At 55.3% G+C, this 61,165-nt stretch overlaps 9 protein-coding genes across 9 annotated transcripts; all 9 read left to right on the top strand.

The window, feature by feature from the left end:
- The first annotated feature begins 14,455 nt into the window (after positions 1-14,455).
- Positions 14,456-14,764, top strand: LOC141954933 (feather beta keratin-like). Its single transcript, XM_074895024.1, has one exon. It carries the CDS (start codon positions 14,456-14,458, stop codon positions 14,762-14,764), a length of 309 nt encoding a protein of 102 aa, XP_074751125.1.
- A 4,935-nt stretch (positions 14,765-19,699) lies between these two features.
- Positions 19,700-20,008, top strand: LOC141954928 (feather beta keratin-like). The gene has a single exon (XM_074895020.1). The coding sequence runs from the start codon at positions 19,700-19,702 to the stop codon at positions 20,006-20,008; it is 309 nt and encodes a 102-aa protein (XP_074751121.1).
- A 4,937-nt stretch (positions 20,009-24,945) lies between these two features.
- Positions 24,946-25,254, top strand: LOC141954926 (feather beta keratin-like). The gene has a single exon (XM_074895004.1). The coding sequence runs from the start codon at positions 24,946-24,948 to the stop codon at positions 25,252-25,254; it is 309 nt and encodes a 102-aa protein (XP_074751105.1).
- Positions 25,255-30,208: 4,954 nt separating this feature from the next.
- LOC141954923 (feather beta keratin-like) lies at positions 30,209-30,517 on the top strand. The gene has a single exon (XM_074894989.1). It carries the CDS (start codon positions 30,209-30,211, stop codon positions 30,515-30,517), a length of 309 nt encoding a protein of 102 aa, XP_074751090.1.
- A 4,936-nt stretch (positions 30,518-35,453) lies between these two features.
- LOC141954919 (feather beta keratin-like) lies at positions 35,454-35,762 on the top strand. Its single transcript, XM_074894973.1, has one exon. It carries the CDS (start codon positions 35,454-35,456, stop codon positions 35,760-35,762), a length of 309 nt encoding a protein of 102 aa, XP_074751074.1.
- Positions 35,763-40,698: 4,936 nt separating this feature from the next.
- Positions 40,699-41,007, top strand: LOC141954912 (feather beta keratin-like). The gene has a single exon (XM_074894962.1). The coding sequence runs from the start codon at positions 40,699-40,701 to the stop codon at positions 41,005-41,007; it is 309 nt and encodes a 102-aa protein (XP_074751063.1).
- A 4,936-nt stretch (positions 41,008-45,943) lies between these two features.
- Positions 45,944-46,252, top strand: LOC141954904 (feather beta keratin-like). The gene has a single exon (XM_074894950.1). It carries the CDS (start codon positions 45,944-45,946, stop codon positions 46,250-46,252), a length of 309 nt encoding a protein of 102 aa, XP_074751051.1.
- A 4,934-nt stretch (positions 46,253-51,186) lies between these two features.
- LOC141954897 (feather beta keratin-like) lies at positions 51,187-51,495 on the top strand. The gene has a single exon (XM_074894939.1). The coding sequence runs from the start codon at positions 51,187-51,189 to the stop codon at positions 51,493-51,495; it is 309 nt and encodes a 102-aa protein (XP_074751040.1).
- Positions 51,496-56,430: 4,935 nt separating this feature from the next.
- Positions 56,431-56,739, top strand: LOC141954888 (feather beta keratin-like). The gene has a single exon (XM_074894926.1). The coding sequence runs from the start codon at positions 56,431-56,433 to the stop codon at positions 56,737-56,739; it is 309 nt and encodes a 102-aa protein (XP_074751027.1).
- The last annotated feature ends 4,426 nt before the right edge of the window (positions 56,740-61,165 follow it).

The raw sequence follows: 61,165 nt of genomic DNA, 5'->3' as shown, positions 1-61,165 counted from the left end.
CTTCTCTGCATCACCCCTTCTCAGCTGATCCCGCTCCAGGGAAGGAAGGTCTCAGAACCCTGGCAAAACCTCCTGCACACAAAGGGAGGTCTGCTGATGGTCACCATACTTCCAACACAGACCGGCTCCCTTCCCATTGGTTCTCCTGCCTTTTTGCTGCTTTTTTTTCTTCAATAAAGTTCTCCTGCATCCCAGACTGAGACGCCTCCTCTTCGTTTCTTCTCCCAACACTCTTCCAACCTCACCTGCCACAAATCCAGGGCTCAACAGGTCATTGGGGTGGGTGGAAGAGGGACTACAATACCTCTCTTAGGCTGCATGTCCCCAGGAACAACAACAACACGGACCACCACAGGGGGACTGCAAGCCCGTGACACAAGGCCTTCACTTGTGGGAGGCATCGGCCTGTGAGCCCTGCACAGCCCCTGAGAAACAGCTGGGCTTTGATGAAAAACAGTCCTTGCAAGAAAGATAAGAAACTGCTGAGCTGTGCTAAGGTGGCAAAGGAAAACAGCGGACAGCTGCAACGCTAAACTGTGGAAAAGTACTGAACTGTGAGAAGTTACCGCTGCATGAACAGCGCGTGAACGAGAGGGTGATTGGTCTGCACAGCGTGTGTTAGAGTGGTCTTCTGCTGATAGGAGAAAAGGTTGATAACTCTCTAATTGCTGATTTGCTAATTACGAAGTAAGAGCTTTGGCAAGAGCATAAGTATGTACTATTGGAAAAATAAACGGCTTTGCTTGATATAACTCTCATAGAATTGTGCAGGTCCAATATCCTCCCATGACAAATGGTGACCCCAATGTCCCAGGACAGAGCGTGGAAGATGCCGTGGGAGGATTCCCGATTGGAGGTACTGTCTACAGCGGGGCTGTGACAGGTAGGTAGGAGAACAGTCGATTGATGGAAACTCACCCGGGAGAGGTGATCAATCGGGGGCAGCATGGGGCAGAACAAGTCCGCGGAGGAGACGGCCACTGTCAGACTCCTGCTGCATATACTCTCTATGAGAGGGATAATTTATAATGAAACATCTGTACGAAGGTTACTTATATGGTGCAGAAACCATGGCTATCCTGCCGATACCCTCACAGCCTTTGAACCAGCAAAATGGGCTGAAATATGGGAACAGTTGTGGGATGCTATTTCCAAAGGGGATCAGCATGCCAGTGAGCTAGTGACCACTTGGAAGTTGGTTTCGGACACTCTTAAAGCACGGAGTTGGCGGCGGTGGCCCCGGGCCTCCCCAAGCCCCCCCATCACAGAGTGATTGCCTGTGGCCATCTGGCACCACGCGATCATCCGTCCCGCCTCCCCCGAACACCAGAAGTGGCAGTTTTTACAGAAGGTGCTGACACTGCGATGCAGAGTCCCTTGTCCATTCTAAAAGGACTAACTTTAAACCTTTCTGATGGTCAGTACACCAAAAGCCTTGATTTTAAAACAAAGGAGGGGGAATTTTCTGGACGCACCACATAATCAACTAGCCCTGGCTTTATATATTCTCAATGGTGTTTTGATGTTTGTAGTATTTGTCAGTTTATGTTGTGTGAGTAATAAGTGTAAGGGGCCTCTTTGTGTGGTTGTGTAATTGTTTTGTGTGTGTGAGGCGCAGCCCAGCTGCAGCTGCGGAGTTCTCTGACCCGCAGTTCCATTATCCCATGAGGGAAGCGGCTGCAGAGGAACGAAGCGCAGGGCAGACTCTGTACCAGTGCGGGGGGTAGCGCAGGACGAGTGACCATTCCTTAGTACAGAGCGCCCTAGTGCCCGCCCGCTGGGTCACTGGTGCTGCCTTTTTTTGTGCTCAGTGTTTTAAGTATGATAGGTGAAATATCTCCTCCAGCGGGAGGCAGTAATTCTGTGTTAATTGTTGTCTTGAATTTAGGTGCATATTCTGTAGGGAGAGTGCACCCTTGTACCATCTGCCTGAGAGGGATATTGTCAGCTTACTTGGGTAGCATTTTAAGGTAAAGTAGACGAGACGGGAAGCAGCCAGTGTGGTGGAATAGTCAAAAAGAATGCCCTAGGCTGTATTTTAAAACTCTGGAAGAAGATAGGGGGACCTCCAGGCGCAAGTGTGAACAAAACAACACTAATCAAATATTGCAATCAGTGGTGGTTTATAATAATTTAGTCAATACCGATCAGGCGTGGACCTAGCAGCCTCCGAGTCAGTAACATCATTAGATACCACGGTATCCTTGATACCAACAGGAGTATATAGACTGTTAGGAAAATAAAAAAGAAAAAAACCAAAAACAAACAAAAAAAAGAGTGCATTATTACTGGGAAGATCATCTACAACCTTACAGGGGTTGTTCATTTTACTAGGGGTCATAGATGCCGATTATGAAGGGGAAATAGAATTATGGCCTGGACCCCTGTGTTCAGTAACAACAGGGTCAAAAACTGCTCAGCTTGTTTATCTTACTGTGGCTCCCCCTAATAGTGTGCGGAGAAGCCAGGGTGACTCAGGATTTGGATCAGCAGGTACTCCTCAAATATTTTGGGTTCAGACAGCGACACAAGGTCGACCTCTGATAAAATGTACCCTCACTAAAGCAGAAGAATCTGTTGAACTGACAGACATTTTAGATACTGGTGCGGATGTGACTAATATCTGTGAGCTTGGGTAACTCAAGTGCTTTTCAGGGTTGGTGGCCATGCTGTAACATTTCAAAGCAAAGATCTCATTCATGTAAGGGGCCCAGAAAACTGGGTAGCAAATATTCATCCATTTATATTGGAAACCCCTATTACATCATGGGGTCATGACTATATGGCTCAATGGGGACCTCAAATTGGATCAAATTTGTCTTAATCACCACTGCAGCACAACCCACCCTGAAACTAACCTGGAAAACACAATCACCTGTGTGGGTGGATTAGTGGCCCTTGCCCATGGAAAAGTTGTGCTATCTTAATGATTTAGCACAGGAACCTGTGTGTATCATTGTTCCAGTTACTATGCACATGTTACAGTGGCTAATACAAATGTCTTTGAGCAAGCTCGGCTTTCACATGCATTTTTTCCACCAAAATGCCAGAGCAATACAAAAACAGTTTTCTTTATCAAGGCATCAGACTAAAGACATCATTGCGACTTGGCCTGAATACCAGAGGACTCCTTCTCTTCAACAGCTAGCGGTGTCAACCCTCAGGGGCTCACCTCACTGGCAATCTGATGTCATTCACTTTGCTGCATTTGGAATGTTAGAATATGTACATGTGTCTGTTGATACCTTTTCTGGAGCAGTGTTTGCGTCCTCCCATACAGTGGGGAGTCAAGCGTCTGACCAGCATTCCCCACTCACCGACCGGACAGGCCATTGTGGAGCGTACGCATGGCACACTAAAGCATCTATTGCAACAACAAAAAGGGGGGAGATGGAGGATATCTATCTACACCTCACGAAAGGCTAAATAAGCCATTATATGTCATGAACTTTTTAAACATTTCCCCTGCCTCACAGGTGCCACCAATATTGCATCACTTCTTGTCGCAGATACCAGATCAACAACAAGTCCAGGGCAAGGCTCAAGTGTTAGCAAAAAACCTGGAAAGTGGTAACTGGGAAGGACCATATCCTTTAATAATGCGGGGAAGAGGTTATGCTTGTGTCTCCACAGGTCACAGTCCCCGGTGGTCACCAGCAAGGTGTGTGGGACCATACCTGAGGCGTGAGAGGCAGCTTTTAGTGGACACTCAGGAGCCAGCTGTGGGTGCTGTGGATGCCCCTGTGCCAACAGTTTGCGGTCTCTTCGACTGATCATTTAAGCAGAATGTATGGGTAATGCTTGCTACTGCAATAGGACAAAATACACCATCTCTGTCCTTAATCACACTACAGTTGCCAACTCTTTTAAGAGAAAATGCTAACAGTAATTGCAACTCCTTGATGAAATATATAGGCTTACTAGTCACTAGTGAAAGATGTAGCTTAGACAAGATGTGGTTATTAATAAGGATGAAATGCTATAAGAATGTGTGTATTGAACTTCCTTTGTTTAGCAATATTAAGAATCAAGAACTCAAGTGCTTAACCTTATTAGAAACTCCCTTGGTTTTCCCCCCTGAGTGGTGGCCTGGCTCTGGGTGGAACTCAACAGGAGGAGGAAGTCCGATGTTTCCGCTCAAAGAAAATTGCCAGTTATTTTGGCCTGTTGATTTAGAGGCTGGACCTGCTTGCAGCGATTTTGGATTCCTCACCTACAGATGGACGCATCACATAGGATTTCCGGTTGGTGAGGAAGGGTACTCTAAATTCTCGCTGCATCCAGGGTTCCCCAGCAATTGCAGATCTGAATGTTAGTACCCCATTAAGTGTGCTATTCCATATTTTCCTTACTGTTTATTTTTGTAGTATTTAGTCATATCCCCTAATTATGGGTAGTGAAATTAGCCTACTCCTTTTAACTAGTAACTGTAACTGCTGTTTTATTTTTAGCATTTTGTAGAATTGTTTTAGGTATACTGTGGTTTTTGAAGTTTGTCTAAACCTTAATTGATAAAGCTCTGAAAAAAGTCTTGCAGGTGCAGCTGTAAAACAAAGAAGGGGGAGATGTGGGAGGCATCGGCCTGTCAGCCCTGCACAGCCCCTGAGAAACAGCCGGGCTTTGATGAAAAACAGGCCTTGGGAGAAAGATAAGAAACTGCTGAGCTGTGCTAAGGTGGCAGAGGAAAACAACAGACAGCTGCAAAACTAAACTGTGGAAAAGTACTGAACTGTGAGAAGTTACCACCACGTGAACGAGAGGGTGATTGGTCTGCACAGCACGTGTTAGAGTGGTCTTCTGCTGATAGGAGAAAAGGTTGATAACTCTCTAATTGCTGATTTGCTAATTATGAAGTAAGAGCTTTGGCGAAAGCATAAGTATGTACTATTGGAAAAATAAACGGCTTTGCTTGTTATAACTCTCATATAGTTGTGTAGGTCCAATATCCCCCCGCAACATTCACTTGCCCAAAAAAAGGACTGGACACATTCATACACTTCTACCCATGCCTCTGACTCAAGCTCCCCGTGGCAGCACGCACTTAGAATCACAGAAAAATTGAGGCTGGAAAAAGCCCTGAAAATCATTGATTCCCACCGTTCACCTAATGCTACCAAGGCCACCACTAAACCATGTCCCTAAGCACCACACCTACAGATCCTTTAAGTGTCTCCCAGGATGATGACTCACCAACTTCCCTGGGCAGCCTGTTGCAGGGCTTGACAACACTTTCGGTGAAGAATTTTTTCCTAATATCCAATGTAAACCTGCCCTGAGGCAACTTGAGGCCATTTCATTATCTTCCTATCACTTCTTGGGAAAAAAGGCAAACACCCACCTTGCTACAACCTCCTTTCAGGTCGTTGTAGAGGGCGATAATGTTGCCCTTAGTCTCCTTTTCTCCACGCTCAACCACTCCAGTTCCCTCAGCAGCTCTTCACAGGACTTGTGCTCTAGACCATTCACCAGCTTTGTTGCCCTTCTCTGGACACCTGCCAGCACCTCAATATTTTTTCATAGTGCAGTGCCCAAAACTGAACACAGTATTCGAGGAGTGGCCTCACAGTGCAACATAGAGCCAGACAATGCCTGCCCTACACCTGCTGGCCACACTGTTCCTGCTACAAGCCAGGATGCCACTGGCTGCCTTGGCCACCTGGGCACACTGCCAACTCATATTCAGACGGTCGTCATCCAACACCCCCACGTCCTTTTCCCACAGGCAGCTTTCCAGCCACTCTGCCCCAAGCCCAGAGCATTGCAGGGGGTCGGTGTGACTCAAGTGCAGGACCTGGCACTCAGCCTTGTCGAACCTCATACAATCAGCCTCGGCCCATCGATCCAGCCTGGCCAGATCCATCTGCAGAGCCTCCCTACCTTCCAACAGAACAACACTCCCACCCAACTTGGTGTCATCTGCAAACTTACTGGGGGTGCACTCGATCCCCTCACCCAGGTCATTGATAAAGATACTGTACAGAACTGGCCCCAATACACAGCCCTGGAGAACACCACTTGTTAACAGCTACCAACTGGATTTAACTCCATTCAACACAAGTGTCTTGGCCTGGCCATCCAAACAGTCTTATACTTAGAGTATATTATGCCAGTGTAAGCAACAAGCAGACAGTTTTTCCAGGATAATGATGGTGGAAAAGTATCAAAGGCTTTACTTAAGTCCAGGTCACAACCATCAACAGCCTCTCCTGTCACAGACAAAGATCCAGATAGTCAAGCATGACCTGCCCTTCACAAACCCATGCTGACTGGGCCTGATCACCTGCTTGTCCTGCACATGCTGAGGGATGGCACTCCAGATGATCTGCTCCCTATCCTTACCCACCATCAAGGTCAGACTGACACATCTCTAGTTCCCCAAATCCTTCTTCCAGCCTTCCTTGCAGATGACCATCACATTGGCTAGCCTCCAGTCAATGGGACTTCCATGTTTACCCGGGAGTGCTGAGAAATTCTTGAAGGTGCCTTGGTGAGCTCTTCTGCAGCTCCCTCAACAGCCTTGGGTGGATCCCATTTGGCCCCATTAGGCACTTCTGTGTGTCTTGGTGGTGTATGGGTCACAAATCATCTCTGTTGGTGTCTGAGGGCTTCAGTCTAGTCCCTGTTGACCAACTTCCTTCCTCAGCAAAACTCTCTGCCCATCACAGCAAACACAATCATTGAGTGCACAAGGAACCTCTGCAGATCCTCTAGTTCAACCCAAACTGTTAAAGCACGGACAACTCAAGCAGGCTGTCGACAACCATGTCCAGCCAGGGTTTCAGTATCTGCAAGGATGCAGACTCCAACACATCTCTGCACAACCACTTCCACACTTTGACCACCCTCACACTGAAAAAGGGCTTGCCTTCTCTTCCAAGGAAATGGCATGTCTTTTCAGCATTCTCCATTCTCCCTTCCCTAGCCATGGACACCCATATGAAGAGTCTCACTCCCCTGAGTCCTCACGCCCTCCCATCCTGGACTTAGACACCCTGATGACTTGTCCACTGCGTGGCCTTGCCTCCTGGCTGAAAAACCTCCCAGCTCTCTCAACTTCTCCTCACTGCAAGGATGCTCCAGTCCATTCAGCATCTTCATTGTCCTGCACTCAACTCGCTCCAATAATTCCACATCCATCTTCCATGGGGGAGCCCTCAACTGGACACAGGACTCCATACCAGCACTGAGGGAAGAGCAGGATCATCTCCCCCGACCTGCTGGCAACACTCTTCCCAACGTCGCCCTAGAGACTCTTGGCTTCTTCTGCCACAAGAGTGCACTGGGGCCTTATAGTCAGCTTGTTCTCCACCAGCGCTGCAAATTCATGTTCAGCAAAGCTGCTTTCCAGCCTCTTGTCGCTAGTATGACCTGGTGCCCTGAGGTATTCAGCCCCAGATGCTGGACTACGCATTTACCCCTGTTGAATTCCAGGAGATGCCTCTCTGCCCCATTCTCCAGACTCTCCAGATCCCTCAGAATGGTGGCACAAACATCCCGTGCATCAGCCACTCCTCCAGATTTTGCATCGTCTCTAAACTTGCTGAGGGGGCACGCCATCCCACTGCCCACATCGCTGATGAAGATGTTGGACAGTGAAGGACTCATGAATCCCAGTCCTGGGTTATACCACTTGAGACTCTCCTCCAAATGGACTTTGTGCCACTTATCACAAGACTCTGGGCCCAGACCTTCAGCCACTTTCCAGTCCACCTCACTGGCCACTTACACAACAGGTACTTTGTCAGCTTCTCTACGACCATGAAATGAGAGAAGCCATCAAATTGGAGGTAAACACCAGCCACAGCTCTCTCCTCATCCACAAAGCTAGTCACTTCAATGTGGAAGACACGGAGGTTGGTCAAGCATGATTTCCCCTTTGTAAATCCACACTGAGAACTCCCCGTCAGCTTCCTCTCCTTCCTGGGCTTGGCAGTGCTTTCCAGGAGCATTTCCTAAATGACCTCCCACACAAACAAGACCAGGCTCACCAGCCTCTATTTCCCCAGATCTTCCTTCCTGGACTTATTAAGGATAGATCAGAGGCCTATGAGCTCTCTTCCAGCCATCAGGAACTGCACACTGGCACCATGAACTTTCCAAAACAATGGATAATGGTCTCCCAAGGACATCAGCCAGCTTCCTCAGCATTCATGGCTATGACCCATCAGGCCCCAAGGACTTGTCTATATCCACTCACACTGCACTAGTCTACCCTCAATTCCTCTGCCTCAGCAACAAGGACTGCTCGCCTGACACACAGCCTGCAAACACTCAGCTCCATTGGGACAGGCCTGGCCATTCCTCACCCTTCGGCATGCATCCACCACCACCAGGGCCTCGCCTCTGCAGCCATGTGCTGCATGTTTGTTCCAACTCACCTTGGAAATCAACAAACCCTCTCATTCCATTAGTAAATGAGCAGAGAAAAGGCCTCACCCCTCAAAACTCAGCCCAAATTAAGATCCCAAAGGCCCCGGCTCACCACCTACCCTATCTGTTGCTCCCATTCCAACTCTGCCTCTCGCTACACTCACAGGCTCATTGAAAACTCACCTCCCTTTGCAAGATGCCCCACATCAACCACTGTGTCACACCAGAACCCAGGCTGCAAACCTGTGGCCCCAGCCAAGGGCAGCACTACGGAGGGACCAACACAAGCCTCTGGGCAGCAGGACAGGCCTCCCGACAGCACAGGGCTTGCGAGCTCTCAACCAGGGCTGCCAGGACAACGGCCTGCTCTTGCAAACAGCCCTCCTCGGCCTCATGGCACTGCCACTCCCAGGGACAGAACGAGGGGGACACAAACCCAAACATGCAGCCTCCTATCTACCAGCTACAACCTTACAAGCATGCGTGGTTCCAAAGCCCCTCAGGGCACACCCAAGGGGACAGGCCAGACCTAAATACAGGCTTAACATGTTGGCACCAAGGCGAGTACAGTACAATTGTGATGGAATGGGGAGCAAAACATGTCTGGCACACGTGCAAAGCCCAGACAAGCCTGCTCAAGGACATGGGGCCCCCTCTTCACAATGCACCCACAAACCACACCACACAAGGGCCACGGGATGACCTCACTGATGACAACCCACATCTGCTGAATCTGCTTTGGCCATGACTGCTGAAAGCTCTGACATACACCATAAACTCAAACCCTTTGACCTTTATTACTCGCACTCAAAACCTGCTGCCAGAGCCAGAGGAACACATCTTCAAGAGTAGGACATGCAAAGGGAACGTTGCAGGAAAGAAAACACACCCCACCTCATTACTCACCAGGCCGTGGCATGCATCAGCTGCTGGCTCCAAAACGCCGTCATATGCAAATGCTACCTGGATGCCTCCAGCACTCAAGGACCAGCATAAAAGCTGGCCCAGCACCTCTCTCCCTCACACACTTCTCCTGACGCCTTCTCCTCCGCGCTCAACAAGGTCAGCCTGAACCCCCTTCCCCTCCTCCTCACCCACCTGACCCGTCTCTAAGGACCCCCTGCTAAGGGCCCTCCCCACCACCCCAACAACAACTGCTAACACCCTGGAAGCCATGACATGGATTGAGGATGTGCCTCCATGTTGGTGCTGACACACAGGCTCGCTGTCCATGGCTCCTTCTCTCAAGGCACCAGACAAGGAAGCAGGGAAGGGGACAGCCCGGGCTGCCGGGAAACACGGCCCATGTACCTCCTCCTCTTCTCCCGCTTCCTTCTCTGCCTCCACCCTTCCCCTATGGACCCTACTCTCCACTGCAAACACCTTCTCACAAGCAGAAGGCCACTGGGCACTTGTGCACGGTGGATCCTACTGCAGGGCAGGAAGATCTCAGAGCTCTGGCCAAATCTACTGCATGGAAGGGACATCAGCTGATGGCCGCTGTACTTCCAAATCAGACCAGCTCCCTTCACATTGGTTCTCCTGACTTTTTGCTGCTTTTTTTTTTCCTCAATAAAGTTCTCCTGCATCCCAGACTGAGACGCCTCCTCTTCATTTCTTCTCCCAACACTCTTCTAACCTCACCTGCCACAAATCCAGGGCTCAACAAGTCATTGGGGTGGGTGGAAGAGGGACTACAATACCTCTCTTAGGCTGGATGTCCCCAGGAACAACAACAACAACAACATGGACCAGCATAGGGGGGCTGCAAGCCCATGACACAAGCCCTTCACTTGCCCAAACAAAGGATTGGACACACTAATGCACTTCTACCCACACCTCAGACACAAGCTCGCCGTGGCACCACACACTTAGAATCGTGCAAAAATTTAGGTTGGAAAAGGCCCTGAAGATCGTGGAGTCCAATGCTCTTCCCAAAGTCTCCCTGCAGATACTTGGCCTCTTTGACTGCACTGGTGCATTGATGCCTCCTGGTCAGCTTGTTCTACACCAGCACAGGAAACTCATGTTCAGCAAAGCTGCTTTCCAGCCTCTCAGCCCCCAGCATGACCTGCTGCCCAGCGGTATTCCTCTCCAGATGCATTGCCCCCTGCTGAACTGCAGGAGAGTCCTCTCTGACCCATTCTCCAGCCTCTCCAGCTCCCTCAGAATGGTGCCACAACTGCCACGTGCCTCAGCCTCTCTTCCACATTTTGCTTCACCTGCCAGCTTGCTGAGGGGCCACACCACCCCACTGCCCACATCGCTGATGAGGATTTTGAATGGTGAAGGCCCCACAGATCCCAGTCCCGGCCTACACCACTTGAGATTTGCCTCCAAAAGGACTTTGGGCCACTTATCACAAGCATCTGGGCCCAGCCCTTCAGCTATGTTGCACTCCACCTCACTGGCCCCTTTGCAACCCATCCGTTCTCGCATGATCTACGAGGACCTCACGGGAGACACTGACAAAGGCTTCATTCAAGTACAGCTCAACCACGGACACTGCTCTCCCCTTGTGCAATACCCAGTAGCTTTAACATGGAAGACACGGATGACGGTCAAGCACGATTTCCCCCTCGAAAACCCATGCCGACCACTCCTCATCAACTTCCTGTCCTTCCTGGGCTTGGCAGCACATTCAGGGAAAAATTTATCCATTGTGCCCCCTAGAAACAAGGGCAGTCTCACCACACTCTCGTTTCCCACATCCTCCCCCTTCATCTTCTAAAAGACACGAGGGCTAGGAGCTCCCTTCCAGCCTTCAGGAACCGCTCCCAGGGACAACGACCTTTCAAAGAACATCAAGAGTCGCCTCCAAAGGACATCAGCCAGTTCATCCGCATTCCTAGGTGCGACCCCTCATGCCCCGTAGACATCTGCACACACAGTCGCAAAGCAATTCTTCCTACCTCAATTCCCCTTCCTCAGCAACAAGCTCTGCTCGCCTGACACACAGCCTGCAAACACTCACCTCGGCTCCAGCGGGACAGGCCTGGCCATTCCTCAACCCTTCGGCACTCATCCACCACCACCAGAGCCAAGGATCTGCAGCCACGGGCCGCTTGCTTGCCTCCAACTCCCCTCGGAAATCTCCAAATTCTCTTCTGTCCCATCAGACACTGTGCAGAAAAATGGCTTCGCCCCTCGGCGCTGCCCCAAAGTAAAGACCACAAAAACCCTGGCTCAACACCTCCCCTGCCTACCACTCCCACTCCCCCTCTGTCTCTCACCACACTCACGACCTCTCCAGAAACTCACCTGCCCTTGCAAGGTGCCCCTCATCAACCACTGTGTCACACCAGAACCCAGGCTGCAAACCTGTGGCCCCAAACAGGGAAGGGCTATGGAGGGACCAACACAAGCCTCTGGGCAGCCGGACAGGCCTCCCGACAGCACAGGGCTTGCGAGCTCTCAACCAGGGCTGCCAGGACAACGGCCTGCTCTCGCAAACAGCCCTCCTCGGCCTGCTGGTACTGCCACCCCCAGGGACGGACCCAGGGGGACACAAGACCAAACACGCAGCCTCCTTTCTCCAACTACAACCCAGCAGCACGAGGAACTCCAAAACAACTGCAGAGCACACCCAAAAGGAAAGGCCAGGCCTAAAGACAGGCTGAGCAGTCTGGCAGCAGGGCAAGGACAGAGTGAACACAGTGGAAAGAGAAGCCCCTCACATAATACACACCTGCAAAGCCCACACCAGACTGCCACAACTGGGAGGAAGTGGGGCCCACTCTTCGCAACGCGCCCACAAACCACAACACACGAGTGACATGGGATGACCTCACTGATGACAGCTCACAGTTCCTACGCTTTGCCCGCGTCTGACAAATGCCCTCACACGCACCATCAACACCAAACATTTGACCTCTAGTCCTTGCAGTTAAAGCTGCCGCCAGGGTCAGATGGACACGTCCTCAAGAGGAGGACATGAAAAGGGAGCCTTGTGGGGAAGGACAACACACCCCACCTCATTACTTGCTGCTTGTTGCAAGACGCCATCATGCACAATGGCCTTGCCTCCTGGATGAAAAACCTCCCAGCTCGCTCAGCTTCTCTTCACAGCTAGGATGCTCCAGTCCCTTCACCATCTTCATTGCCCTGCACTCGACTCGCTCCACTAAGTCCAAGCCCTTCTTCCACTGGGGAGCCCTCAGCTGGACACAGGTCCTCAGCCGACCCAAGTCTGGATCCCTGTTGCACTCTCCACCCGGCTGCATGGTCCCCATCGCACCTAGGGGGAGTCCCCATGCCACGGTCTCACCTTCCCATGGGGTCACCAACCGATCACTTGGGGGACGTCCCCAGGCCACCAGCTCCTCTTCCTGCAGGGCCCACGGCGACCCATGCAGAGGGTCTCGGCACCACCATCCTCCCTGCTGCGGGGTCCCTGCACCACCTGGGCACGGGACCCCAAGCCACCATCCCTCTGCTCTGAGGGCACACAGCAAGCCCCTACTCTGAGGTCACCACCCCCCTCACTGTTGGCTCCCTGTGGCACAGCATGGGGCACTGAGGACCAGGAGCACCACCCTGCCGGGACCCTGCTCTGATCAGAAGATGGGGCTCTGTGCTGGCTTCACCTTGCCTGGACACCAAGTGCCCACCAAGACGCTCTCGCACTCTCTCTCACCTCAACTGCGCAGGGGCAGAAAAAGAGCATGAAAGGCTCCTGGGTCGACACAAGCACAGCGAGATCACTCACCAATTGCCATCACGGGAAACTGACTTGACTCTGGGAAATAAATTGAAGCCATCACCAAAAGTAAGGGCAGGAGAAGGAGAGATAATGAGAAATAATAAACAAGCATCAGAAACAACAGTCGATGAACTGAATGCAACCCCCATCCCCTGACCCCCTGTACCACCGGGAGGGAGCGGGAGCAAAGCAGATTCCAGGAAGAATGGATGCATGGATGGGGAAAGTGTTTTTAATCTGCGGGTGTATTTCCCACTGCCTGACTATAGTTTGATTGCTAAATAAGTGGTGGTGCTCAAATTAATTTGATGTTCTTTTCTCCTTCCCCAACAGAGTCTGTCATTTGCCCGTGACCAAAATGGGTGAGACATCCCTCCCTGTACTTGTCTCACTGTCCGAGCCCTTTATTTTATTTTCTCCTCTCCTTACCTGAGGGCAAAGGAATGAGCAGGTGCTTGTAAGATGCTCAGTTACCCTCTGGCTTATACCATGATGCATCCTCTCACACACGCCACCCCTGCTACCCTGTCCATACCAAAAACTTGCCAAGAAAATCCAATATACACAGGTACCACCTTACAAGACAGAGAGATACCAGGACACCCACAAAGCACACTCAACAGCAAAGACAGGCCTACACACAGGATTAGTGAGCTCGCATCAAGGCAGGGAGGGACCAAAGGTGATGGAAGTGGAAGCCCCTCACACCCACAACACATCCGAAGTCCAGACCAGCCTGTGAGGCCTGAGAAGTAATGGGGTCCCATCCTCACAATGTACCCGCAAACCACACCATGCGGGTGCCACGGGATGATCTCACTGATGACAAACACCTCTCCTATGCTTTGGACACATCTGCTAAATGCCCTGACGCACACATTCCATGCAAATGCTCCCAAACACTTACTCTCCCTTGAAGGCTGCCGCCAGGGTCAGAGGGATACGTCCTCAAGAGAAGGACATGAAAAAGGAGCGTTGCAGCCAGAAAAACACACCCCACCCCATTCCTCGCCAGGCTGTGGCATGAAAAAACTGCTTACTGAAAAAAGCCGTCACGCACAAGGGCTGTCCCGCCCCTTGGGGACCAGCATAAAAGCCAGCCCAGCGCCTCTCTCCCTCACACACCTCTCCTGACGCCTTCTCCTCCGCGCTCAACAAGGTCAGCCTGAACCCCCTTCCCCTCCTTCTCACCCACCTGACCCGTCTCTCCCAGCACGCTCTGACCCCACCCTCAGCACCCCTGACGCCTCCCCACCGCCACCCTCCCCAACACCCACAACAGGCCTCCCCACTCCCTTGCCCTCCTGCACCAACACCCCTTGCACCCCACACCCCTCCGCTTGCTCAACACCCTCTCTTCCAGGGACCCTCCACACCACACACATGGCCTGCTACGATCTCTGCCGCCCCTGCGGACCCACCCCGCTGGCTAACAGCTGCAACGAGCCCTGTGTCACCCAGTGCCAGGACTCCCGTGTCGTCATCCAGCCTCCCGCCGTGCTGGTCACCCTGCCAGGACCCATCCTCACCTCCTTCCCCCAGAGCACCGCCGTCGGATCCTCCTCCTCGGCTGCCGTGGGCAGCGCCCTCAGCGCCCAGGGAGTGCCCGTCTCCTCCGGCGGCTTTGGCTTCGGCTACGGCTTGGGAGGCCTGGGCTGCTTCGGTGGCAGAAGAGGCTGCTACCCCTGCTAAGGGCCCTCCCCACCACCCCGACAACAACTGCTAACACCCTGGAAGCCATGACATGGATTGAGGATGTGCCTCCATGTCAGTGCTGACACACAGGCTCGCTGTCCATGGCTCCTTCTCTCAAGGCACCAGACAAGGAAGCAGGGAAGGGGACAGCCCGGGCTGCCGGGAAACACGGCCCATGTACCTCCTCCTCTTCTCCCACTTCCTTCTCTGCCTCCACCCTTCCCCTATGGACCCTACTCTCCACTGCAAACCCCTTCTCACAAGCCAAAGGCCACTGGGCACTTGTGCACGGTGGATCCTACTGCAGGGTAGGAAGATCTCAGAGCTCTGGCCAAATCTACTGCACGGAAGGGACATCAGCTGATGGCCGCTGTACTTCCAAATCAGACCAGCTCCCTTCCCATTGATTCTCCTGACTTTTTGCTTTTTTTTCTTCAATAAAGTTCTCCTGCATCCCAGACTGAGACGCCTCCTCTTCATTTCTTCTCCCAACACTCTTCTAACCTCACCTGCCACAAAGCCAGGGCTCAATAGGTCATTGGGGTGCGTGGAAGAGGGACTGTAAGACCTCTCTTAGGCTGGATGTCCCCAGGAACAACAACAACATGGACCAGCATAGGGGGGCTGCAAGCCCGTGACACTTGCCCAAAGGATTGGACACACTAATGCACTTCTACCCACACCTCAGACACAAGCTCGCCGTGGCACCACACACTTAGAATCATGCAAAAATTTAGGTTGGAAAAGGCCCTGAAGATCATGGAGTCCAATGCTCTTCCCAAAGTCTCCCTGCAGATACTTGGCCTCTTTGACTGCACTGGTGCATTGATGCCTCCTGGTCAGCTTGTTCTACACCAGCACAGGAAACTCATGTCCAGCAAAGCTGCTTTCCAGCCTCTCAGCCCCCAGCATGACCTGCTGCCCAGCGGTATTCCTCTCCAGATGCATTGCCCCCTGCTGAACTGCAGGAGAGTCCTCTCTGACCCATTCTCCAGCCTCTCCAGCTCCCTCAGAATGGTGCCACAACTGCCACGTGCCTCAGCCTCTCTTCCACATTTTGCTTCACCTGCCAGCTTGCTGAGGGGCCACACCACCCCACTGCCCACATCGCTGATGAGGATTTTGAATGGTGAAGGCCCCACAGATCCCAGTCCCGGCCTACACCACTTGAGATTTGCCTCCAAAAGGACTTTGGGCCACTTATCACAAGCATCTGGGCCCAGCCCTTCAGCTATGTTGCACTCCACCTCACTGGCCCCTTTGCAACCCATCCGTTCTCGCATGATCTACGAGGACCTCACGGGAGACACTGACAAAGGCTTCATTCAAGTACAGCTCAACCACGGACACCGCTCTCCCCTTGTGCAATACCCAGTAGCTTTAACATGGAAGACACAGATGACGGTCAAGCACGATTTCCCCCTCGAAAACCCATGCCGACCACTCCTCATCAACTTCCTGTCCTTCCTGGGCTTGGCAGCACATTCAGGGAAAAATTTATCCATTGTGCCCCCTAGAAACAAGGGCAGTCTCACCACACTCTCGTTTCCCACATCCTCTCCCTTCATCTTCTAAAAGACACGAGGGCTAGGAGCTCCCTTCCAGCCTTCAGGAACCGCTCCCAGGGACAACGACCTTTCAAAGAACATCAAGAGTCGCCTCCAAAGGACATCAGCCAGTTCATCCGCATTCCTAGGTGCGACCCCTCATGCCCCGTAGACATCTGCACACACAGTCGCAAAGCAATTCTTCCTACCTCAATTCCCCTTCCTCAGCAACAAGCTCTGCTCGCCTGACACACAGCCTGCAAACACTCACCTCGGCTCCAGCGGGACAGGCCTGGCCATTCCTCAACCCTTCGGCACTCATCCACCACCACCAGAGCCAAGGATCTGCAGCCACGGGCCGCTTGCTTGCCTCCAACTCCCCTCGGAAATCTCCAAATTCTCTTCTGTCCCATCAGACACTGTGCAGAAAAATGGCTTCGCCCCTCGGCGCTGCCCCAAAGTAAAGACCACAAAAACCCTGGCTCAACACCTCCCCTGCCTACCACTCCCACTCCCCCTCTGTCTCTCACCACACTCACGACCTCTCCAGAAACTCACCTGCCCTTGCAAGGTGCCCCTCATCAACCACTGTGTCACACCAGAACCCAGGCTGCAAACCTGTGGCCCCAAACAGGGAAGGGCTATGGAGGGACCAACACAAGCCTCTGGGCAGCCGGACAGGCCTCCCGACAGCACAGGGCTTGCGAGCTCTCAACCAGGGCTGCCAGGACAACGGCCTGCTCTCGCAAACAGCCCTCCTCGGCCTGCTGGTACTGCCACCCCCAGGGACGGACCCAGGGGGACACAAGACCAAACACGCAGCCTCCTTTCTCCAACTACAACCCAGCAGCACGAGGAACTCCAAAACAACTGCAGAGCACACCCAAAAGGAAAGGCCAGGCCTAAAGACAGGCTGAGCAGTCTGGCAGCAGGGCAAGGACAGAGTGAACACAGTGGAACGAGAAGCCCCTCACATAATACACACCTGCAAAGCCCACACCAGACTGCCACAACTGGGAGGAAGTGGGGCCCACTCTTCGCAACGCGCCCACAAACCACAACACACGAGTGACATGGGATGACCTCACTGATGACAGCTCACAGTTCCTACGCTTTGCCCGCGTCTGACAAATGCCCTCACACGCACCATCAACACCAAACATTTGACCTCTAGTCCTTGCAGTTAAAGCTGCCGCCAGGGTCAGATGGACACGTCCTCAAGAGGAGGACATGAAAAGGGAGCCTTGTGGGGAAGGACAACACACCCCACCTCATTACTTGCTGCTTGTTGCAAGACGCCATCATGCACAATGGCCTTGCCTCCTGGATGAAAAACCTCCCAGCTCGCTCAGCTTCTCTTCACAGCTAGGATGCTCCAGTCCCTTCACCATCTTCATTGCCCTGCACTCGACTCGCTCCACTAAGTCCAAGCCCTTCTTCCACTGGGGAGCCCTCAGCTGGACACAGGTCCTCAGCCGACCCAAGTCTGGATCCCTGTTGCACTCTCCACCCGGCTGCATGGTCCCCATCGCACCTAGGGGGAGTCCCCATGCCACGGTCTCACCTTCCCATGGGGTCACCAACCGATCACTTGGGGGACGTCCCCAGGCCACCAGCTCCTCTTCCTGCAGGGCCCACGGCGACCCATGCAGAGGGTCTCGGCACCACCATCCTCCCTGCTGCGGGGTCCCTGCACCACCTGGGCACGGGACCCCAAGCCACCATCCCTCTGCTCTGAGGGCACACAGCAAGCCCCTACTCTGAGGTCACAACCCCCCTCACTGTTGGGTCCCTGAGGCACAGCATGGGGCACTGAGGACCAGGAGCACCACCCTGCCGGGACCCTGCTCTGATCAGAAGATGGGGCTCTGTGCTGGCTTCACCTTGCCTGGACACCAAGTGCCCACCAAGACGCTCTCGCACTCTCTCTCACCTCAACTGCGCAGGGGCAGAAAAAGAGCATGAAAGGCTCCTGGGTCGACACAAGCACAGCGAGATCACTCACCAATTGCCATCACGGGAAACTGACTTGACTCTGGGAAATAAATTGAAGCCATCACCAAAAGTAAGGGCAGGAGAAGGAGAGATAACGAGAAATAATAAACAAGCATCAGAAACAACAGCCGATGAACTGAACGCAACCCCCATCCCCTGATCCCCTGTACCACCGGGAGGGAGCGGGAGCAAAGCAGATTCCAGGAAGAGGGATGCATGGATGGGGAAAGTGTTTTTAATCTGCGGGTGTATTTCCCGCTGCCTGACTATAGTTTGATTGCTAAATAAGTGGTGGTGCTCAAATTAATTTGATGTTCTTTTCTCCTTCCCCAACAGAGTCTGTCATTTGCCCGTGACCAAAATGGGTGAGACATCCCTCCCTGTACTTGTCTCACTGTCCGAGCCCTTTATTTTATTTTCTCCTCTCCTTACCTGAGGGCAAAGGAATGAGCAGGTGCTTGTAAGATGCTCAGTTACCCTCTGGCTTATACCATGATGCATCCTCTCACACACGCCACCCCTGCTACCCTGTCCATACCAAAAACTTGCCAAGAAAATCCAATATACACAGGTACCACCTTACAAGACAGAGAGATACCAGGACACCCACAAAGCACACTCAACAGCAAAGACAGGCCTACACACAGGATTAGTGAGCTCGCATCAAGGCAGGGAGGGACCAAAGGTGATGGAAGTGGAAGCCCCTCACACCCACAACACATCCGAAGTCCAGACCAGCCTGTGAGGCCTGAGAAGTAATGGGGTCCCATCCTCACAATGTACCCGCAAACCACACCATGCGGGTGCCACGGGATGATCTCACTGATGACAAACACCTCTCCTATGCTTTGGACACATCTGCTAAATGCCCTGACGCACACATTCCATGCAAATGCTCCCAAACACTTACTCTCCCTTAAAGGCTGCCGCCAGGGTCAGAGGGATACGTCCTCAAGAGAAGGACATGAAAAAGGAGCGTTGCAGCCAGAAAAAACACACCCCACCCCATTCCTCGCCAGGCTGTGGCATGAAAAAACTGCTTACTGAAAAAAGCCGTCACGCACAAGGGCTGTCCCGCCCCTTGGGGACCAGCATAAAAGCCAGCCCAGCGCCTCTCTCCCTCACACACCTCTCCTGACGCCTTCTCCTCCGCGCTCAACAAGGTCAGCCTGAACCCCCTTCCCCTCCTTCTTCTCACCCACCTGACCCGTCTCTCCCAGCACGCTCTGACCCCACCCTCAGCACCCCTGACGCCTCCCCACCGCCACCCTCCCCAACACCCACAACAGGCCTCCCCACTCCCTTGCCCTCCTGCACCAACACCCCTTGCGCCCCACACCCCTCCGCTTGCTCAACACCCTCTCTTCCAGGGACCCTCCACACCACACACATGGCCTGCTACGATCTCTGCCGCCCCTGCGGACCCACCCCGCTGGCTAACAGCTGCAACGAGCCCTGTGTCACCCAGTGCCAGGACTCCCGTGTCGTCATCCAGCCTCCCGCCGTGCTGGTCACCCTGCCAGGACCCATCCTCAGCTCCTTCCCCCAGAGCACCGCCGTCGGATCCTCCTCCTCGGCTGCCGTGGGCAGCGCCCTCAGCGCCCAGGGAGTGCCCGTCTCCTCCGGCGGCTTTGGCTTCGGCTACGGCTTGGGAGGCCTGGGCTGCTTCGGTGGCAGAAGAGGCTGCTACCCCTGCTAAGGGCCCTCCCCACCACCCCGACAACAACTGCTAACACCCTGGAAGCCATGACATGGATTGAGGATGTGCCTCCATGTCAGTGCTGACACACAGGCTCGCTGTCCATGGCTCCTTCTCTCAAGGCACCAGACAAGGAAGCAGGGAAGGGGACAGCCCGGGCTGCCGGGAAACACGGCCCATGTACCTCCTCCTCTTCTCCCACTTCCTTCTCTGCCTCCACCCTTCCCCTATGGACCCTACTCTCCACTGCAAACCCCTTCTCACAAGCCAAAGGCCACTGGGCACTTGTGCACGGTGGATCCTACTGCAGGGTAGGAAGATCTCAGAGCTCTGGCCAAATCTACTGCACGGAAGGGACATCAGCTGATGGCCGCTGTACTTCCAAATCAGACCAGCTCCCTTCCCATTGATTCTCCTGACTTTTTGCTTTTTTTTTCTTCAATAAAGTTCTCCTGCATCCCAGACTGAGACGCCTCCTCTTCATTTCTTCTCCCAACACTCTTCTAACCTCACCTGCCACAAAGCCAGGGCTCAATAGGTCATTGGGGTGCGTGGAAGAGGGACTGTAAGACCTCTCTTAGGCTGGATGTCCCCAGGAACAACAACAACATGGACCAGCATAGGGGGGCTGCAAGCCCGTGACACTTGCCCAAAGGATTGGACACACTAATGCACTTCTACCCACACCTCAGACACAAGCTCGCCGTGGCACCACACACTTAGAATCGTGCAAAAATTTAGGTTGGAAAAGGCCCTGAAGATCGTGGAGTCCAATGCTCTTCCCAAAGTCTCCCTGCAGATACTTGGCCTCTTTGACTGCACTGGTGCATTGATGCCTCCTGGTCAGCTTGTTCTACACCAGCACAGGAAACTCATGTCCAGCAAAGCTGCTTTCCAGCCTCTCAGCCCCCAGCATGACCTGCTGCCCAGCGGTATTCCTCTCCAGATGCATTGCCCCCTGCTGAACTGCAGGAGAGTCCTCTCTGACCCATTCTCCAGCCTCTCCAGCTCCCTCAGAATGGTGCCACAACTGCCACGTGCCTCAGCCTCTCTTCCACATTTTGCTTCACCTGCCAGCTTGCTGAGGGGCCACACCACCCCACTGCCCACATCGCTGATGAGGATTTTGAATGGTGAAGGCCCCACAGATCCCAGTCCCGGCCTACACCACTTGAGATTTGCCTCCAAAAGGACTTTGGGCCACTTATCACAAGCATCTGGGCCCAGCCCTTCAGCTATGTTGCACTCCACCTCACTGGCCCCTTTGCAACCCATCCGTTCTCGCATGATCTACGAGGACCTCACGGGAGACACTGACAAAGGCTTCATTCAAGTACAGCTCAACCACGGACACTGCTCTCCCCTTGTGCAATACCCAGTAGCTTTAACATGGAAGACACAGATGACGGTCAAGCACGATTTCCCCCTCGAAAACCCATGCCGACCACTCCTCATCAACTTCCTGTCCTTCCTGGGCTTGGCAGCACATTCAGGGAAAAATTTATCCATTGTGCCCCCTAGAAACAAGGGCAGTCTCACCACACTCTCGTTTCCCACATCCTCTCCCTTCATCTTCTAAAAGACACGAGGGCTAGGAGCTCCCTTCCAGCCTTCAGGAACCGCTCCCAGGGACAACGACCTTTCAAAGAACATCAAGAGTCGCCTCCAAAGGACATCAGCCAGTTCATCCGCATTCCTAGGTGCGACCCCTCATGCCCCGTAGACATCTGCACACACAGTCGCAAAGCAATTCTTCCTACCTCAATTCCCCTTCCTCAGCAACAAGCTCTGCTCGCCTGACACACAGCCTGCAAACACTCACCTCGGCTCCAGCGGGACAGGCCTGGCCATTCCTCAACCCTTCGGCACTCATCCACCACCACCAGAGCCAAGGATCTGCAGCCACGGGCCGCTTGCTTGCCTCCAACTCCCCTCGGAAATCTCCAAATTCTCTTCTGTCCCATCAGACACTGTGCAGAAAAATGGCTTCGCCCCTCGGCGCTGCCCCAAAGTAAAGACCACAAAAACCCTGGCTCAACACCTCCCCTGCCTACCACTCCCACTCCCCCTCTGTCTCTCACCACACTCACGACCTCTCCAGAAACTCACCTGCCCTTGCAAGGTGCCCCTCATCAACCACTGTGTCACACCAGAACCCAGGCTGCAAACCTGTGGCCCCAAACAGGGAAGGGCTATGGAGGGACCAACACAAGCCTCTGGGCAGCCGGACAGGCCTCCCGACAGCACAGGGCTTGCGAGCTCTCAACCAGGGCTGCCAGGACAACGGCCTGCTCTCGCAAACAGCCCTCCTCGGCCTGCTGGTACTGCCACCCCCAGGGACGGACCCAGGGGGACACAAGACCAAACACACAGCCTCCTTTCTCCAACTACAACCCAGCAGCACGAGGAACTCCAAAACAACTGCAGAGCACACCCAAAAGGAAAGGCCAGGCCTAAAGACAGGCTGAGCAGTCTGGCAGCAGGGCAAGGACAGAGTGAACACAGTGGAAAGAGAAGCCCCTCACATAATACACACCTGCAAAGCCCACACCAGACTGCCACAACTGGGAGGAAGTGGGGCCCACTCTTCACAACGCGCCCACAAACCACAACACACGAGTGACATGGGATGACCTCACTGATGACAGCTCACAGTTCCTACGCTTTGCCCGCGTCTGACAAATGCCCTCACACGCACCATCAACACCAAACATTTGACCTCTAGTCCTTGCAGTTAAAGCTGCCGCCAGGGTCAGATGGACACGTCCTCAAGAGGAGGACATGAAAAGGGAGCCTTGTGGGGAAGGACAACACACCCCACCTCATTACTTGCTGCTTGTTGCAAGACGCCATCATGCACAATGGCCTTGCCTCCTGGATGAAAAACCTCCCAGCTCGCTCAGCTTCTCTTCACAGCTAGGATGCTCCAGTCCCTTCACCATCTTCATTGCCCTGCACTCGACTCGCTCCACTAAGTCCAAGCCCTTCTTCCACTGGGGAGCCCTCAGCTGGACACAGGTCCTCAGCCGACCCAAGTCTGGATCCCTGTTGCACTCTCCACCCGGCTGCATGGTCCCCATCGCACCTAGGGGGAGTCCCCATGCCACGGTCTCACCTTCCCATGGGGTCACCAACCGATCACTTGGGGGACGTCCCCAGGCCACCAGCTCCTCTTCCTGCAGGGCCCACGGCGACCCATGCAGAGGGTCTCGGCACCACCATCCTCCCTGCTGCGGGGTCCCTGCACCACCTGGGCACGGGACCCCAAGCCACCATCCCTCTGCTCTGAGGGCACACAGCAAGCCCCTACTCTGAGGTCACCACCCCCCTCACTGTTGGCTCCCTGTGGCACAGCATGGGGCACTGAGGACCAGGAGCACCACCCTGCCGGGACCCTGCTCTGATCAGAAGATGGGGCTCTGTGCTGGCTTCACCTTGCCTGGACACCAAGTGCCCACCAAGACGCTCTCGCACTCTCTCTCACCTCAACTGCGCAGGGGCAGAAAAAGAGCATGAAAGGCTCCTGGGTCGACACAAGCACAGCGAGATCACTCACCAATTGCCATCACGGGAAACTGACTTGACTCTGGGAAATAAATTGAAGCCATCACCAAAAGTAAGGGCAGGAGAAGGAGAGATAATGAGAAATAATAAACAAGCATCAGAAACAACAGCCGATGAACTGAATGCAACCCCCATCCCCTGACCCCCTGTACCACCGGGAGGGAGCGGGAGCAAAGCAGATTCCAGGAAGAATGGATGCATGGATGGGGAAAGTGTTTTTAATCTGCGGGTGTATTTCCCACTGCCTGACTATAGTTTGATTGCTAAATAAGTGGTGGTGCTCAAATTAATTTGATGTTCTTTTCTCCTTCCCCAACAGAGTCTGTCATTTGCCCGTGACCAAAATGGGTGAGACATCCCTCCCTGTACTTGTCTCACTGTCCGAGCCCTTTATTTTATTTTCTCCTCTCCTTACCTGAGGGCAAAGGAATGAGCAGGTGCTTGTAAGATGCTCAGTTACCCTCTGGCTTATACCATGATGCATCCTCTCACACACGCCACCCCTGCTACCCTGTCCATACCAAAAACTTGCCAAGAAAATCCAATATACACAGGTACCACCTTACAAGACAGAGAGATACCAGGACACCCACAAAGCACACTCAACAGCAAAGACAGGCCTACACACAGGATTAGTGAGCTCGCATCAAGGCAGGGAGGGACCAAAGGTGATGGAAGTGGAAGCCCCTCACACCCACAACACATCCGAAGTCCAGACCAGCCTGTGAGGCCTGAGAAGTAATGGGGTCCCATCCTCACAATGTACCCGCAAACCACACCATGCGGGTGCCACGGGATGATCTCACTGATGACAAACACCTCTCCTATGCTTTGGACACATCTGCTAAATGCCCTGACGCACACATTCCATGCAAATGCTCCCAAACACTTACTCTCCCTTAAAGGCTGCCGCCAGGGTCAGAGGGATACGTCCTCAAGAGAAGGACATGAAAAAGGAGCGTTGCAGCCAGAAAAAACACACCCCACCCCATTCCTCGCCAGGCTGTGGCATGAAAAAACTGCTTACTGAAAAAAGCCGTCACGCACAAGGGCTGTCCCGCCCCTTGGGGACCAGCATAAAAGCCAGCCCAGCGCCTCTCTCCCTCACACACCTCTCCTGACGCCTTCTCCTCCGCGCTCAACAAGGTCAGCCTGAACCCCCTTCCCCTCCTTCTTCTCACCCACCTGACCCGTCTCTCCCAGCACGCTCTGACCCCACCCTCAGCACCCCTGACGCCTCCCCACCGCCACCCTCCCCAACACCCACAACAGGCCTCCCCACTCCCTTGCCCTCCTGCACCAACACCCCTTGCACCCCACACCCCTCCGCTTGCTCAACACCCTCTCTTCCAGGGACCCTCCACACCACACACATGGCCTGCTACGATCTCTGCCGCCCCTGCGGACCCACCCCGCTGGCTAACAGCTGCAACGAGCCCTGTGTCACCCAGTGCCAGGACTCCCGTGTCGTCATCCAGCCTCCCGCCGTGCTGGTCACCCTGCCAGGACCCATCCTCACCTCCTTCCCCCAGAGCACCGCCGTCGGATCCTCCTCCTCGGCTGCCGTGGGCAGCGCCCTCAGCGCCCAGGGAGTGCCCGTCTCCTCCGGCGGCTTTGGCTTCGGCTACGGCTTGGGAGGCCTGGGCTGCTTCGGTGGCAGAAGAGGCTGCTACCCCTGCTAAGGGCCCTCCCCACCACCCCGACAACAACTGCTAACACCCTGGAAGCCATGACATGGATTGAGGATGTGCCTCCATGTCAGTGCTGACACACAGGCTCGCTGTCCATGGCTCCTTCTCTCAAGGCACCAGACAAGGAAGCAGGGAAGGGGACAGCCCGGGCTGCCGGGAAACACGGCCCATGTACCTCCTCCTCTTCTCCCACTTCCTTCTCTGCCTCCACCCTTCCCCTATGGACCCTACTTTCCACTGCAAACCCCTTCTCACAAGCCAAAGGCCACTGGGCACTTGTGCACGGTGGATCCTACTGCAGGGTAGGAAGATCTCAGAGCTCTGGCCAAATCTACTGCACGGAAGGGACATCAGCTGATGGCCGCTGTACTTCCAAATCAGACCAGCTCCCTTCCCATTGATTCTCCTGACTTTTTGCTTTTTTTTTCTTCAATAAAGTTCTCCTGCATCCCAGACTGAGACGCCTCCTCTTCATTTCTTCTCCCAACACTCTAACCTCACCTGCCACAAAGCCAGGGCTCAATAGGTCATTGGGGTGCGTGGAAGAGGGACTACAATACCTCTCTTAGGCTGGATGTCCCCAGGAACAACAACAACAACAACATGGACCAGCATAGGGGGGCTGCAAGCCCATGACACAAGCCCTTCACTTGCCCAAACAAAGGATTGGACACACTAATGCACTTCTACCCACACCTCAGACACAAGCTCGCCGTGGCACCACACACTTAGAATCGTGCAAAAATTTAGGTTGGAAAAGGCCCTGAAGATCGTGGAGTCCAATGCTCTTCCCAAAGTCTCCCTGCAGATACTTGGCCTCTTTGACTGCACTGGTGCATTGATGCCTCCTGGTCAGCTTGTTCTACACCAGCACAGGAAACTCATGTCCAGCAAAGCTGCTTTCCAGCCTCTCAGCCCCCAGCATGACCTGCTGCCCAGCGGTATTCCTCTCCAGATGCATTGCCCCCTGCTGAACTGCAGGAGAGTCCTCTCTGACCCATTCTCCAGCCTCTCCAGCTCCCTCAGAATGGTGCCACAACTGCCACGTGCCTCAGCCTCTCTTCCACATTTTGCTTCACCTGCCAGCTTGCTGAGGGGCCACACCACCCCACTGCCCACATCGCTGATGAGGATTTTGAATGGTGAAGGCCCCACAGATCCCAGTCCCGGCCTACACCACTTGAGATTTGCCTCCAAAAGGACTTTGGGCCACTTATCACAAGCATCTGGGCCCAGCCCTTCAGCTATGTTGCACTCCACCTCACTGGCCCCTTTGCAACCCATCCGTTCTCGCATGATCTACGAGGACCTCACGGGAGACACTGACAAAGGCTTCATTCAAGTACAGCTCAACCACGGACACCGCTCTCCCCTTGTGCAATACCCAGTAGCTTTAACATGGAAGACACAGATGACGGTCAAGCACGATTTCCCCCTCGAAAACCCATGCCGACCACTCCTCATCAACTTCCTGTCCTTCCTGGGCTTGGCAGCACATTCAGGGAAAAATTTATCCATTGTGCCCCCTAGAAACAAGGGCAGTCTCACCACACTCTCGTTTCCCACATCCTCTCCCTTCATCTTCTAAAAGACACGAGGGCTAGGAGCTCTCTTCCAGCCTTCAGGAACCGCTCCCAGGGACAACGACCTTTCAAAAAACATCAAGAGTCGCCTCCAAAGGACATCAGCCAGTTCATCCGCATTCCTAGGTGCGGCCCCTCATGCCCCGTAGACATCTGCACACACAGTCGCAAAGCAATTCTTCCTACCTCAATTCCCCTTCCTCAGCAACAAGCTCTGCTCGCCTGACACACAGCCTGCAAACACTCACCTCGGCTCCAGCGGGACAGGCCTGGCCATTCCTCAACCCTTCGGCACTCATCTACCACCACCAGAGCCAAGGATCTGCAGCCACGGGCCACTTGCTTGCCTCCAACTCCCCTCGGAAATCTCCAAATTCTCTTCTGTCCCATCAGACACTGTGCAGAAAAATGGCTTCGCCCCTCGGCGCTGCCCCAAAGTAAAGACCACAAAAACCCTGGCTCAACACCTCCCCTGCCTACCACTCCCACTCCCCCTCTGTCTCTCACCACACTCACGACCTCTCCAGAAACTCACCTGCCCTTGCAAGGTGCCCCTCATCAACCACTGTGTCACACCAGAACCCAGGCTGCAAACCTGTGGCCCCAAACAGGGAAGGGCTATGGAGGGACCAACACAAGCCTCTGGGCAGCCGGACAGGCCTCCCGACAGCACAGGGCTTGCGAGCTCTCAACCAGGGCTGCCAGGACAACGGCCTGCTCTCGCAAACAGCCCTCCTCGGCCTGCTGGTACTGCCACCCCCAGGGACGGACCCAGGGGGACACAAGACCAAACACGCAGCCTCCTTTCTCCAACTACAACCCAGCAGCACGAGGAACTCCAAAACAACTGCAGAGCACACCCAAAAGGAAAGGCCAGGCCTAAAGACAGGCTGAGCAGTCTGGCAGCAGGGCAAGGACAGAGTGAACACAGTGGAACGAGAAGCCCCTCACATAATACACACCTGCAAAGCCCACACCAGACTGCCACAACTGGGAGGAAGTGGGGCCCACTCTTCGCAACGCGCCCACAAACCACAACACACGAGTGACATGGGATGACCTCACTGATGACAGCTCACAGTTCCTACGCTTTGCCCGCGTCTGACAAATGCCCTCACACGCACCATCAACACCAAACATTTGACCTCTAGTCCTTGCAGTTAAAGCTGCCGCCAGGGTCAGATGGACACGTCCTCAAGAGGAGGACATGAAAAGGGAGCCTTGTGGGGAAGGACAACACACCCCACCTCATTACTTGCTGCTTGTTGCAAGACGCCATCATGCACAATGGCCTTGCCTCCTGGATGAAAAACCTCACAGCTCGCTCAGCTTCTCCTCACAGCTAGGATGCTCCAGTCCCTTCACCATCTTCATTGCCCTGCACTCAACTCGCTCCACTAAGTCCAAGCCCTTCTTCCACTGGGGAGCCCTCAGCTGGACACAGGTCCTCAGCCGACCCAAGTCTGGATCCCTGTTGCACTCTCCACCCGGCTGCATGGTCCCCATCGCACCTAGGGGGAGGCCCCATGCCACGGTCTCACCTTCCCATGGGGTCACCAACCGATCACTTGGGGGACGTCCCCAGGCCACCAGCTCCTCTTCCTGCAGGGCCCACGGCAACCCATGCAGAGGGTCTCGGCACCACCATCCTCCCTGCTGCGGGGTCCCTGCACCACCTGGGCACGGGACCCCAAGCCACCATCCCTCTGCTCTGAGGGCACACAGCAAGCCCCTACTCTGAGGTCACAACCCCCCTCACTGTCGGGTCCCTGAGGCACAGCATGGGGCACTGAGGACCAGGAGCACCAACCTGCCGGGACCCTGCTCTGATCAGAAGATGGGGCTCTGTGCTGGCTTCACCTTGCCTGGACACCAAGTGCCCACCAAGACGCTCTCGCACTCTCTCTCACCTCAACTGCGCAGGGGCAGAAAAAGAGCATGAAAGGCTCCTGGGTCGACACAAGCACAGCGAGATCACTCACCAATTGCCATCACGGGAAACTGACTTGACTCTGGGAAATAAATTGAAGCCATCACCAAAAGTAAGGGCAGGAGAAGGAGAGATAACGAGAAATAATAAACAAGCATCAGAAACAACAGCCGATGAACTGAACGCAACCCCCATCCCCTGACCCCCTGTACCACCGGGAGGGAGCGGGAGCAAAGCAGATTCCAGGAAGAGGGATGCATGGATGGGGAAAGTGTTTTTAATCTGCGGGTGTATTTCCCGCTGCCTGACTATAGTTTGATTGCTAAATAAGTGGTGGTGCTCAAATTAATTTGATGTTCTTTTCTCCTTCCCCAACAGAATCTGTCATTTGCCCGTGACCAAAATGGGTGAGACATCCCTGCCTGTACTTGTCTCACTGTCCGAGCCCTTTATTTTATTTTCTCCTCTCCTTACCTGAGGGCAAAGGAATGAGCAGGTGCTTGTAAGATGCTCAGTTACCCTCTGGCTTATACCATGATGCATCCTCTCACACACGCCACCCCTGCTACCCTGTCCATACCAAAAACTTGCCAAGAAAATCCAATATACACAGGTACCACCTTACAAGACAGAGAGATACCAGGACACCCACGAAGCACACTCAACAGCAAAGACAGGCCTACACACAGGATTAGTGAGCTCGCATCAAGGCAGGGAGGGACCAAAGGTGATGGAAGTGGAAGCCCCTCACACCCACAACACATCCGAAGTCCAGACCAGCCTGTGAGGCCTGAGAAGTAATGGGGTCCCATCCTCACAATGTACCCGCAAACCACACCATGCGGGTGCCACGGGATGATCTCACTGATGACAAACACCTCTCCTATGCTTTGGACACATCTGCTAAATGCCCTGACGCACACATTCCATGCAAATGCTCCCAAACACTTACTCTCCCTTAAAGGCTGCCGCCAGGGTCAGAGGGATACATCCTCAAGAGAAGGACATGAAAAAGGAGCGTTGCAGCCAGAAAAAACACACCCCACCCCATTCCTCGCCAGGCTGTGGCATGAAAAAACTGCTTACTGAAAAAAGCCGTCACGCACAAGGGCTGTCCCGCCCCTTGGGGACCAGCATAAAAGCCAGCCCAGCGCCTCTCTCCCTCACACACCTCTCCTGACGCCTTCTCCTCCGCGCTCAACAAGGTCAGCCTGAACCCCCTACCCCTCCTTCTTCTCACCCACCTGACCCGTCTCTCCCAGCACGCTCTGACCCCACCCTCAGCACCCCTGACGCCTCCCCACCGCCACCCTCCCCAACACCCACAACAGGCCTCCACACTCCCTCGCCCTCCTGCACCAACACCCCTTGCACCCAACACCCCTCCGCTTGCTCAACACCCTCTCTTCCAGGGACCCTCCACACCACACACATGGCCTGCTACGATCTCTGCCGCCCCTGCGGACCCACCCCGCTGGCTAACAGCTGCAACGAGCCCTGTGTCACCCAGTGCCAGGACTCCCGTGTCGTCATCCAGCCTCCCGCCGTGCTGGTCACCCTGCCAGGACCCATCCTCAGCTCCTTCCCCCAGAGCACCGCCGTCGGATCCTCCTCCTCGGCTGCCGTGGGCAGCGCCCTCAGCGCCCAGGGAGTGCCCGTCTCCTCCGGCGGCTTTGGCTTCGGCTACGGCTTGGGAGGCCTGGGCTGCTTCGGTGGCAGAAGAGGCTGCTACCCCTGCTAAGGGCCCTCCCCACCACCCCGACAACAACTGCTAACACCCTGGAAGCCATGACATGGATTGAGGATGTGCCTCCATGTCGGTGCTGACACACAGGCTCGCTGTCCATGGCTCCTTCTCTCAAGGCACCAGACAAGGAAGCAGGGAAGGGGACAGCCCGGGCTGCCGGGAAACACGGCCCATGTACCTCCTCCTCTTCTCCCGCTTCCTTCTCTGCCTCCACCCTTCCCCTATGGACCCTACTCTCCACTGCAAACCCCTTCTCACAAGCCAAAGGCCACTGGGCACTTGTGCACGGTGGATCCTACTGCAGGGTAGGAAGATCTCAGAGCTCTGGCCAAATCTACTGCACGGAAGGGACATCAGCTGATGGCCGCTGTACTTCCAAATCAGACCAGCTCCCTTCCCATTGATTCTCCTGACTTTTTGCTTTTTTTTTCTTCAATAAAGTTCTCCTGCATCCCAGACTGAGACGCCTCCTCTTCATTTCTTCTCCCAACACTCTTCTAACCTCACCTGCCACAAAGCCAGGGCTCAATAGGTCATTGGGGTGCGTGGAAGAGGGACTGTAAGACCTCTCTTAGGCTGGATGTCCCCAGGAACAACAACAACATGGACCAGCATAGGGGGGCTGCAAGCCCGTGACACTTGCCCAAAGGATTGGACACACTAATGCACTTCTACCCACACCTCAGACACAAGCTCGCCGTGGCACCACACACTTAGAATCGTGCAAAAATTTAGGTTGGAAAAGGCCCTGAAGATCGTGGAGTCCAATGCTCTTCCCAAAGTCTCCCTGCAGATACTTGGCCTCTTTGACTGCACTGGTGCATTGATGCCTCCTGGTCAGCTTGTTCTACACCAGCACAGGAAACTCATGTTCAGCAAAGCTGCTTTCCAGCCTATCAGCCCCCAGCATGACCTGCTGCCCAGCGGTATTCCTCTCCAGATGCATTGCCCCCTGCTGAACTGCAGGAGAGTCCTCTCTGACCCATTCTCCAGCCTCTCCAGCTCCCTCAGAATGGTGCCACAACTGCCACGTGCCTCAGCCTCTCTTCCACATTTTGCTTCACCTGCCAGCTTGCTGAGGGGCCACACCATCCCACTGCCCACATCGCTGATGAGGATTTTGAATGGTGAAGGCCCCACAGATCCCAGTCCCGGCCTACACCACTTGAGATTTGCCTCCAAAAGGACTTTGGGCCACTTATCACAAGCATCTGGGCCCAGCCCTTCAGCTATGTTGCACTCCACCTCACTGGCCCCTTTGCAACCCATCCGTTCTCGCATGATCTACGAGGACCTCACGGGAGACACTGACAAAGGCTTCATTCAAGTACAGCTCAACCACGGACACCGCTCTCCCCTTGTGCAATACCCAGTAGCTTTAACATGGAAGACACAGATGACGGTCAAGCACGATTTCCCCCTCGAAAACCCATGCCGACCACTCCTCATCAACTTCCTGTCCTTCCTGGGCTTGGCAGCACATTCAGGGAAAAATTTATCCATTGTGCCCCCTAGAAACAAGGGCAGTCTCACCACACTCTCGTTTCCCACATCCTCTCCCTTCATCTTCTAAAAGACACGAGGGCTAGGAGCTCTCTTCCAGCCTTCAGGAACCGCTCCCAGGGACAACGACCTTTCAAAGAACATCAAGAGTCGCCTCCAAAGGACATCAGCCAGTTCATCCGCATTCCTAGGTGCGGCCCCTCATGCCCCGTAGACATCTGCACACACAGTCGCAAAGCAATTCTTCCTACCTCAATTCCCCTTCCTCAGCAACAAGCTCTGCTCGCCTGACACACAGCCTGCAAACACTCACCTCGGCTCCAGCGGGACAGGCCTGGCCATTCCTCAACCCTTCGGCACTCATCCACCACCACCAGAGCCAAGGATCTGCAGCCACGGGCCGCTTGCTTGCCTCCAACTCCCCTCGGAAATCTCCAAATTCTCTTCTGTCCCATCAGACACTGTGCAGAAAAATGGCTTCGCCCCTCGGCGCTGCCCCAAAGTAAAGACCACAAAAACCCTGGCTCAACACCTCCCCTGCCTACCACTCCCACTCCCCCTCTGTCTCTCACCACACTCACGACCTCTCCAGAAACTCACCTGCCCTTGCAAGGTGCCCCTCATCAACCACTGTGTCACACCAGAACCCAGGCTGCAAACCTGTGGCCCCAAACAGGGAAGGGCTATGGAGGGACCAACACAAGCCTCTGGGCAGCCGGACAGGCCTCCCGACAGCACAGGGCTTGCGAGCTCTCAACCAGGGCTGCCAGGACAACGGCCTGCTCTCGCAAACAGCCCTCCTCGGCCTGCTGGTACTGCCACCCCCAGGGACGGACCCAGGGGGACACAAGACCAAACACGCAGCCTCCTTTCTCCAACTACAACCCAGCAGCACGAGGAACTCCAAAACAACTGCAGAGCACACCCAAAAGGAAAGGCCAGGCCTAAAGACAGGCTGAGCAGTCTGGCAGCAGGGCAAGGACAGAGTGAACACAGTGGAACGAGAAGCCCCTCACATAATACACACCTGCAAAGCCCACACCAGACTGCCACAACTGGGAGGAAGTGGGGCCCACTCTTCGCAACGCGCCCACAAACCACAACACACGAGTGACATGGGATGACCTCACTGATGACAGCTCACAGTTCCTACGCTTTGCCCGCGTCTGACAAATGCCCTCACACGCACCATCAACACCAAACATTTGACCTCTAGTCCTTGCAGTTAAAGCTGCCGCCAGGGTCAGATGGACACGTCCTCAAGAGGAGGACATGAAAAGGGAGCCTTGTGGGGAAGGACAACACACCCCACCTCATTACTTGCTGCTTGTTGCAAGACGCCATCATGCACAATGGCCTTGCCTCCTGGATGAAAAACCTCACAGCTTGCTCAGCTTCTCCTCACAGCTAGGATGCTCCAGTCCCTTCACCATCTTCATTGCCCTGCACTCGACTCGCTCCACTAAGTCCAAGCCCTTCTTCCACTGGGGAGCCCTCAGCTGGACACAGGTCCTCAGCCGACCCAAGTCTGGATCCCTGTTGCACTCTCCACCCGGCTGCATGGTCCCCATCGCACCTAGGGGGAGTCCCCATGCCACGGTCTCACCTTCCCATGGGGTCACCAACCGATCACTTGGGGGACGTCCCCAGGCCACCAGCTCCTCTTCCTGCAGGGCCCACGGCGACCCATGCAGAGGGTCTCGGCACCACCATCCTCCCTGCTGCGGGGTCCCTGCACCACCTGGGCACGGGACCCCAAGCCACCATCCCTCTGCTCTGAGGGCACACAGCAAGCCCCTACTCTGAGGTCACAACCCCCCTCACTGTCGGGTCCCTGAGGCACAGCATGGGGCACTGAGGACCAGGAGCACCAACCTGCCGGGACCCTGCTCTGATCAGAAGATGGGGCTCTGTGCTGGCTTCACCTTGCCTGGACACCAAGTGCCCACCAAGACGCTCTCGCACTCTCTCTCACCTCAACTGCGCAGGGGCAGAAAAAGAGCATGAAAGGCTCCTGGGTCGACACAAGCACAGCGAGATCACTCACCAATTGCCATCACGGGAAACTGACTTGACTCTGGGAAATAAATTGAAGCCATCACCAAAAGTAAGGGCAGGAGAAGGAGAGATAACGAGAAATAATAAACAAGCATCAGAAACAACAGCCGATGAACTGAACGCAACCCCCATCCCCTGACCCCCTGTACCACCGGGAGGGAGCGGGAGCAAAGCAGATTCCAGGAAGAGGGATGCATGGATGGGGAAAGTGTTTTTAATCTGCGGGTGTATTTCCCGCTGCCTGACTATAGTTTGATTGCTAAATAAGTGGTGGTGCTCAAATTAATTTGATGTTCTTTTCTCCTTCCCCAACAGAATCTGTCATTTGCCCGTGACCAAAATGGGTGAGACATCCCTGCCTGTACTTGTCTCACTGTCCGAGCCCTTTATTTTATTTTCTCCTCTCCTTACCTGAGGGCAAAGGAATGAGCAGGTGCTTGTAAGATGCTCAGTTACCCTCTGGCTTATACCATGATGCATCCTCTCACACACGCCACCCCTGCTACCCTGTCCATACCAAAAACTTGCCAAGAAAATCCAATATACACAGGTACCACCTTACAAGACAGAGAGATACCAGGACACCCACAAAGCACACTCAACAGCAAAGACAGGCCTACACACAGGATTAGTGAGCTCGCATCAAGGCAGGGAGGGACCAAAGGTGATGGAAGTGGAAGCCCCTCACACCCACAACACATCCGAAGTCCAGACCAGCCTGTGAGGCCTGAGAAGTAATGGGGTCCCATCCTCACAATGTACCCGCAAACCACACCATGCGGGTGCCACGGGATGATCTCACTGATGACAAACACCTCTCCTATGCTTTGGACACATCTGCTAAATGCCCTGACGCACACATTCCATGCAAATGCTCCCAAACACTTACTCTCCCTTAAAGGCTGCCGCCAGGGTCAGAGGGATACATCCTCAAGAGAAGGACATGAAAAAGGAGCGTTGCAGCCAGAAAAAACACACCCCACCCCATTCCTCGCCAGGCTGTGGCATGAAAAAACTGCTTACTGAAAAAAGCCGTCACGCACAAGGGCTGTCCCGCCCCTTGGGGACCAGCATAAAAGCCAGCCCAGCGCCTCTCTCCCTCACACACCTCTCCTGACGCCTTCTCCTCCGCGCTCAACAAGGTCAGCCTGAACCCCCTACCCCTCCTTCTTCTCACCCACCTGACCCGTCTCTCCCAGCACGCTCTGACCCCACCCTCAGCACCCCTGACGCCTCCCCACCGCCACCCTCCCCAACACCCACAACAGGCCTCCCCACTCCCTCGCCCTCCTGCACCAACACCCCTTGCACCCCACACCCCTCCGCTTGCTCAACACCCTCTCTTCCAGGGACCCTCCACACCACACACATGGCCTGCTACGATCTCTGCCGCCCCTGCGGACCCACCCCGCTGGCTAACAGCTGCAACGAGCCCTGTGTCACCCAGTGCCAGGACTCCCGTGTCGTCATCCAGCCTCCCGCCGTGCTGGTCACCCTGCCAGGACCCATCCTCAGCTCCTTCCCCCAGAGCACCGCCGTCGGATCCTCCTCCTCGGCTGCCGTGGGCAGCGCCCTCAGCGCCCAGGGAGTGCCCGTCTCCTCCGGCGGCTTTGGCTTCGGCTACGGCTTGGGAGGCCTGGGCTGCTTCGGTGGCAGAAGAGGCTGCTACCCCTGCTAAGGGCCCTCCCCACCACCCCGACAACAACTGCTAACACCCTGGAAGCCATGACATGGATTGAGGATGTGCCTCCATGTCGGTGCTGACACACAGGCTCGCTGTCCATGGCTCCTTCTCTCAAGGCACCAGACAAGGAAGCAGGGAAGGGGACAGCCCGGGCTGCCGGGAAACACGGCCCATGTACCTCCTCCTCTTCTCCCGCTTCCTTCTCTGCCTCCACCCTTCCCCTATGGACCCTACTCTCCACTGCAAACCCCTTCTCACAAGCAGAAGGCCACTGGGCACTTGTGCACGGTGGATCCTACTGCAGGGTAGGAAGATCTCAGAGCTCTGGCCAAATCTACTGCACGGAAGGGACATCAGCTGATGGCCGCTGTACTTCCAAATCAGACCAGCTCCCTTCCCATTGATTCTCCTGACTTTTTGCTTTTTTTTTCTTCAATAAAGTTCTCCTGCATCCCAGACTGAGACGCCTCCTCTTCATTTCTTCTCCCAACACTCTTCTAACCTCACCTGCCACAAAGCCAGGGCTCAATAGGTCATTGGGGTGCGTGGAAGAGGGACTGTAAGACCTCTCTTAGGCTGGATGTCCCCAGGAACAACAACAACATGGACCAGCATAGGGGGGCTGCAAGCCCGTGACACTTGCCCAAAGGATTGGACACACTAATGCACTTCTACCCACACCTCAGACACAAGCTCGCCGTGGCACCACACACTTAGAATCGTGCAAAAATTTAGGTTGGAAAAGGCCCTGAAGATCGTGGAGTCCAATGCTCTTCCCAAAGTCTCCCTGCAGATACTTGGCCTCTTTGACTGCACTGGTGCATTGATGCCTCCTGGTCAGCTTGTTCTACACCAGCACAGGAAACTCATGTTCAGCAAAGCTGCTTTCCAGCCTATCAGCCCCCAGCATGACCTGCTGCCCAGCGGTATTCCTCTCCAGATGCATTGCCCCCTGCTGAACTGCAGGAGAGTCCTCTCTGACCCATTCTCCAGCCTCTCCAGCTCCCTCAGAATGGTGCCACAACTGCCACGTGCCTCAGCCTCTCTTCCACATTTTGCTTCACCTGCCAGCTTGCTGAGGGGCCACACCATCCCACTGCCCACATCGCTGATGAGGATTTTGAATGGTGAAGGCCCCACAGATCCCAGTCCCGGCCTACACCACTTGAGATTTGCCTCCAAAAGGACTTTGGGCCACTTATCACAAGCATCTGGGCCCAGCCCTTCAGCTATGTTGCACTCCACCTCACTGGCCCCTTTGCAACCCATCCGTTCTCGCATGATCTACGAGGACCTCACGGGAGACACTGACAAAGGCTTCATTCAAGTACAGCTCAACCACGGACACCGCTCTCCCCTTGTGCAATACCCAGTAGCTTTAACATGGAAGACACAGATGACGGTCAAGCACGATTTCCCCCTCGAAAACCCATGCCGACCACTCCTCATCAACTTCCTGTCCTTCCTGGGCTTGGCAGCACATTCAGGGAAAAATTTATCCATTGTGCCCCCTAGAAACAAGGGCAGTCTCACCACACTCTCGTTTCCCACATCCTCTCCCTTCATCTTCTAAAAGACACGAGGGCTAGGAGCTCTCTTCCAGCCTTCAGGAACCGCTCCCAGGGACAACGACCTTTCAAAGAACATCAAGAGTCGCCTCCAAAGGACATCAGCCAGTTCATCCGCATTCCTAGGTGCGGCCCCTCATGCCCCGTAGACATCTGCACACACAGTCGCAAAGCAATTCTTCCTACCTCAATTCCCCTTCCTCAGCAACAAGCTCTGCTCGCCTGACACACAGCCTGCAAACACTCACCTCGGCTCCAGCGGGACAGGCCTGGCCATTCCTCAACCCTTCGGCACTCATCCACCACCACCAGAGCCAAGGATCTGCAGCCACGGGCCGCTTGCTTGCCTCCAACTCCCCTCGGAAATCTCCAAATTCTCTTCTGTCCCATCAGACACTGTGCAGAAAAATGGCTTCGCCCCTCGGCGCTGCCCCAAAGTAAAGACCACAAAAACCCTGGCTCAACACCTCCCCTGCCTACCACTCCCACTCCCCCTCTGTCTCTCACCACACTCACGACCTCTCCAGAAACTCACCTGCCCTTGCAAGGTGCCCCTCATCAACCACTGTGTCACACCAGAACCCAGGCTGCAAACCTGTGGCCCCAAACAGGGAAGGGCTATGGAGGGACCAACACAAGCCTCTGGGCAGCCGGACAGGCCTCCCGACAGCACAGGGCTTGCGAGCTCTCAACCAGGGCTGCCAGGACAACGGCCTGCTCTCGCAAACAGCCCTCCTCGGCCTGCTGGTACTGCCACCCCCAGGGACGGACCCAGGGGGACACAAGACCAAACACGCAGCCTCCTTTCTCCAACTACAACCCAGCAGCACGAGGAACTCCAAAACAACTGCAGAGCACACCCAAAAGGAAAGGCCAGGCCTAAAGACAGGCTGAGCAGTCTGGCAGCAGGGCAAGGACAGAGTGAACACAGTGGAACGAGAAGCCCCTCACATAATACACACCTGCAAAGCCCACACCAGACTGCCACAACTGGGAGGAAGTGGGGCCCACTCTTCGCAACGCGCCCACAAACCACAACACACGAGTGACATGGGATGACCTCACTGATGACAGCTCACAGTTCCTACGCTTTGCCCGCGTCTGACAAATGCCCTCACACGCACCATCAACACCAAACATTTGACCTCTAGTCCTTGCAGTTAAAGCTGCCGCCAGGGTCAGATGGACACGTCCTCAAGAGGAGGACATGAAAAGGGAGCCTTGTGGGGAAGGACAACACACCCCACCTCATTACTTGCTGCTTGTTGCAAGACGCCATCATGCACAATGGCCTTGCCTCCTGGATGAAAAACCTCACAGCTTGCTCAGCTTCTCCTCACAGCTAGGATGCTCCAGTCCCTTCACCATCTTCATTGCCCTGCACTCGACTCGCTCCACTAAGTCCAAGCCCTTCTTCCACTGGGGAGCCCTCAGCTGGACACAGGTCCTCAGCCGACCCAAGTCTGGATCCCTGTTGCACTCTCCACCCGGCTGCATGGTCCCCATCGCACCTAGGGGGAGTCCCCATGCCACGGTCTCACCTTCCCATGGGGTCACCAACCGATCACTTGGGGGACGTCCCCAGGCCACCAGCTCCTCTTCCTGCAGGGCCCACGGCGACCCATGCAGAGGGTCTCGGCACCACCATCCTCCCTGCTGCGGGGTCCCTGCACCACCTGGGCACGGGACCCCAAGCCACCATCCCTCTGCTCTGAGGGCACACAGCAAGCCCCTACTCTGAGGTCACAACCCCCCTCACTGTCGGGTCCCTGAGGCACAGCATGGGGCACTGAGGACCAGGAGCACCAACCTGCCGGGACCCTGCTCTGATCAGAAGATGGGGCTCTGTGCTGGCTTCACCTTGCCTGGACACCAAGTGCCCACCAAGACGCTCTCGCACTCTCTCTCACCTCAACTGCGCAGGGGCAGAAAAAGAGCATGAAAGGCTCCTGGGTCGACACAAGCACAGCGAGATCACTCACCAATTGCCATCACGGGAAACTGACTTGACTCTGGGAAATAAATTGAAGCCATCACCAAAAGTAAGGGCAGGAGAAGGAGAGATAACGAGAAATAATAAACAAGCATCAGAAACAACAGCCGATGAACTGAACGCAACCCCCATCCCCTGACCCCCTGTACCACCGGGAGGGAGCGGGAGCAAAGCAGATTCCAGGAAGAGGGATGCATGGATGGGGAAAGTGTTTTTAATCTGCGGGTGTATTTCCCGCTGCCTGACTATAGTTTGATTGCTAAATAAGTGGTGGTGCTCAAATTAATTTGATGTTCTTTTCTCCTTCCCCAACAGAATCTGTCATTTGCCCGTGACCAAAATGGGTGAGACATCCCTGCCTGTACTTGTCTCACTGTCCGAGCCCTTTATTTTATTTTCTCCTCTCCTTACCTGAGGGCAAAGGAATGAGCAGGTGCTTGTAAGATGCTCAGTTACCCTCTGGCTTATACCATGATGCATCCTCTCACACACGCCACCCCTGCTACCCTGTCCATACCAAAAACTTGCCAAGAAAATCCAATATACACAGGTACCACCTTACAAGACAGAGAGATACCAGGACACCCACGAAGCACACTCAACAGCAAAGACAGGCCTACACACAGGATTAGTGAGCTCGCATCAAGGCAGGGAGGGACCAAAGGTGATGGAAGTGGAAGCCCCTCACACCCACAACACATCCGAAGTCCAGACCAGCCTGTGAGGCCTGAGAAGTAATGGGGTCCCATCCTCACAATGTACCCGCAAACCACACCATGCGGGTGCCACGGGATGATCTCACTGATGACAAACACCTCTCCTATGCTTTGGACACATCTGCTAAATGCCCTGACGCACACATTCCATGCAAATGCTCCCAAACACTTACTCTCCCTTAAAGGCTGCCGCCAGGGTCAGAGGGATACATCCTCAAGAGAAGGACATGAAAAAGGAGCGTTGCAGCCAGAAAAAACACACCCCACCCCATTCCTCGCCAGGCTGTGGCATGAAAAAACTGCTTACTGAAAAAAGCCGTCACGCACAAGGGCTGTCCCGCCCCTTGGGGACCAGCATAAAAGCCAGCCCAGCGCCTCTCTCCCTCACACACCTCTCCTGACGCCTTCTCCTCCGCGCTCAACAAGGTCAGCCTGAACCCCCTACCCCTCCTTCTTCTCACCCACCTGACCCGTCTCTCCCAGCACGCTCTGACCCCACCCTCAGCACCCCTGATGCCTCCCCACCGCCACCCTCCCCAACACCCACAACAGGCCTCCCCACTCCCTCGCCCTCCTGCACCAACACCCCTTGCACCCCACACCCCTCCGCTTGCTCAACACCCTCTCTTCCAGGGACCCTCCACACCACACACATGGCCTGCTACGATCTCTGCCGCCCCTGCGGACCCACCCCGCTGGCTAACAGCTGCAACGAGCCCTGTGTCACCCAGTGCCAGGACTCCCGTGTCGTCATCCAGCCTCCCGCCGTGCTGGTCACCCTGCCAGGACCCATCCTCAGCTCCTTCCCCCAGAGCACCGCCGTCGGATCCTCCTCCTCGGCTGCCGTGGGCAGCGCCCTCAGCGCCCAGGGAGTGCCCGTCTCCTCCGGCGGCTTTGGCTTCGGCTACGGCTTGGGAGGCCTGGGCTGCTTCGGTGGCAGAAGAGGCTGCTACCCCTGCTAAGGGCCCTCCCCACCACCCCGACAACAACTGCTAACACCCTGGAAGCCATGACATGGATTGAGGATGTGCCTCCATGTCGGTGCTGACACACAGGCTCGCTGTCCATGGCTCCTTCTCTCAAGGCACCAGACAAGGAAGCAGGGAAGGGGACAGCCCGGGCTGCCGGGAAACACGGCCCATGTACCTCCTCCTCTTCTCCCGCTTCCTTCTCTGCCTCCACCCTTCCCCTATGGACCCTACTCTCCACTGCAAACCCCTTCTCACAAGCCAAAGGCCACTGGGCACTTGTGCACGGTGGATCCTACTGCAGGGTAGGAAGATCTCAGAGCTCTGGCCAAATCTACTGCACGGAAGGGACATCAGCTGATGGCCGCTGTACTTCCAAATCAGACCAGCTCCCTTCCCATTGATTCTCCTGACTTTTTGCTTTTTTTTTCTTCAATAAAGTTCTCCTGCATCCCAGACTGAGACGCCTCCTCTTCATTTCTTCTCCCAACACTCTTCTAACCTCACCTGCCACAAAGCCAGGGCTCAATAGGTCATTGGGGTGCGTGGAAGAGGGACTGTAAGACCTCTCTTAGGCTGGATGTCCCCAGGAACAACAACAACATGGACCAGCATAGGGGGGCTGCAAGCCCGTGACACTTGCCCAAAGGATTGGACACACTAATGCACTTCTACCCACACCTCAGACACAAGCTCGCCGTGGCACCACACACTTAGAATCGTGCAAAAATTTAGGTTGGAAAAGGCCCTGAAGATCGTGGAGTCCAATGCTCTTCCCAAAGTCTCCCTGCAGATACTTGGCCTCTTTGACTGCACTGGTGCATTGATGCCTCCTGGTCAGCTTGTTCTACACCAGCACAGGAAACTCATGTTCAGCAAAGCTGCTTTCCAGCCTATCAGCCCCCAGCATGACCTGCTGCCCAGCGGTATTCCTCTCCAGATGCATTGCCCCCTGCTGAACTGCAGGAGAGTCCTCTCTGACCCATTCTCCAGCCTCTCCAGCTCCCTCAGAATGGTGCCACAACTGCCACGTGCCTCAGCCTCTCTTCCACATTTTGCTTCACCTGCCAGCTTGCTGAGGGGCCACACCATCCCACTGCCCACATCGCTGATGAGGATTTTGAATGGTGAAGGCCCCACAGATCCCAGTCCCGGCCTACACCACTTGAGATTTGCCTCCAAAAGGACTTTGGGCCACTTATCACAAGCATCTGGGCCCAGCCCTTCAGCTATGTTGCACTCCACCTCACTGGCCCCTTTGCAACCCATCCGTTCTCGCATGATCTACGAGGACCTCACGGGAGACACTGACAAAGGCTTCATTCAAGTACAGCTCAACCACGGACACCGCTCTCCCCTTGTGCAATACCCAGTAGCTTTAACATGGAAGACACAGATGACGGTCAAGCACGATTTCCCCCTCGAAAACCCATGCCGACCACTCCTCATCAACTTCCTGTCCTTCCTGGGCTTGGCAGCACATTCAGGGAAAAATTTATCCATTGTGCCCCCTAGAAACAAGGGCAGTCTCACCACACTCTCGTTTCCCACATCCTCTCCCTTCATCTTCTAAAAGACACGAGGGCTAGGAGCTCTCTTCCAGCCTTCAGGAACCGCTCCCAGGGACAACGACCTTTCAAAGAACATCAAGAGTCGCCTCCAAAGGACATCAGCCAGTTCATCCGCATTCCTAGGTGCGGCCCCTCATGCCCCGTAGACATCTGCACACACAGTCGCAAAGCAATTCTTCCTACCTCAATTCCCCTTCCTCAGCAACAAGCTCTGCTCGCCTGACACACAGCCTGCAAACACTCACCTCGGCTCCAGCGGGACAGGCCTGGCCATTCCTCAACCCTTCGGCACTCATCCACCACCACCAGAGCCAAGGATCTGCAGCCACGGGCCGCTTGCTTGCCTCCAACTCCCCTCGGAAATCTCCAAATTCTCTTCTGTCCCATCAGACACTGTGCAGAAAAATGGCTTCGCCCCTCGGCGCTGCCCCAAAGTAAAGACCACAAAAACCCTGGCTCAACACCTCCCCTGCCTACCACTCCCACTCCCCCTCTGTCTCTCACCACACTCACGACCTCTCCAGAAACTCACCTGCCCTTGCAAGGTGCCCCTCATCAACCACTGTGTCACACCAGAACCCAGGCTGCAAACCTGTGGCCCCAAACAGGGAAGGGCTATGGAGGGACCAACACAAGCCTCTGGGCAGCCGGACAGGCCTCCCGACAGCACAGGGCTTGCGAGCTCTCAACCAGGGCTGCCAGGACAACGGCCTGCTCTCGCAAACAGCCCTCCTCGGCCTGCTGGTACTGCCACCCCCAGGGACAGACCCAGGGGGACACAAGACCAAACACGCAGCCTCCTTTCTCCAACTACAACCCAGCAGCACGAGGAACTCCAAAACAACTGCAGAGCACACCCAAAAGGAAAGGCCAGGCCTAAAGACAGGCTGAGCAGTCTGGCAGCAGGGCAAGGACAGAGTGAACACAGTGGAACGAGAAGCCCCTCACATAATACACACCTGCAAAGCCCACACCAGACTGCCACAACTGGGAGGAAGTGGGGCCCACTCTTCGCAACGCGCCCACAAACCACAACACACGAGTGACATGGGATGACCTCACTGATGACAGCTCACAGTTCCTACGCTTTGCCCGCGTCTGACAAATGCCCTCACACGCACCATCAACACCAAACATTTGACCTCTAGTCCTTGCAGTTAAAGCTGCCGCCAGGGTCAGATGGACACGTCCTCAAGAGGAGGACATGAAAAGGGAGCCTTGTGGGGAAGGACAACACACCCCACCTCATTCCTTGCTGCTTGTTGCAAGACGCCATCATGCACAATGGCCTTGCCTCCTGGATGAAAAACCTCACAGCTCGCTCAGCTTCTCCTCACAGCTAGGATGCTCCAGTCCCTTCACCATCTTCATTGCCCTGCACTCGACTCGCTCCACTAAGTCCAAGCCCTTCTTCCACTGGGGAGCCCTCAGCTGGACACAGGTCCTCAGCCGACCCAAGTCTGGATCCCTGTTGCACTCTCCACCCGGCTGCATGGTCCCCATCGCACCTAGGGGGAGTCCCCATGCCACGGTCTCACCTTCCCATGGGGTCACCAACCGATCACTTGGGGGACGTCCCCAGGCCACCAGCTCCTCTTCCTGCAGGGCCCACGGCGACCCATGCAGAGGGTCTCGGCACCACCATCCTCCCTGCTGCGGGGTCCCTGCACCACCTGGGCACGGGACCCCAAGCCACCATCCCTCTGCTCTGAGGGCACACAGCAAGCCCCTACTCTGAGGTCACCATCCCCCTCACTGTCGGGTCCCTGAGGCACAGCATGGGGCACTGAGGACCAGGAGCACCAACCTGCCGGGACCCTGCTCTGATCAGAAGATGGGGCTCTGTGCTGGCTTCACCTTGCCTGGACACCAAGTGCCCACCAAGACGCTCTCGCACTCTCTCTCACCTCAACTGCGCAGGGGCAGAAAAAGAGCATGAAAGGCTCCTGGGTCGACACAAGCACAGCGAGATCACTCACCAATTGCCATCACGGGAAACTGACTTGACTCTGGGAAATAAATTGAAGCCATCACCAAAAGTAAGGGCAGGAGAAGGAGAGATAACGAGAAATAATAAACAAGCATCAGAAACAACAGCCGATGAACTGAACGCAACCCCCATCCCCTGACCCCCTGTACCACCGGGAGGGAGCGGGAGCAAAGCAGATTCCAGGAAGAGGGATGCATGGATGGGGAAAGTGTTTTTAATCTGCGGGTGTATTTCCCGCTGCCTGACTATAGTTTGATTGCTAAATAAGTGGTGGTGCTCAAATTAATTTGATGTTCTTTTCTCCTTCCCCAACAGAATCTGTCATTTGCCCGTGACCAAAATGGGTGAGACATCCCTGCCTGTACTTGTCTCACTGTCCGAGCCCTTTATTTTATTTTCTCCTCTCCTTACCTGAGGGCAAAGGAATGAGCAGGTGCTTGTAAGATGCTCAGTTACCCTCTGGCTTATACCATGATGCATCCTCTCACACACGCCACCCCTGCTACCCTGTCCATACCAAAAACTTGCCAAGAAAATCCAATATACACAGGTACCACCTTACAAGACAGAGAGATACCAGGACACCCACGAAGCACACTCAACAGCAAAGACAGGCCTACACACAGGATTAGTGAGCTCGCATCAAGGCAGGGAGGGACCAAAGGTGATGGAAGTGGAAGCCCCTCACACCCACAACACATCCGAAGTCCAGACCAGCCTGTGAGGCCTGAGAAGTAATGGGGTCCCATCCTCACAATGTACCCGCAAACCACACCATGCGGGTGCCACGGGATGATCTCACTGATGACAAACACCTCTCCTATGCTTTGGACACATCTGCTAAATGCCCTGACGCACACATTCCATGCAAATGCTCCCAAACACTTACTCTCCCTTAAAGGCTGCCGCCAGGGTCAGAGGGATACATCCTCAAGAGAAGGACATGAAAAAGGAGCGTTGCAGCCAGAAAAAACACACCCCACCCCATTCCTCGCCAGGCTGTGGCATGAAAAAACTGCTTACTGAAAAAAGCCGTCACGCACAAGGGCTGTCCCGCCCCTTGGGGACCAGCATAAAAGCCAGCCCAGCGCCTCTCTCCCTCACACACCTCTCCTGACGCCTTCTCCTCCGCGCTCAACAAGGTCAGCCTGAACCCCCTACCCCTCCTTCTTCTCACCCACCTGACCCGTCTCTCCCAGCACGCTCTGACCCCACCCTCAGCACCCCTGACGCCTCCCCACCGCCACCCTCCCCAACACCCACAACAGGCCTCCCCACTCCCTCGCCCTCCTGCACCAACACCCCTTGCACCCCACACCCCTCCGCTTGCTCAACACCCTCTCTTCCAGGGACCCTCCATACCACACACATGGCCTGCTACGATCTCTGCCGCCCCTGCGGACCCACCCCGCTGGCTAACAGCTGCAACGAGCCCTGTGTCACCCAGTGCCAGGACTCCCGTGTCGTCATCCAGCCTCCCGCCGTGCTGGTCACCCTGCCAGGACCCATCCTCAGCTCCTTCCCCCAGAGCACCGCCGTCGGATCCTCCTCCTCGGCTGCCGTGGGCAGCGCCCTCAGCGCCCAGGGAGTGCCCGTCTCCTCCGGCGGCTTTGGCTTCGGCTACGGCTTGGGAGGCCTGGGCTGCTTCGGTGGCAGAAGAGGCTGCTACCCCTGCTAAGGGCCCTCCCCACCACCCCGACAACAACTGCTAACACCCTGGAAGCCATGACATGGATTGAGGATGTGCCTCCATGTCGGTGCTGACACACAGGCTCGCTGTCCATGGCTCCTTCTCTCAAGGCACCAGACAAGGAAGCAGGGAAGGGGACAGCCCGGGCTGCCGGGAAACACGGCCCATGTACCTCCTCCTCTTCTCCCGCTTCCTTCTCTGCCTCCACCCTTCCCCTATGGACCCTACTCTCCACTGCAAACCCCTTCTCACAAGCCAAAGGCCACTGGGCACTTGTGCACGGTGGATCCTACTGCAGGGTAGGAAGATCTCAGAGCTCTGGCCAAATCTACTGCACGGAAGGGACATCAGCTGATGGCCGCTGTACTTCCAAATCAGACCAGCTCCCTTCCCATTGATTCTCCTGACTTTTTGCTTTTTTTTTCTTCAATAAAGTTCTCCTGCATCCCAGACTGAGACGCCTCCTCTTCATTTCTTCTCCCAACACTCTTCTAACCTCACCTGCCACAAAGCCAGGGCTCAATAGGTCATTGGGGTGCGTGGAAGAGGGACTGTAAGACCTCTCTTAGGCTGGATGTCCCCAGGAACAACAACAACATGGACCAGCATAGGGGGGCTGCAAGCCCGTGACACTTGCCCAAAGGATTGGACACACTAATGCACTTCTACCCACACCTCAGACACAAGCTCGCCGTGGCACCACACACTTAGAATCGTGCAAAAATTTAGGTTGGAAAAGGCCCTGAAGATCGTGGAGTCCAATGCTCTTCCCAAAGTCTCCCTGCAGATACTTGGCCTCTTTGACTGCACTGGTGCATTGATGCCTCCTGGTCAGCTTGTTCTACACCAGCACAGGAAACTCATGTTCAGCAAAGCTGCTTTCCAGCCTATCAGCCCCCAGCATGACCTGCTGCCCAGCGGTATTCCTCTCCAGATGCATTGCCCCCTGCTGAACTGCAGGAGAGTCCTCTCTGACCCATTCTCCAGCCTCTCCAGCTCCCTCAGAATGGTGCCACAACTGCCACGTGCCTCAGCCTCTCTTCCACATTTTGCTTCACCTGCCAGCTTGCTGAGGGGCCACACCATCCCACTGCCCACATCGCTGATGAGGATTTTGAATGGTGAAGGCCCCACAGATCCCAGTCCCGGCCTACACCACTTGAGATTTGCCTCCAAAAGGACTTTGGGCCACTTGTCACAAGCATCTGGGCCCAGCCCTTCAGCTATGTTGCACTCCACCTCACTGGCCCCTTTGCAACCCATCCGTTCTCGCATGATCTACGAGGACCTCACGGGAGACACTGACAAAGGCTTCATTCAAGTACAGCTCAACCACGGACACCGCTCTCCCCTTGTGCAATACCCAGTAGCTTTAACATGGAAGACACAGATGACGGTCAAGCACGATTTCCCCCTCGAAAACCCATGCGACCACTCCTCATCAACTTCCTGTCCTTCCTGGGCTTGGCAGCACATTCAGGGAAAAATTTATCCATTGTGCCCCCTAGAAACAAGGGCAGTCTCACCACACTCTCGTTTCCCACATCCTCTCCCTTCATCTTCTAAAAGACACGAGGGCTAGGAGCTCTCTTCCAGCCTTCAGGAACCGCTCCCAGGGACAACGACCTTTCAAAAAACATCAAGAGTCGCCTCCAAAGGACATCAGCCAGTTCATCCGCATTCCTAGGTGCGGCCCCTCATGCCCCGTAGACATCTGCACACACAGTCGCAAAGCAATTCTTCCTACCTCAATTCCCCTTCCTCAGCAACAAGCTCTGCTCGCCTGACACACAGCCTGCAAACACTCACCTCGGCTCCAGCGGGACAGGCCTGGCCATTCCTCAACCCTTCGGCACTCATCCACCACCACCAGAGCCAAGGATCTGCAGCCACGGGCCGCTTGCTTGCCTCCAACTCCCCTCGGAAATCTCCAAATTCTCTTCTGTCCCATCAGACACTGTGCAGAAAAATGGCTTCGCCCCTCGGCGCTGCCCCAAAGTAAAGACCACAAAAACCCTGGCTCAACACCTCCCCTGCCTACCACTCCCACTCCCCCTCTGTCTCTCACCACACTCACGACCTCTCCAGAAACTCACCTGCCCTTGCAAGGTGCCCCTCATCAACCACTGTGTCACACCAGAACCCAGGCTGCAAACCTGTGGCCCCAAACAGGGAAGGGCTATGGAGGGACCAACACAAGCCTCTGGGCAGCCGGACAGGCCTCCCGACAGCACAGGGCTTGCGAGCTCTCAACCAGGGCTGCCAGGACAACGGCCTGCTCTCGCAAACAGCCCTCCTCGGCCTGCTGGTACTGCCACCCCCAGGGACGGACCCAGGGGGACACAAGACCAAACACGCAGCCTCCTTTCTCCAACTACAACCCAGCAGCACGAGGAACTCCAAAACAACTGCAGAGCACACCCAAAAGGAAAGGCCAGGCCTAAAGACAGGCTGAGCAGTCTGGCAGCAGGGCAAGGACAGAGTGAACACAGTGGAACGAGAAGCCCCTCACATAATACACACCTGCAAAGCCCACACCAGACTGCCACAACTGGGAGGAAGTGGGGCCCACTCTTCGCAACGCGCCCACAAACCACAACACACGAGTGACATGGGATGACCTCACTGATGACAGCTCACAGTTCCTACGCTTTGCCCGCGTCTGACAAATGCCCTCACACGCACCATCAACACCAAACATTTGACCTCTAGTCCTTGCAGTTAAAGCTGCCGCCAGGGTCAGATGGACACGTCCTCAAGAGGAGGACATGAAAAGGGAGCCTTGTGGGGAAGGACAACACACCCCACCTCATTCCTTGCTGCTTGTTGCAAGACGCCATCATGCACAATGGCCTTGCCTCCTGGATGAAAAACCTCACAGCTCGCTCAGCTTCTCCTCACAGCTAGGATGCTCCAGTCCCTTCACCATCTTCATTGCCCTGCACTCGACTCGCTCCACTAAGTCCAAGCCCTTCTTCCACTGGGGAGCCCTCAGCTGGACACAGGTCCTCAGCCGACCCAAGTCTGGATCCCTGTTGCACTCTCCACCCGGCTGCATGGTCCCCATCGCACCTAGGGGGAGTCCCCATGCCACGGTCTCACCTTCCCATGGGGTCACCAACCGATCACTTGGGGGACGTCCCCAGGCCACCAGCTCCTCTTCCTGCAGGGCCCACGGCGACCCATGCAGAGGGTCTCGGCACCACCATCCTCCCTGCTGCGGGGTCCCTGCACCACCTGGGCACGGGACCCCAAGCCACCATCCCTCTGCTCTGAGGGCACACAGCAAGCCCCTACTCTGAGGTCACAACCCCCCTCACTGTCGGGTCCCTGAGGCACAGCATGGGGCACTGAGGACCAGGAGCACCAACCTGCCGGGACCCTGCTCTGATCAGAAGATGGGGCTCTGTGCTGGCTTCACCTTGCCTGGACACCAAGTGCCCACCAAGACGCTCTCGCACTCTCTCTCACCTCAACTGCGCAGGGGCAGAAAAAGAGCATGAAAGGCTCCTGGGTCGACACAAGCACAGCGAGATCACTCACCAATTGCCATCACGGGAAACTGACTTGACTCTGGGAAATAAATTGAAGCCATCACCAAAAGTAAGGGCAGGAGAAGGAGAGATAACGAGAAATAATAAACAAGCATCAGAAACAACAGCCGATGAACTGAACGCAACCCCCATCCCCTGACCCCCTGTACCACCGGGAGGGAGCGGGAGCAAAGCAGATTCCAGGAAGAGGGATGCATGGATGGGGAAAGTGTTTTTAATCTGCGGGTGTATTTCCTGCTGCCTGACTATAGTTTGATTGCTAAATAAGTGGTGGTGCTCAAATTAATTTGATGTTCTTTTCTCCTTCCCCAACAGAATCTGTCATTTGCCCGTGACCAAAATGGGTGAGACATCCCTCCCTGTACTTGTCTCACTGTCCGAGCCCTTTATTTTATTTTCTCCTCTCCTTACCTGAGGGCAAAGGAATGAGCAGGTGCTTGTAAGATGCTCAGTTACCCTCTGGCTTATACCATGATGCATCCTCTCACACACGCCACCCCTGCTACCCTGTCCATACCAAAAACTTGCCAAGAAAATCCAATATACACAGGTACCACCTTACAAGACAGAGAGATACCAGGACACCCACAAAGCACACTCAACAGCAAAGACAGGCCTACACACAGGATTAGTGAGCTCGCATCAAGGCAGGGAGGGACCAAAGGTGATGGAAGTGGAAGCCCCTCACACCCACAACACATCCGAAGTCCAGACCAGCCTGTGAGGTTTGAGAAGTAATGGGGTCCCATCCTCACAATGTACCCGCAAACCACACCATGCGGGTGCCACGGGATGATCTCACTGATGACAAACACCTCTCCTATGCTTTGGACACATCTGCTAAATGCCCTGACGCACACATTCCATGCAAATGCTCCCAAACACTTACTCTCCCTTAAAGGCTGCCGCCAGGGTCAGAGGGATACGTCCTCAAGAGAAGGACATGAAAAAGGAGCGTTGCAGCCAGAAAAACACACCCCACCCCATTCCTCGCCAGGCTGTGGCATGAAAAAACTGCTTACTGAAAAAAGCCGTCACGCACAAGGGCTGTCCCGCCCCTTGGGGACCAGCATAAAAGCCAGCCCAGCGCCTCTCTCCCTCACACACCTCTCCTGACGCCTTCTCCTCCGCGCTCAACAAGGTCAGCCTGAACCCCCTTCCCCTCCTTCTTCTCACCCACCTGACCCGTCTCTCCCAGCACGCTCTGACCCCACCCTCAGCACCCCTGACGCCTCCCCACCGCCACCCTCCCCAACACCCACAACAGGCCTCCCCACTCCCTCGCCCTCCTGCACCAACACCCCTTGCACCCCACACCCCTCCGCTTGCTCAACACCCTCTCTTCCAGGGACCCTCCACACCACACACATGGCCTGCTACGATCTCTGCCGCCCCTGCGGACCCACCCCGCTGGCTAACAGCTGCAACGAGCCCTGTGTCACCCAGTGCCAGGACTCCCGTGTCGTCATCCAGCCTCCCGCCGTGCTGGTCACCCTGCCAGGACCCATCCTCAGCTCCTTCCCCCAGAGCACCGCCGTCGGATCCTCCTCCTCGGCTGCCGTGGGCAGCGCCCTCAGCGCCCAGGGAGTGCCCGTCTCCTCCGGCGGCTTTGGCTTCGGCTACGGCTTGGGAGGCCTGGGCTGCTTCGGTGGCAGAAGAGGCTGCTACCCCTGCTAAGGGCCCTCCCCACCACCCCGACAACAACTGCTAACACCCTGGAAGCCATGACATGGATTGAGGATGTGCCTCCATGTCGGTGCTGACACACAGGCTCGCTGTCCATGGCTCCTTCTCTCAAGGCACCAGACAAGGAAGCAGGGAAGGGGACAGCCCGGGCTGCCGGGAAACACGGCCCATGTACCTCCTCCTCTTCTCCCGCTTCCTTCTCTGCCTCCACCCTTCCCCTATGGACCCTACTCTCCACTGCAAACCCCTTCTCACAAGCCAAAGGCCACTGGGCACTTGTGCACGGTGGATCCTACTGCAGGGTAGGAAGATCTCAGAGCTCTGGCCAAATCTACTGCACGGAAGGGACATCAGCTGATGGCCGCTGTACTTCCAAATCAGACCAGCTCCCTTCCCATTGATTCTCCTGACTTTTTGCTTTTTTTTTCTTCAATAAAGTTCTCCTGCATCCCAGACTGAGACGCCTCCTCTTCATTTCTTCTCCCAACACTCTTCTAACCTCACCTGCCACAAAGCCAGGGCTCAATAGGTCATTGGGGTGCGTGGAAGAGGGACTGTAAGACCTCTCTTAGGCTGGATGTCCCCAGGAACAACAACAACATGGACCAGCATAGGGGGGCTGCAAGCCCGTGACACTTGCCCAAAGGATTGGACACACTAATGCACTTCTACCCACACCTCAGACACAAGCTCGCCGTGGCACCACACACTTAGAATCGTGCAAAAATTTAGGTTGGAAAAGGCCCTGAAGATCGTGGAGTCCAATGCTCTTCCCAAAGTCTCCCTGCAGATACTTGGCCTCTTTGACTGCACTGGTGCATTGATGCCTCCTGGTCAGCTTGTTCTACACCAGCACAGGAAACTCATGTTCAGCAAAGCTGCTTTCCAGCCTATCAGCCCCCAGCATGACCTGCTGCCCAGCGGTATTCCTCTCCAGATGCATTGCCCCCTGCTGAACTGCAGGAGAGTCCTCTCTGACCCATTCTCCAGCCTCTCCAGCTCCCTCAGAATGGTGCCACAACTGCCACGTGCCTCAGCCTCTCTTCCACATTTTGCTTCACCTGCCAGCTTGCTGAGGGGCCACACCATCCCACTGCCCACATCGCTGATGAGGATTTTGAATGGTGAAGGCCCCACAGATCCCAGTCCTGGCCTACACCACTTGAGATTTGCCTCCAGAAGGACTTTGGGCCACTTATCACAAGCATCTGGGCCCAGCCCTTCAGCTATGTTGCACTCCACCTCACTGGCCCCTTTGCAACCCATCCGTTCTCGCATGATCTACGAGGACCTCACGGGAGACACTGACAAAGGCTTCATTCAAGTACAGCTCAACCACGGACACCGCTCTCCCCTTGTGCAATACCCAGTAGCTTTAACATGGAAGACACAGATGACGGTCAAGCACGATTTCCCCCTCGAAAACCCATGCCGACCACTCCTCATCAACTTCCTGTCCTTCCTGGGCTTGGCAGCACATTCAGGGAAAAATTTATCCATTGTGCCCCCTAGAAACAAGGGCAGTCTCACCACACTCTCGTTTCCCACATCCTCTCCCTTCATCTTCTAAAAGACACGAGGGCTAGGAGCTCTCTTCCAGCCTTCAGGAACCGCTCCCAGGGACAACGACCTTTCAAAAAACATCAAGAGTCGCCTCCAAAGGACATCAGCCAGTTCATCCGCATTCCTAGGTGCGGCCCCTCATGCCCCGTAGACATCTGCACACACAGTCGCAAAGCAATTCTTCCTACCTCAATTCCCCTTCCTCAGCAACAAGCTCTGCTCGCCTGACACACAGCCTGCAAACACTCACCTCGGCTCCAGCGGGACAGGCCTGGCCATTCCTCAACCCTTCGGCACTCATCCACCACCACCAGAGCCAAGGATCTGCAGCCACGGGCCGCTTGCTTGCCTCCAACTCCCCTCGGAAATCTCCAAATTCTCTTCTGTCCCATCAGACACTGTGCAGAAAAATGGCTTCGCCCCTCGGCGCTGCCCCAAAGTAAAGACCACAAAAACCCTGGCTCAACACCTCCCCTGCCTACCACTCCCACTCCCCCTCTGTCTCTCACCACACTCACGACCTCTCCAGAAACTCACCTGCCCTTGCAAGGTGCCCCTCATCAACCACTGTGTCACACCAGAACCCAGGCTGCAAACCTGTGGCCCCAAACAGGGAAGGGCTATGGAGGGACCAACACAAGCCTCTGGGCAGCCGGACAGGCCTCCCGACAGCACAGGGCTTGCGAGCTCTCAACCAGGGCTGCCAGGACAACGGCCTGCTCTCGCAAACAGCCCTCCTCGGCCTGCTGGTACTGCCACCCCCAGGGACGGACCCAGGGGGACACAAGACCAAACACGCAGCCTCCTTTCTCCAACTACAACCCAGCAGCACGAGGAACTCCAAAACAACTGCAGAGCACACCCAAAAGGAAAGGCCAGGCCTAAAGACAGGCTGAGCAGTCTGGCAGCAGGGCAAGGACAGAGTGAACACAGTGGAACGAGAAGCCCCTCACATAATACACACCTGCAAAGCCCACACCAGACTGCCACAACTGGGAGGAAGTGGGGCCCACTCTTCGCAACGCGCCCACAAACCACAACACACGAGTGACATGGGATGACCTCACTGATGACAGCTCACAGTTCCTACGCTTTGCCCGCGTCTGACAAATGCCCTCACACGCACCATCAACACCAAACATTTGACCTCTAGTCCTTGCAGTTAAAGCTGCCGCCAGGGTCAGATGGACACGTCCTCAAGAGGAGGACATGAAAAGGGAGCCTTGTGGGGAAGGACAACACACCCCACCTCATTACTTGCTGCTTGTTGCAAGACGCCATCATGCACAATGGCCTTGCCTCCTGGATGAAAAACCTCACAGCTCGCTCAGCTTCTCCTCACAGCTAGGATGCTCCAGTCCCTTCACCATCTTCATTGCCCTGCACTCGACTCGCTCCACTAAGTCCAAGCCCTTCTTCCACTGGGGAGCCCTCAGCTGGACACAGGTCCTCAGCCGACCCAAGTCTGGATCCCTGTTGCACTCTCCACCCGGCTGCATGGTCCCCATCGCACCTAGGGGGAGTCCCCATGCCACGGTCTCACCTTCCCATGGGGTCACCAACCGATCACTTGGGGGACGTCCCCAGGCCACCAGCTCCTCTTCCTGCAGGGCCCACGGCGACCCATGCAGAGGGTCTCGGCACCACCATCCTCCCTGCTGCGGGGTCCCTGCACCACCTGGGCACGGGACCCCAAGCCACCATCCCTCTGCTCTGAGGGCACACAGCAAGCCCCTACTCTGAGGTCACAACCCCCCTCACTGTCGGGTCCCTGAGGCACAGCATGGGGCACTGAGGACCAGGAGCACCAACCTGCCGGGACCCTGCTCTGATCAGAAGATGGGGCTCTGTGCTGGCTTCACCTTGCCTGGACACCAAGTGCCCACCAAGACGCTCTCGCACTCTCTCTCACCTCAACTGCGCAGGGGCAGAAAAAGAGCATGAAAGGCTCCTGGGTCGACACAAGCACAGCGAGATCACTCACCAATTGCCATCACGGGAAACTGACTTGACTCTGGGAAATAAATTGAAGCCATCACCAAAAGTAAGGGCAGGAGAAGGAGAGATAACGAGAAATAATAAACAAGCATCAGAAACAACAGTCGATGAACTGAACGCAACCCCCATCCCCTGACCCCCTGTACCACCGGGAGGGAGCGGGAGCAAAGCAGATTCCAGGAAGAGGGATGCATGGATGGGGAAAGTGTTTTTAATCTGCGGGTGTATTTCCCGCTGCCTGACTATAGTTTGATTGCTAAATAAGTGGTGGTGCTCAAATTAATTTGATGTTCTTTTCTCCTTCCCCAACAGAATCTGTCATTTGCCCGTGACCAAAATGGGTGAGACATCCCTGCCTGTACTTGTCTCACTGTCCGAGCCCTTTATTTTATTTTCTCCTCTCCTTACCTGAGGGCAAAGGAATGAGCAGGTGCTTGTAAGATGCTCAGTTACCCTCTGGCTTATACCATGATGCATCCTCTCACACACGCCACCCCTGCTACCCTGTCCATACCAAAAACTTGCCAAGAAAATCCAATATACACAGGTACCACCTTACAAGACAGAGAGATACCAGGACACCCACGAAGCACACTCAACAGCAAAGACAGGCCTACACACAGGATTAGTGAGCTCGCATCAAGGCAGGGAGGGACCAAAGGTGATGGAAGTGGAAGCCCCTCACACCCACAACACATCCGAAGTCCAGACCAGCCTGTGAGGCCTGAGAAGTAATGGGGTCCCATCCTCACAATGTACCCGCAAACCACACCATGCGGGTGCCACGGGATGATCTCACTGATGACAAACACCTCTCCTATGCTTTGGACACATCTGCTAAATGCCCTGACGCACACATTCCATGCAAATGCTCCCAAACACTTACTCTCCCTTAAAGGCTGCCGCCAGGGTCAGAGGGATACATCCTCAAGAGAAGGACATGAAAAAGGAGCGTTGCAGCCAGAAAAACACACCCCACCCCATTCCTCGCCAGGCTGTGGCATGAAAAAACTGCTTACTGAAAAAAGCCGTCACGCACAAGGGCTGTCCCGCCCCTTGGGGACCAGCATAAAAGCCAGCCCAGCGCCTCTCTCCCTCACACACCTCTCCTGACGCCTTCTCCTCCGCGCTCAACAAGGTCAGCCTGAACCCCCTACCCCTCCTTCTTCTCACCCACCTGACCCGTCTCTCCCAGCACGCTCTGACCCCACCCTCAGCACCCCTGACGCCTCCCCACCGCCACCCTCCCCAACACCCACAACAGGCCTCCCCACTCCCTCGCCCTCCTGCACCAACACCCCTTGCACCCCACACCCCTCCGCTTGCTCAACACCCTCTCTTCCAGGGACCCTCCACACCACACACATGGCCTGCTACGATCTCTGCCGCCCCTGCGGACCCACCCCGCTGGCTAACAGCTGCAACGAGCCCTGTGTCACCCAGTGCCAGGACTCCCGTGTCGTCATCCAGCCTCCCGCCGTGCTGGTCACCCTGCCAGGACCCATCCTCAGCTCCTTCCCCCAGAGCACCGCCGTCGGATCCTCCTCCTCGGCTGCCGTGGGCAGCGCCCTCAGCGCCCAGGGAGTGCCCGTCTCCTCCGGCGGCTTTGGCTTCGGCTACGGCTTGGGAGGCCTGGGCTGCTTCGGTGGCAGAAGAGGCTGCTACCCCTGCTAAGGGCCCTCCCCACCACCCCGACAACAACTGCTAACACCCTGGAAGCCATGACATGGATTGAGGATGTGCCTCCATGTCGGTGCTGACACACAGGCTCGCTGTCCATGGCTCCTTCTCTCAAGGCACCAGACAAGGAAGCAGGGAAGGGGACAGCCCGGGCTGCCGGGAAACACGGCCCATGTACCTCCTCCTCTTCTCCCGCTTCCTTCTCTGCCTCCACCCTTCCCCTATGGACCCTACTCTCCACTGCAAACCCCTTCTCACAAGCCAAAGGCCACTGGGCACTTGTGCACGGTGGATCCTACTGCAGGGTAGGAAGATCTCAGAGCTCTGGCCAAATCTACTGCACGGAAGGGACATCAGCTGATGGCCGCTGTACTTCCAAATCAGACCAGCTCCCTTCCCATTGATTCTCCTGACTTTTTGCTTTTTTTTTCTTCAATAAAGTTCTCCTGCATCCCAGACTGAGACGCCTCCTCTTCATTTCTTCTCCCAACACTCTTCTAACCTCACCTGCCACAAAGCCAGGGCTCAATAGGTCATTGGGGTGCGTGGAAGAGGGACTGTAAGACCTCTCTTAGGCTGGATGTCCCCAGGAACAACAACAACATGGACCAGCATAGGGGGGCTGCAAGCCCGTGACACTTGCCCAAAGGATTGGACACACTAATGCACTTCTACCCACACCTCAGACACAAGCTCGCCGTGGCACCACACACTTAGAATCGTGCAAAAATTTAGGTTGGAAAAGGCCCTGAAGATCGTGGAGTCCAATGCTCTTCCCAAAGTCTCCCTGCAGATACTTGGCCTCTTTGACTGCACTGGTGCATTGATGCCTCCTGGTCAGCTTGTTCTACACCAGCACAGGAAACTCATGTTCAGCAAAGCTGCTTTCCAGCCTATCAGCTCCCAGCATGACCTGCTGCCCAGTGGTATTCCTCTCCAGATGCATTGCCCCCTGCTGAACTGCAGGAGAGTCCTCTCTGACCCATTCTCCAGCCTCTCCAGCTCCCTCAGAATGGTGCCACAACTGCCACGTGCCTCAGCCTCTCTTCCACATTTTGCTTCACCTGCCAGCTTGCTGAGGGGCCACACCATCCCACTGCCCACATCGCTGATGAGGATTTTGAATGGTGAAGGCCCCACAGATCCCAGTCCCGGCCTACACCACTTGAGATTTGCCTCCAAAAGGACTTTGGGCCACTTATCACAAGCATCTGGGCCCAGCCCTTCAGCTATGTTGCACTCCACCTCACTGGCCCCTTTGCAACCCATCCGTTCTCGCATGATCTACGAGGACCTCACGGGAGACACTGACAAAGGCTTCATTCAAGTACAGCTCAACCACGGACACCGCTCTCCCCTTGTGCAATACCCAGTAGCTTTAACATGGAAGACACAGATGACGGTCAAGCACGATTTCCCCCTCGAAAACCCATGCCGACCACTCCTCATCAACTTCCTGTCCTTCCTGGGCTTGGCAGCACATTCAGGGAAAAATTTATCCATTGTGCCCCCTAGAAACAAGGGCAGTCTCACCACACTCTCGTTTCCCACATCCTCTCCCTTCATCTTCTAAAAGACACGAGGGCTAGGAGCTCTCTTCCAGCCTTCAGGAACCGCTCCCAGGGACAACGACCTTTCAAAGAACATCAAGAGTCGCCTCCAAAGGACATCAGCCAGTTCATCCGCATTCCTAGGTGCGGCCCCTCATGCCCCGTAGACATCTGCACATACAGTCGCAAAGCAATTCTTCCTACCTCAATTCCCCTTCCTCAGCAACAAGCTCTGCTCGCCTGACACACAGCCTGCAAACACTCACCTCGGCTCCAGCGGGACAGGCCTGGCCATTCCTCAACCCTTCGGCACTCATCCACCACCACCAGAGCCAAGGATCTGCAGCCACGGGCCGCTTGCTTGCCTCCAACTCCCCTCGGAAATCTCCAAATTCTCTTCTGTCCCATCAGACACTGTGCAGAAAAATGGCTTCGCCCCTCGGCGCTGCCCCAAAGTAAAGACCACAAAAACCCTGGCTCAACACCTCCCCTGCCTACCACTCCCACTCCCCCTCTGTCTCTCACCACACTCACGACCTCTCCAGAAACTCACCTGCCCTTGCAAGGTGCCCCTCATCAACCACTGTGTCACACCAGAACCCAGGCTGCAAACCTGTGGCCCCAAACAGGGAAGGGCTATGGAGGGACCAACACAAGCCTCTGGGCAGCCGGACAGGCCTCCCGACAGCACAGGGCTTGCGAGCTCTCAACCAGGGCTGCCAGGACAACGGCCTGCTCTCGCAAACAGCCCTCCTCGGCCTGCTGGTACTGCCACCCCCAGGGACGGACCCAGGGGGACACAAGACCAAACACGCAGCCTCCTTTCTCCAACTACAACCCAGCAGCACGAGGAACTCCAAAACAACTGCAGAGCACACCCAAAAGGAAAGGCCAGGCCTAAAGACAGGCTGAGCAGTCTGGCAGCAGGGCAAGGACAGAGTGAACACAGTGGAACGAGAAGCCCCTCACATAATACACACCTGCAAAGCCCACACCAGACTGCCACAACTGGGAGGAAGTGGGGCCCACTCTTCGCAACGCGCCCACAAACCACAACACACGAGTGACATGGGATGACCTCACTGATGACAGCTCACAGTTCCTACGCTTTGCCCGCGTCTGACAAATGCCCTCACACGCACCATCAACACCAAACATTTGACCTCTAGTCCTTGCAGTTAAAGCTGCCGCCAGGGTCAGATGGACACGTCCTCAAGAGGAGGACATGAAAAGGGAGCCTTGTGGGGAAGGACAACACACCCCACCTCATTACTTGCTGCTTGTTGCAAGACGCCATCATGCACAATGGCCTTGCCTCCTGGATGAAAAACCTCACAGCTCGCTCAGCTTCTCCTCACAGCTAGGATGCTCCAGTCCCTTCACCATCTTCATTGCCCTGCACTCGACTCGCTCCACTAAGTCCAAGCCCTTCTTCCACTGGGGAGCCCTCAGCTGGACACAGGTCCTCAGCCGACCCAAGTCTGGATCCCTGTTGCACTCTCCACCCGGCTGCATGGTCCCCATCGCACCTAGGGGGAGTCCCCATGCCACGGTCTCACCTTCCCATGGGGTCACCAACCGATCACTTGGGGGACGTCCCCAGGCCACCAGCTCCTCTTCCTGCAGGGCCCACGGCGACCCATGCAGAGGGTCTCGGCACCACCATCCTCCCTGCTGCGGGGTCCCTGCACCACCTGGGCACGGGACCCCAAGCCACCATCCCTCTGCTCTGAGGGCACACAGCAAGCCCCTACTCTGAGGTCACAACCCCGCTCACTGTCGGGTCCCTGAGGCACAGCATGGGGCACTGAGGACCAGGAGCACCAACCTGCCGGGACCCTGCTCTGATCAGAAGATGGGGCTCTGTGCTGGCTTCACCTTGCCTGGACACCAAGTGCCCACCAAGACGCTCTCGCACTCTCTCTCACCTCAACTGCGCAGGGGCAGAAAAAGAGCATGAAAGGCTCCTGGGTCGACACAAGCACAGCGAGATCACTCACCAATTGCCATCACGGGAAACTGACTTGACTCTGGGAAATAAATTGAAGCCATCACCAAAAGTAAGGGCAGGAGAAGGAGAGATAACGAGAAATAATAAACAAGCATCAGAAACAACAGCCGATGAACTGAACGCAACCCCCATCCCCTGACCCCCTGTACCACCGGGAGGGAGCGGGAGCAAAGCAGATTCCAGGAAGAGGGATGCATGGATGGGGAAAGTGTTTTTAATCTGCGGGTGTATTTCCCGCTGCCTGACTATAGTTTGATTGCTAAATAAGTGGTGGTGCTCAAATTAATTTGATGTTCTTTTCTCCTTCCCCAACAGAATCTGTCATTTGCCCGTGACCAAAATGGGTGAGACATCCCTGCCTGTACTTGTCTCACTGTCCGAGCCCTTTATTTTATTTTCTCCTCTCCTTACCTGAGGGCAAAGGAATGAGCAGGTGCTTGTAAGATGCTCAGTTACCCTCTGGCTTATACCATGATGCATCCTCTCACACACGCCACCCCTGCTACCCTGTCCATACCAAAAACTTGCCAAGAAAATCCAATATACACAGGTACCACCTTACAAGACAGAGAGATACCAGGACACCCACGAAGCACACTCAACAGCAAAGACAGGCCTACACACAGGATTAGTGAGCTCGCATCAAGGCAGGGAGGGACCAAAGGTGATGGAAGTGGAAGCCCCTCACACCCACAACACATCCGAAGTCCAGACCAGCCTGTGAGGCCTGAGAAGTAATGGGGTCCCATCCTCACAATGTACCCGCAAACCACACCATGCGGGTGCCACGGGATGATCTCACTGATGACAAACACCTCTCCTATGCTTTGGACACATCTGCTAAATGCCCTGACGCACA

The sequence above is a fragment of the Strix uralensis genome, chromosome 1 (genome assembly GCF_047716275.1).
Source record: "Strix uralensis isolate ZFMK-TIS-50842 chromosome 1, bStrUra1, whole genome shotgun sequence".
NCBI classification, from domain to species: Eukaryota; Metazoa; Chordata; class Aves; order Strigiformes; family Strigidae; genus Strix; species Strix uralensis.
The sequence above is the reverse complement of the archived record's forward strand: the minus strand, read 5'-3'. Positions and strand labels throughout refer to the sequence as shown.

Bases quoted from the DNA above. Each gene is read 5' to 3' on its own strand.
- LOC141954926 (XM_074895004.1), top strand. From the start codon at position 24,946: ATGGCCTGCTACGATCTCTGCCGCCCCTGCGGACCCACCCCGCTGGCT.
- LOC141954897 (XM_074894939.1), top strand. From the start codon at position 51,187: ATGGCCTGCTACGATCTCTGCCGCCCCTGCGGACCCACCCCGCTGGCT.
- LOC141954919 (XM_074894973.1), top strand. From the start codon at position 35,454: ATGGCCTGCTACGATCTCTGCCGCCCCTGCGGACCCACCCCGCTGGCT.
- LOC141954928 (XM_074895020.1), top strand. From the start codon at position 19,700: ATGGCCTGCTACGATCTCTGCCGCCCCTGCGGACCCACCCCGCTGGCT.
- LOC141954912 (XM_074894962.1), top strand. From the start codon at position 40,699: ATGGCCTGCTACGATCTCTGCCGCCCCTGCGGACCCACCCCGCTGGCT.
- LOC141954933 (XM_074895024.1), top strand. From the start codon at position 14,456: ATGGCCTGCTACGATCTCTGCCGCCCCTGCGGACCCACCCCGCTGGCT.
- LOC141954923 (XM_074894989.1), top strand. From the start codon at position 30,209: ATGGCCTGCTACGATCTCTGCCGCCCCTGCGGACCCACCCCGCTGGCT.
- LOC141954904 (XM_074894950.1), top strand. From the start codon at position 45,944: ATGGCCTGCTACGATCTCTGCCGCCCCTGCGGACCCACCCCGCTGGCT.
- LOC141954888 (XM_074894926.1), top strand. From the start codon at position 56,431: ATGGCCTGCTACGATCTCTGCCGCCCCTGCGGACCCACCCCGCTGGCT.